Source organism: Sorex fumeus, unplaced genomic scaffold, assembly GCF_029834395.1.
Source record: "Sorex fumeus unplaced genomic scaffold, SorFum_2.1 ptg000034l, whole genome shotgun sequence".
NCBI classification, from domain to species: Eukaryota; Metazoa; Chordata; class Mammalia; order Eulipotyphla; family Soricidae; genus Sorex; species Sorex fumeus.
Window position 1 is genome coordinate 34,809,028 of NW_026606091.1, and position 72,089 is coordinate 34,881,116.

Here is a 72,089-nt window from a genome sequence, read left to right on the forward strand (position 1 = left end):
ATGTCGAAAGCCATTTCTTCTAATTAAAGGTTTACGAGTGGTAAGATTACCTTCTTGGTGGGAATGTAAATTGGTGTATTTTGGAGAACACTATGTAGCTTCCTCAAGAAGCTAAAAATAAAGCTACCATATGATCTAGAAATCCCACTTCTGGGTATCTCTCTGTAGAATGCAAAAGCATTAGCACAAAAAGTTTTATCCATCCCAAGGTTTATTGCAGTGCTATTTACGACAGCAGAAATATGGAAGCAACGGAAATACCCATCAATAGACGATTTGATAAGAAATATGTGTTATATTTACAAATGGATTTTTAAAAAATATTCTTGTCATTCACAGTAAAATGAAAGGAGCTCTAAGGGATCATGCAAAGCAAAATAAGTCAGGAGAAAAAAATTGTTGGATAATTTCCCCCATCTGCAATATGAGAATACAAAATGATGTACAGATAAACTTACATAAAAAATGAAGAACCAGTGAATATTGACAATAGAATTAATGCTACTTGCAGGAAAGGTGGTAAGGTTGGAAGACAAATGTGGGTTATAAGAAAACATATTGAACCAGAGAGAGAGTACAGCAGGTAAGTTACTTTGCCCGTGATTGACTAGAGTTGAATCCCCAGCACATTTACGGTCCCTTGAGCACTACTAAAAGTGATCCCTGCACCCAGAGCCAGGAGTAGGCCTGAGCACAATCTAATGTGGCCTCCAAACAAACAAAACAAAATTAAAATTAAAAAAAATTAAAACTGTAAAAAAGAGAATGAAAATCAGGATAAAAAATGTAAAGACCTCATCGGCCACCATCCAGATCACACAACTTTTTCTCCCAGAAGGGATCAACATGAAATATATATATATATATATATGTGTGTGTGTGTATATATATATATATATATACAAAGCTCACGTCACTCAGCCTTTAACAACATGTTAGTGATATTTAAAGATATGTCTTAATGGCTCCTGTCAAAATAGAACAATCTTCACACTGTCTCCTCTATGGATACTTTTTTGTAGCATTTTCAGCAGTTTTCCATAACAGACAATGCAAAATATATCATTTATGTTGTGCTTTGGGACAAGAATTGGGGCTTGGGATGGAAATATCCCAAATTTGATGGTGGGAAGGCATAATAGTGGTGGGATAGGTGTTTGTTTGAATATTAACTGTAATCAAATATTGTGAACGAACTTATAAAATAAAAAAAATTTTTAAAGTGTAGAGAGCATAAAATTTCTTGACTGCAGGAGGGTAGAGTCAGAAAATGCTTTTAAGATGAAGTCATGAAATTTACATACAAGTGGTACAATATGGAAAGTATCATGCTAAGCGAAATGAGTCAGAAAGAGAGGGATAGACATAGAAAGATTGCATTCATCTGGGGGATATAAAGTAACAAAGTATGAGATTAATACCCAAGAATAGCTGAGATCAGCACCAGGAGGATTACTCCATAACTTAGAGGCCAGCTGGGTATCCTAGAGGAAAGGGCAGTTCAGATAGAGAAGGGAGCACCAAATAAAGGATGTTTGGAGGATCCTCCCAGGAGGGGAGATGCATGTCGAAAGTAGACTATGGACTGAACATGTTTGCCACTCAATGCCTCTTTTGCAGACCACAACACCCAAAAGGAGAGAGAGAACACAGGGGATTGCCCTGCCACAGAGACAGGGGGGATGGGGGGATGGGGGTGGGAGGGATATTATCCATGGTGGTGGAAAATGGGCACTGGTGGAGGGATGGGTATCTGATCATTGTATAATTGAAACCAAAGCACAAAAAATTGTAAATCTACAACTTTAAAAAAAATAAAATAAAATAAAGGGAAAAAAAAAAAGAAAATGCTTTTAAATCATGAAAGTAGTGTTTATACAATTTAATATAAGACATAATAGATATGAATAGAGTTGTAGAGCACATGCTTTGTTTATATAAGGCCCTGGGTTCAACCACCTGAACTTCATCCACCCAGGCCCTGTCTCCAAAAAGAAAAGATTATAAAATAAGATGCTGGAGCGATAGCACAGTGGGTAGGGCATTTGCCTTGCATGCAGACAACCTGGGTTGGATTCCCAGCATCCCATATAGTCCTCCAAGCACCACCATGAGTAAATCCTGAGTGCAGAGCCAGGAGTAACCTCTGTGCATCTTCAGGTGTGACCCAAAAAGAAAAAAAAAGCAAAAAAAAAAGAGAAAGAAATGAAAACGTAAATGGTAGACATGTTATCTTAATCAGAAATGCTAACATTGAGGCTGGAGTAATAGCACAGTGGGTAGGGCATTTGCCTTGCACACGGCCTGAGCCGGGTTTAATTCCCAGCATCCCATATGGTCCCCCGAGCACAGCCAGGAGTAATTCCTGAGTGCATTAACCAGGAGTAACCACCTATGCATCCCTGGGTGTGACCCAAAAAGAAAAAAAAAGGAATGCTAACATAATGGTCTCTGATAGGTAAAACAAATAAAACAGGAAGAAAAAAGGTACCTGTTCACGTATTTGTTAAAATAAATTTAATGTATCACTTTATCACTTAACTTCCCATTAGTCATCGATTTGCTCGAGCGGGCGCCAGTAACATCTCCATTTGTCCCTGTCGTGTGCTAGTGTAGCCCAATGGCATCTCTTCTCTCTGGGAACATGAAGAGCCTCAAACCGATCGTTCATGATCTCAAAGAAGTCTGACCATCTGGTAGGTGGGCGGCCACATGGTCTTTTGACATCCCGTGGAATCCAGTCGGTAACAGCTCTAGTCCAGCGGTCGTCTTTAAATCTCATTAAGTGACCAGCGCATCTGATTTATGACACCTTGGCAAATGAGACAGCGTCCCTGATTTTTGATCGTTGATGGATGTCGGAACTCCGGATTCTTTCTCTCATTTGAGTGAAACGTGATATTCCAAGCATAGCACTTTCAATTCTTCTTTGGGAGACCTGAATAGTGTTCTCATCCTGTTTGCGTAGGGCCCAGGTCTCTGAGGCATATGTTAATGCAAGAAGAACAGTGGAATCAAAGAGATGTGCCCGGAGCCGGAGGCTCTTCGTCCTCTTGGCTATTTCTTTGATGTTCTTGAAGGCGTTCCAAGCCGCTCTCTTCCTCCTGCGCAGCTTGGGTGCCAGGTCATTTGTCATGTTGACTTCTCGACCTAGGTACACATAGCTGTTGCATTCGGAGATGGTCATTCCCTTGAGAGCAAATGGGGCGTCAGGAACAAGGCTGTTTCTCATAAACATCGTCTTCATAAGATTCAGCTGTAGTCCTACCTTTCCACACTCACGGTCAAAGTCGGCCAGCATTTGTGCCACTTGGCTGATGTTTGGTGTAATTAAAACAATGTCATCAGCAAAGCGGAGGTGGTGTAGTTGCCGACCATCTATCTTCACTCCCATTCCTTCCCATTCCAGTCATCGCATGATGTTCTCGAGGGTGTCACTGAAGAGTTTCGGCGAAATGGTATCACCCTGCCGAACCCTTCTCTTGACATCAATGATTACTTCTTTGTAGAATGGTGAGATCCTGGTAGTGAATCCGCAATACAGCTCACGGAGCATCTTGATGTATTGGGCTTGAATGCCCTGATTGGCTAGGGCTTCAATGACCGCTTCCATCTCAACAGAATCAAAGGCCTTCTTTAAATCAATGAACATTAAACAGAGCGGCATCTTGAACTCCCGAGAAACCTCAATAAGCTTGGTTATCGTGTTGATATGGTCGATGGTGCTGAATCCTTTGCGGAACCCGGCTTGCTCACACGGTTGTCCTTCATCTAGTGTTCTGCCAATCCTATTTAGGATGACTCGAGTGAACAACTTGTAGATGACAGACAATAGGCAGATCGGGCGATAGTTGCCAATGTCATGGATGTCTCCCTTCTTGAACAGTAGTACGGTCCTGCTGGTTTTCCACTGGGACGGAAACTTGCATTCAGACAGGTAGCGAGTGAAGTGCCAAGCCAGTGTATTGATGAGTACTGATGGCAGGTTCTTCAGGTGTTCAGGTCTGACCTTGTCAGGGCCGGGTGCTGTTTGTTTCTTTACTGACGAAATGGCGTGTCGGATTTCGGAAGGGAGAACGTTGGGAACGACATATCCATCCTGTGGAATTTGGTATGTCAGCAAGTGGATATGGCTATCAAAGAGATTTGAGTAGAAGTCATGGATAATCTTCTCCATTGGCATTCTGGAGGATGTGATGGATCCATCAGGACTTCGAAGGGCAGTCATCTTGGTCTTGTTGTTGGCAAAGGACAGGCGGGTGTTACGAATACTTTTCCTGGCTTCTGCTGCATCTACCAGTACTTCTGCTCTTCTCTCTTTGAGGTCTTCCTTGATCGCATCTCTGCACTGCTTTGCGAGCTCGGACGTTAGCTTGTGGTTGCCTGAGGCATGCGCCAAACCATGCTGGCGAATAAGCTCAAGAGTTTTCGAAGACAGGCATTTTTTTGTGGCTATCTCTCTCTTGGCGTTCCTTGCACAATCATGGAGGTGCTGAACCAGTCGATCGTATTCCTCGTCAATGTTGTCAATAATGGCATCTTTCCATGTTGCCGCAATAGTGCCAAAGAGCTCTCAGTTGGAGGTCGTTCTGGGAGTTCTCTTTTTAAACTTTGCAGCCCTTTCTCCCCGCTCTGTGAAGTAGAATTTTGCATGAAGGAGATGGTGGTCTGATCCCATTCGGAATTTTGGGACAACAGTGACATCAGTCAGGCAAAACCGTCGATTGAATATGATGTGGTCTATTTCGTTGTGGAATCGTCCACCGGGAGACTCCCATGTCTAACGTTTAGATTCTGCCTTCTGAAACTGTGAGTTACCATGGATGGTCTTGGTCGACATGATGAACTCAGACAGTCTCTCACCCTGTTAGTTCCATTCTAGGCCATGGGTCCCGATGTGAAGTTCTTCAGCTGATCTTCTCGGTCCTATCTTGGCATTAAAATCACCCACAATGATCTTGTAGAAGGTGTGGTCTTCTTTATAGAACTTCTCCAGCTCCATGTAGAACTTCTCGATTTCTCTTTCATCATAATGAGATGTTGGTGCATAGACAATGAAGATAGAAACTGCCAGCAGGAGAGGCCGATAAAATCTCAAGGCCGAACTAGGCTGCCACACGAAGGAAGACAAAAATGATCGTCTGTACTTTCAATGCACGTACACTAGCATCAGATGCATCCATCGAGGACCTGATGGTACAAGCGCGAATGATCAAGTACGACATCATTGGTCTGACCGAGACATGAAGGCACAAATCTCACCATGCCGTTTTCAACACTGGAGAAGAATTGTTCCTTGGAACATGCGAAATTTAATGTATAATTTTGTAAAATTATGCAGTCTAATAGTCTATAGCAGAATATCTACTTTGCTTCATAAAACCTAGAGCCTATTTATGGCAAATTATCACTATCACTATCACCCCGTTGTTCATAGATTTGCTTGAGCAGGCGCCAGTAATGTCTCCATTCGTTCCTGTCATGTGCTTGTGTAGCCCGATGGCATATTTGGGGCTCTTTCAGGGTCAGGGGAATGAGGACCATCATTGTTACTGTTTTTGGCGTATTGAATATGCCACAGGTAGCTTGCCAGGCTCTGCCATGTGGGCAGTAGCTTGCCAGGCTCTCTGAGTGGGATGGAGGCTTTTAGGACAGCCTCGAGCCACCTTTACAGGTGTTCCCAGTCAGTCATATATATGGGCAGGATACTCTCAGTAGCCTGCTGGGTTCTCTGAGAGTGAGAACTAGAGAATAAGATGTCGCGCGGCTGCAAATGTGGCCATGCGTTTCCAGGAGCTTGGTTTTATAGTCTCTGGATCCCGGCTGTTGATGGGGTTACATGGCAGTTGGTGTGTGTAACTGTCCAGCTACTGGAAGATGAGGGATCTGGGTGGAGAAGGCCCAGTCCTGAACCTAGCAGGCTTGGAGATCTCAGCCCCAGTCCTGCACACCTGGTTTCCTCTGCTGGTTCCTTCATGCGTGAGGCTCATCTGAGCATGTGGAGAGTTATCATATGTGAATATATAGATAAAATTTTAAACTTACCCCAAATTTTAAACTACATATAAAATTTGTATGAAACACTGAAACATTCTCAGAATAAAAATTAATCAATTTTCTAAAATATTTTAATATTTAACAAGAAAAATTTGGGAATAGTGAGATCATTTTTCTTTAATATCCAATGAAAATAATAGTAGTAGAAATGCTGTCTTTTCTACCTCTTTGGAAAAGAGTTTGGCAATAATTCCAAAAAGTAAGAATATAACTTCTGTATGAATAAGCAATTCCAATTCCTGGAATTTATCCCCAAAACATTAACTAGAGAAAAATGTGCACACCTATGTTTTTTACAGCTCTTAGTACAATAGCCAGAATATGAAAATAAGTCAAATGTTGTCCAAAAACATATTAATGGATGAAGAAGTTGTGGTATATATACACAATGGAATACTATGCAGCTAAAAGAAAAAATGAAATCTTGCAGTTTTCTGCAACTTGGATGGAACTGGAAGACATCACATTAAGTCTAATAAGTCAGAAAGAGAAGAACAAATATCAGATAATCTAACTCAACTGTGGTACACAGAGAAACAAAAAAGGGAATGAACAGTATGGAATGATGACAAGTCGTTGACTTTGGATTACAAAATTGACATTATCAAGCAGGAATAGGGATTGGAGGTTGAATCAAGAGGTGGACTAGAAATAGCATAAAGGGATGAGTGGAGGGTACTGGGTACTTCAGTAGTGGTGAAATTCAGTAACTGTACATCAAAACCATAAATGTTAACACTATGATAAGCACCTGACCTTACGTGCAACAATTTTTTTATTGAATCACTGTGGAATACAGTTATGAAGCTTTCATATTTGAGTTTCAGTCATACAATGATCAAACATCCATCCCTCCACCAGTGCACATTCTCCACCACCAATGTCCTCATATACCCCCCTTTCCAAGACTTCCCCTGCCTCCATGACAGACAATTTCCTCCATACTCTCTCTCTACTTTGGGGCATTATGGTTTACAATACAGATAATGAGAGGCTATCACGTTTGATCCTTTATCTACTTTCAGCACACATTTCCCGTTCTTCCAACCATCATTGTCTTAGTTATCCCTTCTCTATTCCGGTACCTGCAACAATTTTTTAAGGGAAAAAAAATGATCTGGTGAAAATAAAACAAATGTAAGTGTATTCTATGCTCAGGGAAAGGAGAATTGGCAATGTTAAAATGATCATCCTACCCAAAGCAATAAACAGATTCAATTCAGTCTGTATCAAAATTCTAATGGCATTCTTCAAGGAAACAAAAAATATTACTGAAATTTGTACATAGCCACAAAACAACTCAAATATCCAAAGCAACACAAATAAAAACAATGGTGTTCTCACTCATCGAACTATTCCAAACTGCAAACTATACAACAAAATAGTATAGCAATAAAATTGTATGGTCTGGGAATTATTTTTTTTAAAAAAATGGGTATTATTATAAATGGCATAGAATTTTGAATCCCTGAAGAAAATCCACACATATATAGATAGTTAATTTATGACAAAGAAATCAAAACATAGACTGGAAAAACAAAAGTCCCAGGACATGCAAAAGATTAAATGCCTGGAGATATCATGATGAAATACTAGGAATATCCTCATTAGAGAGGAGAGAGCAAGATAAGTCTTCCCTGTATGATCACTGTCTTTCAAAACTATTCTGATATTTAGGGTTGGAGAGATAGTAAAGGAGTTAAGGTTCTCTACTTGCATGCAGCTAACTCCAGTTTGATTACTGGGACCACATGGTAGGCTCTCAGTGGTTGTTCTCGAGCCCAGAGCTGTGAGAAACTCGAGCACAACTAAATGTGGCCCCCAAACAGCATCTCCACCAAGTTATGAAAATTGTTGCCAAGACAATGAATAAAGTAAAAGTAAAAAGAGATATAAAATCTGAAAGAAAACATTTTTTGCTGATCTTAAAAATATTTTGGGGGTTACACACCCAGCTGTGCTCAAGGCTTTCTCCTGGCTCTGCACTCAGGAATCACTCCTAAAGGCTCAGGGTACCATATGGTGTGCCAGGGATCAAATCCAGGTCAATTACATGCAAGGTAAGCTCCCTACCCACAATACCAACTCTGACCTAAAAAAATATTTTCTTATAATAACTTAAAATATAGTTCTCTATTCCAGAGTGTTATAATTAAAGAGACAAAATAAAATGACTGGTTTTGATAAGCAATATAATTACATTTAAAAATTAAAAGAGGTACTCCATAAGTACTTTTTATTTCTTCCCAATATTAAGTTTATTTCCAAGCTCCAGACCATATTTTAGAGATTTATTTTTACTTTGTGTTGAAAAAGAAATATTGTGTGTTTTGCTCTATAAATAAAATATACTTTATGCAAAAGTTTTAGAAAATTTAAATGCACCAAACTAAACAAGTAAAAGTCACCCACAAGTCACAGTAAATCACCATTAATTCTCTAAATTATTGATGGACAACACTTACTTATTATCATTTTGGTAACAACAAAGGCTCCAATGGAGACGTTACTGGGCCCGCTCGAGCAAAATCGACGATCAACTGGAGGGCCTTTACCTTTACCTTTACATAATTAATATTTTGCCTAGGTAAACGTCATATAAAGTGGAATTTTGGTTTTCTATTACTCTTCTTATGGTGCATTGAATCGTACTTCTCTACCATTTCTAGGTCCTAATCCCTGGAACCAAAGAGTGTTACTTTATGTGGCAAAGGGGACTTAGCAGGTGTGATTAAGTTAAGGTTTTCAAAGCAGGTAATTTAATCTGGTTTACCCAGATGGGCTCTAAATGTAGTCACAAGTGTCCTTATAAGAGGAGGTAGAAAAAAATACAGAAGAAGGCAATGTGACAGCTGAATCAAAATGCTGCACTTTGAAGGAGCCAAATGAATACAGCTACCGTTAGATAACTGGAAAAATAAGGAAATGAATTCTTTTCTAAGGCTTCTAGAGGAATCATGGACAGGTAACACTCGAATCTGAGTCCAATGTTAACTGATTTTCAGTCCTCTGACCTCTACAACTATCAGAAACACTGGTTGTTAAAAATCACTAGGTTTCAGGGCTGGAGCAATAGTACAGTGGGTAGAGCATATGCCTTGCACGAGGCCAACCCGGGTTCGATTACCAGCATCCCTTATGGTCCCCTGAGCACCACCAGCAGTAATTCCTGCATGCAAAGCCAAGAGTAACATCGCCGGGTGTGACCCAAAAAGAAAAAAAATCACCAGGTTTGTGGTCACTTGTTACAACAGCATTTGGAAACTGATACTTTGATGAAATCATCTTTGGTTTAAAAAAATTGAAAAACAAGTCAGGGCCAATACTGTATAAGCAGACATTTTAAAAAGCAAACCATAGAACATTCTAAAAAGTACAAAGATAAGTTCTTATGGCAAAGTATTGTAAAAAATTGTATACTGTAAACTCAAAAGGACTCCAAACTTCTTTCATTGCAAAAACAATAATGCACTTGAATGTTTTAAAACAGACTTAAAATAATTTTATATAAGAAAAATAAAGGCTAAGAGGAAGATAATATAAGCCTATAATTAACGCAAAGAAGGCTAGATTGGTAAAAATTAACTATCAGAAAGATTGAAGTCCTGAGTGAAATGAGACTTAAGGTAGGTATAAGCAGTGTATAAATAATGCACAACCACAACTATGGCCTGTATGATGTGGTCCAAGCACAAGCAATGCAAAAGCAAGGGAAGGACAGGCCTTTCACCTGATCTCAATGCCCTTGAAATGACAGAATGACTCAGTCATTAAGTCAAATCTTAGAACGCAGTCAAATCTTAGAACTTATCTTTGTACTTTTTAGAATATCTAAATGGAAAACAATAACTTGCCAAAACTGAATCTCTGTCCTGAGAAGTAGAGTAACATTAAGAGAGGTCCTAGATAGGTTACATCCAGACGTTCATTCAAAAACATTAAACTATTTAGAGCCTAACATAGGCAACAGCAATAATGGGCAGGGAGGAGAACATCTTTTTAAGATTGAAAATAAATAGGAGTCAGAGAGATAGTACAGAGTATAAGGTTCTTATCTTGCCTTGCAGCCAGCCTCTCCAGAATCTCCAGGACCTTTCCTGTTACCATCAGGAGAGATCCCTAAGCTAGGAGCACAGAAGAATCCCTGAATACCAGAGTTTGGCCTCAAACTCCCCCTCAAAAAAAGATTTAAAATAACATTTTATATTTCAAAATACATACATCCTTTTGCTTCCACACAACTTTTGTTTCCTTTTTTCCATATTAACACATTTAATACTGCATGTTATCATAATATAATTTTAATATGTAATGTACCTAACTTTCCAAACCAGCAGTCTGATCCATTTTAAATTACTAATAGCCATACTTTTAAAATAAGGTGAAATTAATTTTAATAATATTTTTCATTTAACTCAAACTTAATATTTGTGCTCTATGCATTTTTGGCAGTATTTGGAGGTGGCACAGGGAGAGACTGAATGGGATTGGTATCCTTGGGCAGGACTATCAGAGCTCCAAAATATTCGTGTAACATTAATCAATGTTCAAAAGCTACTGGTGAACCATTTTATATTCTCTTGGATTAATTTAGAAATATTTGAGCTCCCTCATGTATTTTTTGCTAGCAATGCATCTCAATTGGAACCAGCCCCATTTCAAATCCTCATCACCCACCGGTTGCTAGATATTTGACCACATAATTCAAAACCATAACTTACTTTTAGATCCTAAAAACAACTCACTTCTTCATAGCAACAAACTGTGAAGGATTATCAGCCCAAACTCCAGACAACTTACTACTTTAGTCCTAATGCAACCTTGACCCAGAATGCTTATATGTTAAGTCTTTCTCACTAATAGGGCACCTGTTTAACTTTCTTTATCAGATTAAGCATTCAGTTTTATAGAACATTTTATGGCAAGTATACAGTTTGAAGAACAGCAATTATCTTAATTAATTTTAATAATAATCATATATTATTGCACTGGAGGAAGGGATCAACATTTCAGTAAAATTTAGTGAGAGTGCTAGTTTAACTTGATACCACCTAGCTCTAACTCAATGTTTGATGAACCACTATTAATATAAACCTCAGAAAGGACAAAAAATTTCAAATTAGAGGGAAAGAACTATTTCTTAGCTTATTCGATAGGCTAACCCAGTTAATATTAGAAGTCTTTTTTTCTATCAGTGTTCAAATAACAGTAATCAAAGAGAAGATTAAAAATAGGTGAAGTCCTTAAGAATTTAAATTTAAAATTCTTCTTCAGAGAAAGTAGACCTTATAGTCATTTTTCCTCACATCAAGTCTGTAGTTTTAAATTATTTTCTCTTGTGGAGTATGTAAGAGTGGAAATCTTTGCCTGGATGCTATATTAGTGAGCTCAAAACACTTGTTCTCTCTGTGTCATCATTTCTCCATCCTATTATTGGAGTGCTTAGAAATTTTGACAAGGGTGTTATTTTACTTCGAAAACTTTCAAAAGGGAAGAAGAATATCTCCCCCCTCCAAACAATGAAAATATCCAAGGTCATATGCTCCTCGTCTCTTTGTATTGAAGTATTTCTTTTTGGTATTTTGCTGCGTATATGGAAAAAAAAAGTTAATGTAGAAGAGATTCAAAAGGAGATTAAAAGAGTTCCCCTTTCTCTAAAGATAAATATATTTAAATTCTATCTTTCCCTGGTGATTTTTCCATTTTAAATTCAGTGCAAGAGCATCAGTTGTATAAGTCATCCTTAATAAATATATATATATATATACACACAACATATGTAGCACTGCATTTAAAAAGAAAGCCAAGATAATATAGGAAAACCACCATCTCTTAAAACTGTCTTCACCAGATTCTTAGATGTCTTACTAATAACCACTTTTCCTTTGTGACTCAGTATATCTGGCTGCATTTTCACACACACGCCACTTTCAATAAATACCTTTTAAAGTTTTGTTGACTAAGGCCTGAACAAGGAAGTGGTGAGGGCTTGACTGCCTAGTGAGAGTAGCTCATGAGAACAGGTATACATAAGGTGGTGGATAGAGGACTAAGAAATCTGCATGAAGACCTTTCCATAACTGGGGAATGCCTACATTTAGTGGAAAACAAATCATATGAGCCATGCACCTCAAGAGTTAAATTAAGGTTGGTTGCCAAAATTGTACAAAGGAATAAAAAGAGAAATGACTAGAGTATCAAAATAGAATGAGTGAGACAAGATCAAGAATCAGAAGAGTTGTTAATAGGCAGAATTACTGCTAATATGTTATTAATGGAACCACTAATCTGGCAAATTCAGCCAGGATGGTATTGTGTCCATCAGGAGAGACTCTTCACTAGACTGAGAATGTCTTTTAACACGGTGCTTCCTAAATTTTTACTGTGCATGGTTTTCTTGGGGAGTGTTGTAAAAATGCAGAATCTGATCATTTTGATTCAGTAGATTTTGGATCAGGTAGAGATTCTGCATTTCTGACAAACTCTCTAGTGATATCAACGTTGCTGGTCCATGGACTACACTTTGACTGGCAAGGATTTAGAGGGTAGAATCTCATTATGAGTACATAATGCTGTAGTTATTATACATTATTTGTACTTTTGTTACATGAAAGAAAGAAAGAAAGAAAGAAAGAAAGAAAGAAAGAAAGAAAGAAAGAAAGAGAGAGAGAAGGGAGAGAAAGAAAAAAGAAAGAAGGAAGGAAAGGAGGAAGGAAGGAAGGAAGGAAGGAAGGAAGGAAGGAAGGAAGGAAGGAAGGAAGGAAGGAAGAGGAAGGAAAAGGAAAGGAAAGGAAGAAGGAAGAAGGAAGAAAAATATAAATATAAAGAAAGAAACTCTTTTAATCAATAAGCTTTAAGAATCATAGGTAAAGAATGGTGCATGACTGTGCTTGGACAAATGCTATGATCTCTAGACATAAGAAATATTCTGTGTCCTCAAGGGGATCTATAGAAAAAGTAGAAAGACCCTTTGCACACCTTCCTGTTTCAGGATGATATACAGTGAAGTACTGATATAACATGTGCACTGGTGGTGGGATGGGTGTTTGATCATTGTGTGATTGTAACCCAAACATGAAAGCTTGCAATGATCTCATAGTGATTCAATAAAATTAAAATAATAATAATAAAAAAGAATATCCTGTACCTACTTTTAACCCTCAAAAAAAAATAGTCATGCAAATGTCTAAACAACTCTTGAAAATAGCCTGAGGGAGATAACCTTTTAAACTTGTTTAACTGAGTTTATGATTAACAGAATAAAACAAGAACAAAAAAATTCCAAGTGAAATGGTAGTCAGGGAGCCTGAGTTAAAATCCTCAAACCCAATAGCTATTCAAGTCCAAGTTCACAAAACAGAAAGCTTTTACTATTTTTTTCAATTCATGCTATAATTGTCCCAAAACATAAAAGACTTAAAAAAAAATATGGGTACCAGTTCCTCTTTGTCAAAAAATAATCAAACAGTAAGCTCAATTTCATTTTAATGTTTAGTGTGACTGAAGTACAAATAATGTGCACTGATAAGCATTATTTTATTTAGTACTCACAGCAAATCTATGCAATAGATTCTGCCATTTTACAGATGAAGAGCACGTTACAGAGAGTTCTGGTGCCCTGCAACATGTTGCATGGCTAATAAGAAATAAACTCAGATTCTAAATCAAGACTAGCTAGAATATTTTCATAATAAAAAGGTTTTTAATATTAAAAGCTTAATTCTAAAATTAAACATCACTGAAAAGTAAAACCATATTTATGCAAGTTCCTTTATACAATTTTGGAGAATTCTCATGCAATGATTTGTAAGTACTTGAGAAATATCTACTGCAAAACTAGAAAGAAAGACAGGCAAGGAGACGAAAAGAAAGCAGTTACCAAACAAAGCTATTTTGTAAACTACAGAGAATGACTTTAGTTGTTGATGTGATTTATCATTATTAGGTCCCAAGATGTGGAGCCAAGTCAAGGCTACAAACATAAATCAATGTTTTTTCTAGCTTCAGAAGATAAAATGGCTTCTTTGAACTCTAAACTTCAAGTTCTCTTAGCCTTGGTATCATTCTGTGGTAATTTACATAAATGAACTCTAATTATGAGGAAGACTATTTCCTGGGGACAGGGAAATACTAATGGCATTCTCTTTTTTAAAAAAAATTATTTATTTATTTATTTATTTATTTTAATTTTTTGTTAGTGAAACACCATGAGGTACAGTTGTAGACTTACAAATTTTTGTGATTGGGTTTCAATTATACAATGTATACAATGTTCAAGTACTCATCCCTCCACCAGTGCCCATTTTCCACCACCACTGATCCCAGTATCCCTCCCACCCCCTTTGCCCCATCCCACCCTACCTCTGTGGCATGGCATTCCCTTTTGTTCTCACTCTCCTTTTGGGTGCTGTGGTTTGCAAAAGAGGCATTGAGTGGCAATCATGTTTGGTCTATAGTCTACTTTCAGCATGCTTCTCCCATCCAGGCAGGACCCTCCCAACACCCTTTACTTGGTGCTCCCTTCTCTATCTGAGCTGCCTTTTCCCCTAGTATGTGCGGCTGGCCTTCAAGCCATGGAGTGAACCTCCTGGTACTTATCTCTGCTATTCTTGGGTGTTGGTCTCCTATTTTGTTACTTTATGTTCCCCAGATGAATGCAATTTTTCTATGTCTGTCCCTCTCTTTCTGACTCATTTCGCTTAGCATGATACTTTCCATGTAATACCACTTGTATATAAATTTCATGACTTCATCTTTTCTAAAAGCTACATAGTACTCCATTGTGTATACTTTTCCATTCTGTAGACTGTCTTTGTATTTTGGTCACTGTTTCTTTTGAGGGGCAGAAGCTTCTTAGTTTAAGATAGTCTCATTTATCTATCTCTGTTTTCAATTGCTTGGCCAGTGGAGTGACATCTTTGAAGATACCATTAGCTTCAATGTCATGGAGGGTTTTGCCAACTTTGTCTTCAATGTATCTTATGGATTCCAGTCTGATGTTGAGGTCTTTAATCCATTTTGATCTTACTTTTGTACTTGGTGTTAGGCAGAGATCTGAGCCCATATTTTTTTTTTTTTGCATATAGCCGTCCAATTTTGCCAGCACAATTTGTTAAAGAAGCTTTATTTGCTCCACTTCACATTTCTTGCTCCCTTGTCATAGATTAGATAATCATATGTTTGAGGGGAGATGTCAGTATATTCAACCCTGTTCCATTGGTCTGCAGCTCTGCCTTTGTTCCAGTACCATGCTGTTTTAATTATTACTGCTTTGTAGTGGAGTTTGAAGTTAGGGAGGTTGGTTCCTCTCATTTTCTTTTTCCCAAGGATTGCTTTAGCTATTCATGGGTGCTTATTTTTCCATATGAATTTCAGGAGTGTTTGTTCCGTTTCTTTGAAGAATGTCATGGGTATCGTTATAGGCATTGCATTGAATTTGTGCAGTGTTTTGGGAAGTATTGCCATTTTGAGAATGTTAATTCTCCCGATCCATGAGTAAGGTATATCTTTCCAATTTCTTGTGTCCTCTTTTATTTCCTGAAGTAGCGTTTTGTAGTTTTCTTTGTACAGGTCCTTTACTTCCTTAGTTACGCTGATTCCTAGGTACTTGATTTTCTGGGGCACAATTGTGAACGGGATTGTTTTTTTCATGTCGCTTTCTTCTCTCTCACTATTTGCATATAGGAAAGCCATGGCCTTCTGGGTGGGTATTGGTTTTATAGCCTGCAACTTTACTATACAAGTCTACTGTTTCTAGGAGTTTCTTGGTAGAGGTTTTAGGGTTCTTTAAGTATAGTATTATATCATCGGGAAATAGTGAGAGCTTGATTTCTTCCTTTCCTACCTGAATGCCCTTAATATCTTTTTCTTGCCTAACCTCTATTGCAAGTACTTCCAGTACTATATTGAACAGCAGTGGAGAGAGTGGGCAACCTTGTCTCGTCCCTTATCTCAGAGGGAAGGCTCTCAATTTTTTCCCAATGAGGATGACTCTTGCTGTAGGCTTGTGGTAGATGGCTTTAACTATATTGAGGAAAGTCCCCTCTATACCCATTTTGGCAAGGGTTTTCATCATAAACGGGTGCTGGATCTTGTCAAATACTTTCTCTGCATTATTTATATGATCATATGGTTTTTATCTTTTCTTTTGTTGATATGATGGATTATTTTGATTGATTTCCAAATGTTAAACCATCCTTGCATCCCCGGGATGAATCCCACTTGGTCATGGTGTATGATCTTTTTGATGAGTTGTTGGATTCTATTTGGTAATAGTTTGTTGAATATCTTTGATTCTGTGTTCATCAGGGATATCGGCCTGTAATTCTCTTTCTTTGTGGTATCTCTGTCTGCTTTGGGTATAAGGGTGATATTTGCTTCATAGAAACTGTTCGGAAGTGTTTTTGATATTTCAATTTTATGGAAAAGGTTAAAGAGGATTGGCATAATGGAATTCTCTTTCTGTCTCCCTCCTCCTCTCCCTCTCTCTCCCTCTCCCCCACTCTCTCTTTCTCTCTCTCTCCCTTTTCCTCTCCCTTTCTCTTCCTCTCCTATTCCCTCTCACTCTTTCTCTCCCTTACTCTCTTTCTTCCATTCTCACCCTCCCTCCCTTCATCCTTGTATTCCCCCACACACATATCTCTCACACACAATATAGATAACTTCCTCTTTTTATGAAAGTAAAAAACTTTATACAGAGAATAGTGATAAGCTCAAAATATGACCAAACAAGAGAAGAGTCAATATTTAAACCATAAGTGGGGCTCCCTTTTTATTTCTTCTTTAAATATTTTCTGGAAGCAGTGAACTTATACCAAACTTATACCTTCATGCATGCAAATAGATTCTCTTATCATGTTTATAGGAGCTAGGTACTGTGTGGGTGCTGAAATGTGCAGAGACTAACTCTTAATGCTTCTGAGCCTGAGTCCAAGACTTTCTCTGTGCCAAACTCTGTCTCAGTCATTTGGAGACCTACATAAGACTCATCTCTTGAACACAAAGAGCCACTATTTAATGGAGATAGAAAAACACAAAAACAATTAAATTTAAATTTGCAAATATATCTGAGATACTGAGAGGATAAATCAATAACATTTTAATAGAAAATAACAAAAGGGACAAATTGTAGGGGGTTTTGCATACCACTCTAATAAGTTTAGAATTGATCTTGTAAGTAAAAAAATTACTAAAAGCTGCTGAGTATAAAAATGATAATGAACATAAAGCTTAATTCTGAAGGAAGGAGAAATAGAACAGAAGGAAACTGGTAGGAAGAAGTGAAGTGTTCAAATGTGTAGAACTGGCATACAAGGTCTCACATCTCCAGAAAGTGGTGAAGAAATTATCTGGATTCGTATATGTGTGATGGGAAGACAAACATGAAGAGGAGTCGAAGAAGACCAGCATTTGAGCTCTCCACTAAAAAAATCCTCAAGTCTCCCAACATAATACAGGTGAAATGAATGACAAAGGATTTGGTAGTTTGAACTCTCAGACATAGATAAATAATGGTTGGGAAAGATTTTGCAAACACAGTTTGAAGTAAAGAGTACTATCAGCAAAGTGTGTTTCTTTGAATAGATGACGTTTCAAGGCATGTTCAGAGAAATATCAGGGGCAGAGATCTTTGACATTATATTGTAACTGAATTTCTATTCCAGTGTAATTAATACATTTTATTATTCATTTTGTTCCGTTTTTCTGGTTCATGAACTCAGGAATTACTCCTGGCAGTGCTGGGGGAACCATATGAGACGCTGGGAATTGAACCTGTGTCGGCTGCATGCAAAGCAAATGCCCTACCCTCTGTGTTATCGCTCCAGCCCCTCAGTCCATTCTTACGAAAGCATACATACATCTATCACTTTCAAGTAGAATGAAATTAGACATAGCATCTATTGGGTCATGAAACTGTATATGTAGTTACTCTTTACTCTGAATTAGACTGTTTTCTTAGAAACAAAAATAAATCCAGAAGAATTCTAATTTCCTCACCCATCTCCCTCCATAGTTCCAATGTCAAAGGAGGAAAATCAAACTTCTCTAGTAAAAGACCCTGGGCCTTGCTTGATTGAGGCTCTTTCATAGCTTGGATCCTGATGAGTCAGAACATATCTGCCAACATTTGCACATATTCCCTCATTTGAATAAAAAGATTTTAATAAAAACTGTCGATCTTAATCCATTTCTTTCTAATTTTCCTCTTTTCCTCCTCCTCTTCCTCCTCCTTTTCTTCTTTCTGAGGTAACAATTTTTACTTTATTATAGACATCACAGGAATGCATCTTCACACCTCTCCAAAAAATAAGTTTTCATACCATGGATCAATAGCACAGCAGGTAGGGCATTTGCTTTGCACGCAACCAAGCCGGACGACTCAGGTTCGATTCCTCCACCCCTCTCAGAGAGCCCAACAAGCTACCAAGAGTATCTCACCCACACGGCAAAGTCTGGCAAGCAACCCATGTCGTATTCAATATGCCAAACACAGTAACTAGTGTCACAATGGAGACGTTACTGGGCCTGCACAAGCAAAATTGTATAAATAAAGCAAAAGCAAAATTGTATAAATTTTGGGCCCGCACAAGCAAAATTGTATAAATAAAAAATATTTTATTTATACAGTCACACAGAGGGTCATTGGATGAAATAGTCATCTTTTACACCGGTAGGGAGTTTACCTTGCATGTGGCCAGCCCGGCCGAGCCGAGTTCAATTCCTCCGCCCCTCTTGGAGAGCCCGGCAAGCTACCGAGAATATTTCACCCACATGGCAAAGCCTCGCAAGCTATCTGTGATGTATTCAATATGCCAAATACAGTAACAACAAGTCTCACAATGGAGATGTTACTGGGCCCGCTTGAGCAAATCAATGATCAATGGGAGGACATTGCTTTATAGTAGATTATGAAGCAATACATAGGGAGAATTCCAGTGTAATCAAACCGGTATAAAACCAAAGTTCCTTAAAAAAAAACAAATGTCATTTAAAAAATAGTATGAGACTAATATCTAAGGACAATAGAAACATGGTCCAGGAGGATTGGTCCACAGTTGGAAGCCTGCCTCAGGTGCTGGGGGAGAAGGCAATTGGGATAGAGAAGGAACCACTATGGCAATGGTAGCTGCAAATTATCACTCTGGATAAGAATTGCAAGTTGAAAGTAGGTAAAGGAACAAACATGCTAACTTCTCAGATGTTAGAAAATTGTTGTGTACCCCCCAGTTCCCACCCTTGCAGACTGAGCAAAGTGTCTGTAAGATTGACTCATTTGCATCCTCAACAAAAGGAAAAGCACAAAACAATAAAATTAGAGAAGGGGCTCACAGTCATATTAAAGATTGGAAGGGAGGGAAAATTCCACAAAATAAATGTACTGGAAAACCCATTTTATAAATCAAGTCAAGAGCTAAGCTCCAATGGAAGAAGGAGGAATATATGAGCTTTTTTAATGTTGTTTTCAGGAGAGTGCACCTAATAAATACAAGTTTTTCTGGGAGAACCATAACTGTACAATGGCACTCTTCACCTGTTTTGATAAGATATCCTTTTTGTGTCCTGTATTTGTAGAAGGAATTTCTTTTTGTCAAGAAATTGGATCCTGTACTAACCACATACAATTCTGTAGGTGCAAAAGGAAAAGGAAACATTTATTTGGGAACAGGATTGAAAATAAAAAGCTATTATCTTGAACTTGAATAAAATAAATGGTAACTTTTTTAAAATAGCAGTGCTTATTAAGAAATATGGAACAAAGGTTCTTATAAAAGCAAATTCCTTTCATAAAGCCAACATGGATGTGCTTAAACAGAGTTACATTTTCATTCAGCAAACAGGTAGTTTCTAGCAAAATAATCCATATCTGGGTAATATTCATGATCCCCATTGAAGCCAACATAGATAAATAGGCATCGCTCAAGCTACCCCTCCCTGGTGAGTAGCCCAGTCAGGTTGAGCCAGTTGAATGTATCTCTTCCCTGTTTGTCATTAACTGAAGCTTTGAATGAAAAGGGTAGTTAAGATAAAGAGTATGTTGTTCTGAGGAGGACACTGAACAAACTATTAAAAGATCTTTTACATTTATAACTATTGACACCTGTCTTTCTGTAAGAACTAGAGATAGAAAAGCGAAGTGTTTCTTCACAAGAACTGGCTAAAATGAAAAATAAAAGAGAAACAAAATAAAATAAAGGTAACTAATCCCCATGAAAGATAATTCAATTTTTATATGAAAAAGCAAATATGTCATTACCAGCAATCAGTATGAGTTCCATTAGAGTTTCGAAGGTATTTACAATGTTAGCACACAAGGCCAAGGGAGATAGATCAAGAGTCTGAATATGTACAAGGCTCTGGGTTCAATACTGATTGAACACATGACTCCCCAAGCAGTGCTAAGTATAACCCTGATGACCACCCAAGCATTGCTGGAAGGGGTCCTGGTGGCACCTGAGCAAGCACCACCTGCTCAAGCACCACCACTAGCCTTTCTCAGGCTAAGTTTTACAAGGGAAGTTCCCAAGTTCCCCAGCAGTACCACTAGGTGTGGGCTAACATGGGCTCACACAAAGGAAAAAAATGTAAACACATACAAAATCACACACACACACACACACACACACACCACACACACACACACCCCAAAACCAATCTGGCATTTTGATTGCCTATGACAATATGGCCAATATGGCCAGCCTACCTATTTTCCTATTAAGTAACCCTGAACACCACAGATCTTAATCCAACATGTAATTGGGTAGAGAAGAAGTCTTGGAAATAAAAGAAAGAAAATAGGTTTGGGACATGAGAGATGATTCATCAAATATCTGCCAATCTGGAGTTTTTTAATCTTGAAAACTCTTGAGGCTAGAGAGAGTAAAGGGGTGAAGACTCCTGGCTTGCTTATGGACCACAATTTTCCACCCTTGATAACACATCTGGTACCCTGAGGAAGGAGAGGGAGAAGAGGGACAGGGAGAGGGAGAGGGTTAGGAAGATGGGAGGAGAAAACTCCCCTAAAGCAAAAGTTTGCTATGTTAATGTTAGCGTAGGAAAAGAATAAAGGTAAAAGGTAAAGGCCCTCCCGTTGATCGTCGATTTGCTCGAGCGGGTCCAGTAACGTCTCCATTGGAGACTTTGTTGTTACTGTGTCTGGCATATCGAATACTCTCGGTAGCTTGCCAGGCTCTCCGAGACGGGCGGAGGAATCGAACTCGGGTTGGCCGTGTTGGCCGCTTATAAGGCGAACGCCCTACCACTGTGCTATTGCTCCAGCCCAGGAAAAGAATGAATTGGTCAAATAGTTCATTGGGTTGGCTTTTGGAAAGCAGTTTGAAGAACGCAGTTATATTTTGAACAAGCTCCCCCCTGTGGAATATAAATGTGCATAAGGTCACAAAATGAGACAACAAATTTTACCTCCTTTTATGATGATATAGGAGAATCCCTTAGATATTACTCAGTATTACACTTGACCAAGTGTCTGATGATATATTTATGTACCAGAAAGAGTAATGTGGATTGAATGATTAGTTGCCAAAAAAAAAATATTGTTGTATAGGTCAATAGATATAAAAGATACATCTATTAGTTTAAAAAAATGTTTAAGCAGTTTCAACTCTCAACAGCTCTTTTAGATCTTACAAATCTGGCATCAAACTGGAAGGACACTGATTCATACATACCAAAGCATTTTGTACTGTCTTTTTTATGTAGCACTATAGCACTGTCCTCCTATTGTTCATAAATTTGCTCAAGAGGGCCCAGTAACGTCTCCATTGTGAGACTTACTGTTACTGTGTTTGGCATATCGAATACATCACGGGTAGCTTGCCAGGCTTTGCCGTGCAAGCGAGATACTCTTGGTAGCTTGCGGGGCTCTCCAAGAGGAGCTGAGGAATTGAACCTGGGTCTCCCAGTCAGCTGCGTGCAAGGCAAACGCCCTACCCGCTGTTCTATCGCTCCCAGACTGCTGTCTTCTCAGAGGATGTCCTCTCACATGGTTTGTTTGTTTGTGTGTTTGTTTGTTCGTTTGTTTGTTTGGTTTGGCTGGGGGGGGGGGGGTGGGTGCTGGTTCTCAACCACTATTCCTGGCTCTAAGGTAGCACTCCCGACTGGTCTCCAGGGACCATATGGGGTTCTGGGGATTGAACCCAAGTCTGCATGCACTACCCACTGTACTATCTATCTAGTCCCTCTTTCGCTTGTTTTTAAGATCCCACTTAAGCTCTTGTTCTACCATTATGCTCTTCCATTTAGCATCTTCACTTTCCTTTCCATATTCAGCTAAAAATGTCTAACCAAAAAAATTTTTTCCCACTTTTATAATGTAATGTGTATACTCATAGTGTATGTAATAAACTATCTTATATACTGCAATATAATACATTATAAAAATCTTAGTTTAATCATATAAATTCATTAAATTCTATTAAATTCTATTTTGGTCAGATATTAGTAATTTCATATAGTTATACATGGAAATATGGACAAATGAGAATGTGCCCAAACCCAAAAATCTTCCATTGGTAATTCACTGGAAATCATCATAATCAGAATCATGCAGGAGTACTGAGGTTCATAGATGTCTCTGAATATGATAAAGAAAAGATTTAAATAATTTGATATTATCTAATGTTAGTCTACAATCATCAGTTGGACACATTTCTATGAATGTCAATCACACTTTTCTTTTTTCCTTCACAGTCTTATTCCTGAATATTGATTTTTTTTCTCATTTCCCCTAACCCTGTGGAGAGCTCTAAAGCATTTCCAGTAAATTTAGGAAATTACCACACTGTACTCTAATGTTGATAATTTTCCATCTTCCATTTTTTAAGACTTCCTATAAACAAGTTAAAACAAAGAAATAGCCTCTTCCTTTGAACTGTACAGCTGGAAACTCCATTTAGAATGACATTGAAGACACATAAAAGTAAATGAAATTATTCTTTTTAAATGAGGCAATTATTCTCTTTAATAAGGAAAGTTTATATGAAATGAATTGGGTTATTTACAAAATATCTCATATTTGAAAATAAAAGTAACTAACCCAGAAAGTGTATTTTATTTATCTAGTCTATTTTCTGAGATATAGTCTGATTTTTTAAGGAAAAAATATCTTATATATGCTTATGTGTAGATTTAAGATAGCATAGATATTCCCACAAATATTAATTACAATGCATAACAATACATCAATCATCTCCCCAAAGACCTGAATTGTTATAAAATGTGCCTTGCAATAATACATTACAAGTATAATTTACCATACATTTTTACAAAAGAATTGTGACCAGATAAAATGAAATGTAAATATCCCAAATGTTAACCTTTGTATAATATATGAACCAGTAATAAAGATGGGAAAAGGGAACTGAGACTATGTAGCTAAAAAATAAAATGACTAAAGGGAAATTTTTATAATTTTACTAAGTTTCTGAATTTGATTATTTCCATGTTACTAAGAAAAATTTGAAAAGAATAATTTATAAGTCCATAGAAAGCGTCAGCATAAAAAGATGAGAATGAGGTTAATAGAGTCATTTATTCTTATGTTCTATTTTATAACTTTTTATCCAGTAAAATATTTTATGTACAGACTATTAAAGCATGATCTCATAAAAACCTGAACACAGAAACCAAGAGGATCTCTCCAATCCTGTTTCCCCCTATACTATCTTTCCCCAATTTTATATCTAAGAGCCTATAACACGTAGAATGGTTCAACGGGCTGGGGGAGGGTGCGGGAGAGAGATGATTGTGAAAATAGTTGAAATAATCACGTTAGTAACTTCCAAACACATATTCATTTTAGGCAGATACTGATTTATCTTGCTTAGTTCTGTAAAATTCTCTCATAAAAGTCCCTGAGAAAATAGTCAGGTCACTATGGACAACTTTGTTTTTGTTTGTCTGGTTAAACCTTCAATTGCAGCATCAGACTTTCAGTTTAAGTTCCCCTTACTATCTGAGGATGTAGAAAGTTTGAAGTTATTCAGACATTTCAGGTAGAAGTAGACACTGAACAGTATAATCAGTACTGGCTATAGACAGAAATTAAAATTGCTGTCTAAACTATTGATCTGGTACATTTGTCTCCACTTAACTAGACAAGCAATGCAAAGTGATTCTAATACTTTTCTCTATTGAGGCACTATGATTTACAAAGTTATTCACAGTAGAGTTTCAGAAATGCAATGTTTCAACATCAATCCTACCACCAGTGTCAACTTCCCTCCACCAATGTTCCTAGGTTCTCTCTCATCTGCTACCTGCCTCCTTGATAGGCATATTGGTTATCATAGTTTGGGTCTCATTTTGCAATGCTGTTGTCTGTATGGTTTAAATATATACATACATCTCATCTCTACAACACCAATGTTCATAAGGTCCTTGCTGCACTGCCCCTATGCCCTCCCTTCCACTTCCACTTATTCCCATCCCTCAGTTTCTTTCCTTTTCTGCCCTTATCATTTCTATACTCTAGGGTCAAGGGTCATTTATGTATCTCCCCTCTTTGAGTTATGTAAATCAGAAGAAGGACAAATGCCATATGATCTCATTTATCTGTGGTACATAGAATAATAGAATAAGGAGAAGCAAGATATCAAGGGGGAGCAACTAAGAATTTTTAAGGACAGAATTTTTCTGTCTTATTTCACAATGTAAACATAAAAATGCATACAGCAAACAATAAAATACAGAAATTAAAAATAAAACAACAGGATAAGTTAAAATAAAGAGTGAGAGACATCAATCAGGGAAAAACAAGCATAAAGGGACAATGCCAAACCCTTCCAGACTCTTCAAGAATGTCACACACAATCCCTCTAGAGAAAGAAAGCATGTTATTGTCACTTACCTCAAAAATAAATATCTCTAAATGGGGTTAAGAAAAGTGAAATAATTCCTTCAACCGTGGTGCTGATTATTTGCCTTTTGTTCCCTCTGTTCTGAGAAAACTCACCAGGAAGCTCACTGTACTAGGCTCTCTGGGTCCACTGTGATACTATAAAATTATCTCTCCATCTCAGGATCTCTGATACAAGCCTAGAGAGACAGTGCAAGGTTAAGGTCAGCACGCAGCTGACCCCAGTTGATCTCTGGCACTGCCTATGGTCCCCCCACACCTTTGGGTGTGGCCCAAACCCCTTCCAAAAAGATCATTTGCATAATCATTTCTTCAAAGTCTTGTACAAACACATACTGCAGGGTTTCTAAGATGTGGAATTTCAAAATGGAGCAGCATTTTGCCTACTAAGGATATTCTGCAACCACAGAGTGAAGATGAAAAGGGGCTTCAGAAAAAGGTACAAATATAGAATGATTGCATTCATTTGTGGGATATAAAACAGAAGCTAGGAGACTGGTCAGTGGTTGGAAGCCACAAGTGTGTAGGGGGCAAAGGGCAGTTAGGATAGAGAAGGGGCCAGTATGACAATAATAGTTGGAAATGATCACTCTGGACAAGAACTGAATGTTGAAAGTAGGTAAAGATATATATATATATATATATATATATATATATATAATCACTTTTCAGTATCTGTATTGAAAACCATAATGCCCAGAAGGAAATAAAGAAGAGGATGAAGAGGAAGAGAAAATGGAGGAGGAGGAAAAGGAGGAGAGGAAGGAGGAGGAGGAGGAGAGGGAGGAGGAGGAGGAGGAGGAAGAAAAGAAGAAGAAGAAGAAGAAGAAGAAGAAGGAGGAGGAGGAGGAGGAGGAGGAGGAGGAGGAGGAGGAGGAGGAGGAAGAGGAGGAGGAGGAGGAGGAGGAGGAGGAAGAAGAAGAAGAAGAAGATGCAGCAGCAGCAGCAGCAGCAGCAGCAGCAGCAGCAGCAACAGAGCTGCCATGGAGGCAGGAAATGTACACTGGTAAAAGGCCAGGGAAAGGTGTTGGGACATTATATGATTGAAACCCAATAATGAACAACTTTATAAACAAAAAGAAGAAAGAGGTGCAAGACCAAAATAAGGCAAAGCACAGGTTTACCAAGATAATAGCTAAAATCTATAAACCAGTTCACCTACTTACCCAGCATTCTCTATTTCCTCTATAAGACCAATGTAACCTACTGAACACTCAGGACTGGTAAGCTATCCCAGAACACCTAGTACATGTACATCTATCCTATGATTTGCATGTTTATCAAAACCAGCTATGTTTTTCTCAAGCCTATTTAAACCAGATTTGTTTGTCATTGTAACACATAGCTTAGTAAAATAGTACATAACCCAATATAAGAGTGAAAAAGATTTGTTATTCCCATGTAAATTAATTGGAAAGGTTTAGACGTACTTGTTAAAGACACTAAAAACTTCTGTAGAAAATTTGCATGCAAGCAAGAGAACTACAAAAGTAAAACTTTAACAGGAATTATAATCAGATTGTATTTTAAGTAATTGTAATGTAATCTCTTCATTATTTATTAGATTTATACAAGAAAAGTTATGATGAACCTTAGTTTGATGACCCATACCCAAAGGAACTTATATGAACATACACTCATATTTTAAATATAAATGTCTATTTTTAGACATTTTAAAAATTTTCTTTTCAATAATTTTTAAATGGTTTAGTCAACAGAGTGTTACAGATGTTCTGCTATATTTATAAAAACAGGGGATGATGAAACTTCAAACAGGACAGAGTGGAAGAAGGGTAGGTTTATATGGAAAAGTACCTCAAATGTTCTGATAAAAATAAATAAATGTTGTAATAGTTAATAAGGAAATAGTAAAGAGTTATTGTTTTATAGAAAATGTTTTGTAACTCTCAAATGATATGCTAAGATGTGCCCTTTGTAAACAAATCTGGCAGCTATTAGCCTTGTTTTCAACCTCCATAGTACAAGTCATTCCTCCCCATGACAAAGGATCCTGAACTCCCACCCACAAGGTGAGTCATGCTTTTTTGACTCTAGACCTGTCCTGTCCCAATGGTTGCCACTAACCATATGTGACTATTGAGCACCTAGATATCACCAGCCCAAGCTAAAATATAAGGTTAGTATAAAATAAAACCATATTTCAAGACTTAGTATGATAAAAAGAATGTAAAATATCTCAGTAATGTTTTATTACAATGTGATAATATTTAATATATACATAGGGTATAATAAAATACATGATTAAAACCAATTTCTCTTTTTAGCTTTTTTACTGTGTCTACTAGGCACAGTGGGTGGGGTGTTTGCCTTGCATGCAGCTGACCCAGGTTCAATTTCTCCATCTCTCTTCAAGAGCCTGGAAAGCCACCAAGAGTATCCCACCCACACAGCAGAGCCTGACAGGCTCCCCATGGCCTATTCGATATGCCAAAAACAGTAACAATAAGTCTCACAACGGAGACATTACTGGTGCCCGCTCGAGCAAATTGATGAACAACAGGAGGACAGTGCTACCGTGCTACTAGAAAAGAATTGTAATATGTGTAGAGCTTTCATCTGAAGCTCACGCTACTTCTCTGCACAGAAATCTACCAGTCCACATCAATTAAGCCACCATGTTCCCTAGTCTATGCTCTTTTCTGTGTGCCTGATTTTAAGTAAGGAGGGTTTTGGAACTGGAGAAATAGCACAGAGGTAAGAAATTGCCTTGCATATAACCAACTTCTTTTGATCCCTAGCACTGCATGTGGTTCCCTGAACACCACCAGGAGTGATCCCTGAATACAGAGCAAAGAATGAGCCCCAAGCACAGCCAGGTCTGAACCCAAACCCAAATGAAATATAAATAAACGAATAAATATATTCTTCATTCCACTTTTTCCACCTTGGGATATGGTGCAGTTTCCTTGATTTCTGATCATTTTTAAGACAGTTTGCTGACTCCTTAGATATTTTTAGTCTCTCTCCATCATTCCCAGACCCACGTTTTCTCTTTAATAATGGTTATTTCCTCTGGAGAAGCAAAGACTTTAACCAATAAACATCAAAAATAGGGCGTTAGATTTGGTGGCTAAGGAAACATTCTTTATCTTCAGTAAAATGATCATCTCAAATGTTTGGGTGGACAACTAAGCAGTTGATAGGTCTGCTAGCAATGATCCCATGGGCATAAAGAGTAGAAAATCACAAAGACACTATACAGTGGTAGAACAATGATAACAAAAATTCTTACACATCCTGTCCAGTCCTCATCTGCTGGTGTAACTAAACCTCCAAGAATAGAGAAGACTTGCCTCTGTCATTCATAATCTGAAGTAGATTGTTACTAAGTGGACACCAAAAAAAATCACACAACTAGACAGGAATCACAAAAACGTTACAAAGAAAAAAAATAACTTTGCAGCACTGGGACATTATTCAGAAGAAAGACATCCGCAAATCACATCAGCCTTGGGCTAACAAAGCTGAGTATGCCTGATTTATTGGCATGTTCAGAAAACTGGCCAGGATCTCTAAGTCTCTGGAGGGCAGTCTTTGTGTTCCCGTTGCCTATTGACAAGGCCTGGGAGACAAGAATTCTAATTCTGTTTTAGAAACAGTTACAATTCTCTTGGGTTTCTCGGGAATCTCAACAGAAAATGTTTGTCCACATGGCCAGATATATATAGCTAAATATATGTGTATATTCCTCTGTCTATATGCTTTTGCATGTGAGCTTATCAACTTAGGCACTGCAATATACCTAAAAACCTGGCACTAGTCAAAATCAAAAGTCCAATTGCACTATTAACCACCAAAATAATTCCAATGAAGAGATTAGTGTTTTGTTTTTCAAGTCCCAACATGGAGCTACATAACATTATATTTCCATGACACCTTTTTTCCCCTAAAGGATTTCATCACCCCTTATTTTAGAAAGAAAGAAAGAAAGAAAGAAAGAAAGAAAGAAAGAAAGAAAGAAAGAAAGATGCTTCGCTTTCTTTTTTTTCACTCTAGGTAAGTGCTCCAGTGACTTAGCTGTCATAGTCTAGAATGATTTTCAACCTTTAGATTCAGGTTATTGAAGAGATATCACTACTGACCACATTGAAGGCAGTAGAGCATAGTAGAAAAGGTCCTAAACATGTGGATGTAAGCCAGAATTCTGCCCTGTAGAAGTGTAGGCTGGAGTTATACCCCTGATTTCATCTATAAAATAGGTCTAATCCCCCTTAACTTGTTTTCTTCACAGGAGTTAGAAAAAGAATCTAGGAGTAAGCTTTTCAAACTTTGAAGTACTCAGTAGAGGAATGAATAGGCATTAATTGTCACTATAATTATTAAAAAGTACTTCTTGCCTAAGTTCCAGTAATGAATTCTTTGGTACAGAATCCAACAAGCACCTGTCCTGTGACTTCATTCATGAAATTCAGGGAGGACATTTTAAGTATTTCCTTAGATTTCCATTAGAATTACATGGCTTATTAAAGAGGTAAATGTCAAAATTAGCAAACATTTTTATTCTAATTTGTTCTGAAATGTGGGCTTTGGATCATCATGACTCCTTAAATTAGAATGGATCTTCAAAAATAGATACACGCAAACATTTTTTTCCTGAAATTTCTTCATGTAAGAGTATGCAGCCTGCTATGTAATGTCACACATTAAAATAACATTGGCAAAGAATGGGAGTAAAATCCTTTCTCTGGAAATAAGCATATGTTATTAAAATGATATACCATTTGTGGCCAACTACTAGAAAAGAATCCATATTGTATGTTTAAGTTTAGGATTGACATGGAGTACTGTGACACTATAATAAGCACAGGACTAGGAAGCAAGCAATCTGAGCTCCACTTCCAGATATTTCACTAATTAACCCAGTGACTTGACTAAAATATTGACTTCCCCAAGGCTGATTTTTCTTATGGATAAAATAAATTAATACCAGGTCTACTTGCATGTTTCATAATTCTTGCAGAGGTGAAATAATGGTATCTATAAAAAAACACTTTAGACAATGAAATAGAGTAAGTATTTAAAGGTTAAACTTCAAACGGAAATTATAACATAATTTCATTTTTTAACATAGTAATGTATGTGTAATACAAAAAGACATATTGGTAATCCTCTTTCTCTTATGTGGACTCTAACAACTTATGTTATAGTCAGCTGATCAGCTAAAGGAATAGTCCATGTGCCCTTCATCCAAGGGTTTTAAAGAGAACTCACCACCACTAGCCACTCAAATTTTAGGTGTTTGACAAAGTTGTGTATAGAATAAGCCACTAAAATAATTGGTATTATGAAATTAAAGTCAAGAATATAATTAAAGGGGACCAAGTGATAGTACAGCCAGTAGGGTGCTTACCTTGTATGCAGCTGACCTGGGTTCGATCCTCAGCACCCCATATCCCATATGGTCCCCTAAGTTCACCAGTAGTGATCCCTAAGTTCAGTGTCAAGAGTAAGCCCTGAGCTTACGCACACTGGGCGTGGCCCCCAAACAAATAAACAAAAATAGGAATTTAAAAATAAGCAAGATGTGGTAGAGTGGTAGTACAGTAGATAGGGTATTTGCCTTGCGTGCGACTGGCCTGGGTTCAACCCTTGGCATTCCATATGGTCCCCCTAGCACCACTAAGAGTAATTCCTGAGTGGTGAGCCAGGAACAATCCCTGAGGATTCCTGGGTATGATTCCCAAAAGAAAAAAAACTTTATTGTATTTTAAAAATTATATTACATTTAAAATTGTATTATAAAACAAGATCTGTGAATATTAAAAATTCCCATAAGCACAATGTACTTACAGAATAATAATTAATTATAATAGAACACAATAAAAATGATGTCCTTAAAACCTCAATATGTCTACTGAACACAGCAAAGTCTTAAAAAATAATAATTTTTTAAAAAGAAAAATTAGCTATTTTATTTTTATTTATTTTTATTTTTTTAATTTTATTGAATCACTGTGACAAAGTTACAAGCTTTCATGTTTGGGTTACAATCACACAATGATCAAACACCCATCCCTTCACAAGTGCACATTCCCCACCGCCAATCTCCCCAGTATACCCCTCTTCTTCACCCTCCCCCTGCCTCCATGGCAAATAATATTCCCTTCACTCTCTCTCTACATTGGGCATTATGGTTTGCAATACACCCTGAGAGGTCATAATGCTTGGTCCATTATTTACTTTCACCACACATCTCCCATCCCTACTGCCATCATTTTCTTAGTGATCCCTTCTCTATTCCATCTGCCTTCTCCCCTCCACTCCTGAGGCAGGCTCCCAGCTATGGGGCAATCCTCCTGGCTCTTCTATCTACTGTCCTTGGGTGTAGCTGACTATTTTAAAAGTGAATCCAAGCCAAAAAGGTAAAAATAAAATAAAAGACCACATTGGAAAAAGGCAATTAAAAATGTAAGTCCAGAACAAACTTGCTTAAAACAGATCAATAACAAAAAGGTAATAAGAGTAAAATACAAATAGATTAAATGAAATTGAGAAAGAATATACTAAGATATATAACATAGGTAAATGCATATGTATGAAAATAAATCTCATGCATCTCATCATTTCTTTTTATCAAATATGATGAAAAAGGTTAAAAAAAAGCTGGAGGTAAGGCTAGATGAGGCACTATATTGGTTCATAGGTAATTATCTCAAATGATCAGGAAAATGTTTTTAATATAGCAAAGATGATTTAATAAAAAGTAAACTCCGGCCCAAGTGATAGTATAGCAGGTAGGGCATTTGTCTTGCACATGGCTGGCTGAGGTTCAATCCCCTGTACCCCATACAGTCCCCTTAGTCCTCCAAGAGTAAACTCTGAGAGTGAGCCACAAGTAAGCCCTAAGCATTGCTGGGTATGGCCCCCAAACAAACAGGCAAACAAAAGCAAACTATGATCTTATCTCTAAATCCTCTTAAAGATAATATGGGGGGCCTAGGAGATGCTCAAGTGACAGAGCATGTGTCCAACATATATGAAGCCCCAAGTTAGAACCTGATACTAACATGGCCCAGCACCAGTGGCTCCCAAGCATCACTAGCCACATAATCAAACACTGCCAGGTCTAGAACTTATTAAAGATAATAATATAAAAAACACCTACTAAAGGGGTCTTCTTTTAAGAGTATACTCACAACCCAGGTACACAGGACTTGTGGTTGACAACTCCAGGTTCAACAGTACCAGGAATAGATAACCCCCCCCAAATCTCCCCATTTCCAGCAACTTGGCAGTCATGCCCACAAGCCACCTCTGGTTGGTGCCATAAAATCTCATCAACAGCCGTAATCCAGAGACTCATTATAAATCTGTCAGAAGAGAGCATAAAACGATATGCCATAGTCATGCCGCTGGACCCGAACCCTGCTCCAGCCTGTTTCATTTGGGGCAACCCAGAGCAGGGTAAGTGAATTTCCCTCCCCACCCCAAGGAGCCAGCCCCAGCAGGCAAAAACCTCTAGAACTCAACTGCCACTATGCTCACAGCTGCTCTCCACACTCTCAGGCTGAGCCTCACCCAAAAGTGAAACTATTCCTGGACAGTGTGGCCAGGACAGTTCAGACCTCACAACACTAATATTCCATGAGTATCACACCACTTTTGATGGGCTTTAAAAGTAGAAGGCAACCCTTGACTGAGATCTCCAGGCCTGCTTGGATCGGGACTGGGCCTCCTTCCCCCAGGTCCCCAGTTTTCTAGTAGCTTGGCAGTCACACCCACAAACTGTCCCTGGTGCCATGTAATCTCATCAATGGCCAAGACCTAGGGACTATAAACTAAAGCTCCCGGAAGAGAGCACCACAGAATGTCCTGACCCTGAACCAGGCCATATTCACCAGGGCACTTTGGAGGGGGGTGGGCGGGTTGAGTTTCCATCCCTGCCCCAAGCAGAACCCCAGCAGCCAAAAATCTCCAGAACCCAACAACCGCCATGCCCAAGGCCACACTAAATGCTTGGACGAGCCTTACCCAAGAGGGGACAAGCCTCACCTAAGATGGGATGAACTTCACCAAAGAGCAGACCAGCAGGAAAAACCAGGTATGCAGGAACCCATGACTGAGATCTCCAAGCCCACTTGGATCAACATAGGGCCTCCTACCTCCAGGTCCCCAGTTTTCCAGAAGCTTGACAGTCACACCCATGAACTGCCCCCCGGCACCATGTAATCTCATCAATGGCCAAGACCCAGAGACTATAAACTAAAGCTCCCCAAGAGAACGACACAGAATTTCCTGGAAAATATATTCTATCCATAACAAGCAATACAAAACAAATCATCTAGCATTGCTTTCCGGCAGGTTTGAGTGGTGGCGGGACTGGCATCAAAAGATGAATGTAACCAAAGTAGAGAGAGAGCATAGGGGAAATTGTCTGCTACACAGGTAGGGGAAGGGTTGGAATGGGGGTTGTGGAGGGAAATACTGAGGACTTTGGTAGTGGAAAATGTGCACTGGTGAAGGGATGGGTGTTTGATGATTGCATGACTGAAGCTCAAACATAAAAGCTTTATAATTGTATCTCACAGTGAATCCAAAAAAAGGGAGGGAAAATAATAATTAAATAATAAAACAAAATTAACACTATGAATTTTTAAAAAAGTAATGTGGAGTTCATGCCCAGTTCAATCAGCTTAATCAATGGCTGAATAAATAGTAGTACTCCTACATTATTAAAATAAAAAGAATATACTCACAAAATTGCTAAACAAAATATTATCAGAAATAATACAGATATTTACTAAAACACATAAACCATGGGCAAGTGAGATTAGTCATGGGAATTTAAAAACTTTTTAACTATTTAAACATATGACCAAGGATTTTTTAAAAAGCTTAAGGACTTATTTATGAGATTTTACCAGGAAAAATCAGAAATAGAAAGATATTTCATTTTAAAGTCACACAAAAATAAATCCTTAGCAAATAGAAAAATATTCATTACAAAGCAAAGTCTACTCTGAACCATGAACTACATAGCTGAGAACAACATTAGATATGTTCTTAATTAGAACAAATCAGACTTTTTAATTTTATTGAAGTAATGTTGATTTACATGACTATGTTTTCAGGGTGCAACTTCCTTCAAAATAAAATTTAAATGCTCACCTTATTACTGTGTGCTAGTTAATTCTACTGTAGCTCTGTAGCACTGTCCTCCCATTGTTCATTGATTTGCTCGAGCAGGCACCAGTAATGTCCACAACAAACTGTGAGACTTGTTGTTACTGTTTTTGGCATATGGGATATGTCACAGGTGGCTTGTCAGCCTTTGCCATGCAGACAAGATACTCTCGGTAGCTTGCCGAGCTCTCTGAGAGGGGCGGAGGAATCAAACCCAGTGAGCCAAATGCAAGGCAAACACCCTACCCGCTGTGCTATTGCTCCAGCCCCTACAATAACAAAACAAAAATAATTAATAGGAAATGGGGCAAAAGGTCTAAACAGAAATTTCTCAAGTAGAATTATATAGATGGCAAATAAGCATATGAAATGATATTCAGCATGATTTATCACTGAGTAACTGCAATTCAAACAATGCTGACAGAATACAACACACCTAGTAGAATGGCTAAAATCCAAAACACTGAAAATAGCAAATGCTAGAACTGTGGGGCAACAGAAATTCTCATATTGTACTGGCGTGAATGCAAAAATGATGCAGTCACTTCAGCAGTTTCTTACAAACTTAAAAGTAGTCTGGTTATACATTCTAACAATTTTATTCTTAGGTATTCTGGAAAAAATAATATTCAATAAATAGACCAATTACAAAATGATTAAAATGCTAAATTTAGTGTTATCTATATTCAACCACAATTGGGGACTTTTAGGAAAAACTCTGATATTATCTTAGTGGATATATAATATGCATTTCATGAAAATCTATAAAACTGAAAAACATGCAGAACGAATAATGTAAACTGACTTTAGTTAAGGACATATATTTAATTCTACATTTCAAATTTTTACAAATTCAATGACAGTTAAGGAAATTATTTTAGATTTAAAGAGGAAAGAGGGAATTTTCAGACAGTAATGGTATACAGAACTTCACATGCAAATCAGCTAAACAATCAACTATCCAAGTAATTGAGCCATTCTACAAAGTAGTTAGTAGCCAGTGGCAGTAAGGTTGGGCTTTTCCATATATCACAAAGGAGGGGAAGAAATGAAGGCCAGTAAAACATCACACAGTTTACTGTTTAGACTCCCTAAGCACTGCACTGTAGCTCTGGTGGTTGGACCTGTGCACTGACTCATTCTGCTTGGTTGGCCGAGTATCAAAGAGTGGTTTACAAGGCCCTGAGCACCACTCCTCTCCCAACCAAAAATAAAGCTGTCTATATTAAAATTCATCCTTTTTCATGAATTAATCATCCTCAGAGTGTTGCAAGTCTTTGACTAATATCCAAATTTCTGAGAAATTTGATTTTGGCTTCTGTTTTAATTTTTTTATTTTTGTTTTTAAATTATAGTTTAGGTAATATGATTACAATAGCACGCAAGTTTCTGCTATTGATGTCTAAATTTATCCTACCACCAAAGTACCCATAACGTTCCTCCTCCATCCCTATGTCACTTCCGGTTTGGGAACAGATTGTTTTTAGAGGTCCTCACTTCTTTATCCCAAGTCAGTCTTTTCCAAATGTTTTTGAAAACTTAAAGCACTCAGATGGTTTCTCTTTTCTAGTTATTTCATATGTTGAATTACGATAACACAGTTATTTCTGTTCCTAGGAAAAAGTCCATTGTGATCATTGATTTATTTGTTCATTTAATTAGTTAACACTATACTTAGAATTTTTCCACCTATTTCTGTAAAATTACTTGGTTTACAGTCTTAAGTTCTTTTTATAATCTTATCCAGTTTTGAAAGCTTGAGTTTACTAGTTTTAGAAATTTTGTTAAATTACTTTGTCACTTTTTATATGTATTTTTCAAAACCTTGCATAATTTAGAGGCAATATACTCCATAAGAATTTGTCAAAGTACACCTGTAAAATCAAATGGGCTGGAAAAAACTGGGGAAGATATGTCAATTTGCTTAATGATTTCGGTGAGATTTAAGTTGTTTCTCATACTTTTGTCATACTTTTTACTTGTTTTTCCCTTTTTTTATTGCTCTCAGATCTACTTCCACAGAAACTTAGGTTTTGTTTCTGAACAAAATATCACACAAAAACTTCTAGCAGTAAATTCTGCTTCCTACATAAGGTTATTTTCCAAAAATTATTTTCCTTTTAATATTTAGGATGACGACTTGTCCTCTATGACATTATTTTTTTCCTTTTCTAATTTCTTTTTTATCTGTTTGAGTCACTGTGAGATACATATTTATAAAACTTATCATGGGTCAGATTTCAGTTATACAGTGTTCCAACACCAATTCTTCCACCAGTGTACATTTTCCACCACCAGTGTCCCTCGTTTCCCTACTGCTAGCCTGTCTTTACGGCAGGCAATTTCCTTCTCTCTCTCTCTCTCTCTCTCTCTCTCTCTCTCTCTCTCTCTCTCTCTCTCTCTCTCTCTCTCTCTGTCTCTTCCACCCCCCCACCCCCACCCCCGTGTGTCTTCTGGCCCTGTCTCTGCCTTTCTGTCTGTCTCTCTTCTCTCCTCTCTCCAACCCCCACCCTTTGAGGCATTATGGTTTACAGTACAGATAAGCAGAGAGGTTATCATGTTTGTTCCTTTACCTGTTTTCAGCATGTTTTCAGCACAGAGTTCTTACCCAGAGTGGTTATTCCCAACTATCTTTGTCATGGTGGCCCTTTTTCTAATCCAGCTACCTTCTCCCCCAGCATTTGAGGTAAGCTTCCAACCATGGACCAATCCTTCTGGTCCTTGTTTCTACTGTCGTTTAGTGTTGATTTCTTTTTTTTTAATATCCCACAAATAAGTCCAATCATTCTATGTCTATCCCTCTGCTTCTGACTCAGTTCGTTCACCATGATATTCTCCATGCCCAAGAACAGATTGCTTGTTAAAGAAACTGTGATACTATGCTCCATAAATGAGTGCAGTCCTTCTATGCCTGTCCCTCTCTTTCTGACTCATTTCACTTAGCATGATATTCTCTATGTCTATCCACTTATAAGCAAATTTTATGACTTCATCTCTCCTAATAGCTGCACACTATTCCATTGTGTAAATGTATCAAAGTTTCTTTAGTCAGTCATCTGTTCTGGGGACCTTGGTTTGTTTCCAGTTTTTGACTATTGTGAACAGTGCTACAATGAACAACATATAGGTACAGATGTCATTTCTACTATGCTTTTTTGCATCCTCGGGATATATTCCCAGAAGTGGTATTGCAGGGTCATATGGAAGCTCAATTTCTAGTTTTTGAAGGACTGTCCATATTGTTTCTCAGAAAGGCTGGATCAGTCGGCATTCCCAACAACAGTGAAAGAGCATCCCTTTTTACCCTCATCCACGCTGACACCTAAGGATAGTAGATGCAAGGGCTAGGAGGATTGCCCCATAGCTTGAAGCCTGCCTCATGAGCGGAGGGGAAAAGGCAGATGGAATAGAGAAGGGATCACTAAGAAAATGATGGCTGAAGGAATCAGTCAGGATGGGAGATGTGTGTCGAAAGGAAATAATGGACAAAACTTGATGACCTCTCAGTGTGTATTGCAAACCATAATGCCCAAAAGTAGAAAGAAAGAGTATGGGAAATATTGTCTTCCATGAAGGCAGGGGGAGGGTGGGATGGGGAGTATACTGGGGAAATTGGTGGTGGGGAATGTGCACTGGTGGAGGGATGGGTATTTGATCATTGTGTGATTGTAACTCAAACATGAAAACTTGTAACTTTCTCACAGTGATTCAATAAAATTTTTAAAAAAGAAACTATGATACATCTACACAATGGAATACTATGCAGCTGTTAGAAAAAAATGAAGCTATGAAATTTGCTTATAATCGACATTACTTTTTATAGGCTCATGTTGGGCGTGCATGGCCTGGGTTTTATCTTCTAGGTCCTACCTACGGCTCTCTCTTAAGAATTTTTTTTACTTAGTATCACATAATTGGGATATTTGATATATTATCAGTGCTCATATGAAACAGAAGAAAATCACAGTTATTTATTCAGAATACAATTTGTCCCTGTTCATTTTGCTTTCCACCATTCCCTCTTTTAACAGTTTGTCCTTAGAAATACTTTCCCCGAAGGAATGTAAAAAAGGAGTTGGGGCAGGGGAGGTTGAAAGCAAACTGATGGAAAAATAATAGTGGAATATGGGGGCAGTAGCTGCTAAATACTTTGGTTGGCCCTGACCCTCATTTTCCAAGTCAAGGAAAAGACTGTGTATTAGAGACAGTGTCATCATATTTTGTTTCACATCATTGGGACGTTTGATAAATTATCAGTGTTCACATGAAGCAGAAAGAGATCACAGTTATTTATTCAGTCCATTCTAATAGATCATATAGATAGTAAAAATTCCTCTGAGGTTCAATTAACCAACTTGTCTATTGTCTCTTTTACTTAACAGGACCTTCCTCCCCCCTCTTCTTTAATTATTTTAATTTTCACAATATTAGTATATATCAGGGGGCTGGAGCGATAGCACACTGGTAGGGCATTTGCCTTACAAGCGGCCAACATGGCCGACCCGAGTTCGATTCCTCCACCCCTCTCGGAGAGCCCGGCAAGCTACCGAGAGTATTCGATATGCCAGACACAGTAACAACAAAGTCTCCAATGGAGACGTTACTGGGCCCGCTCAAGCAAATCGACGATCAACGGGAGGGCCTTTACCTTTACCTTTACCTTTTATCAGGGGTAGAGCTTATATGTCTATAGGATTTACCATGCTCACCAAATTTCAGCACCACTTCATCACCATAAAGATCCTTATACCCATTCCTTCCAAACACACTCTTTCTCATTGTTAAATACATGATATTTTGAATGTAGGTGTTAGCTGTTTATTGTCACTTTTTTAAAAGTGCGTTATATTCCACATGAGCGAAACAGTCTGGTAATTGTTGTTTGTTTCCTTGTTTCTCTTCACACGATCACCTCAAGTTCCATCCATTTTGTCTCAGAGAGCAAAATTTCATCCAATTTACGAGCAGAGAAGACTATTACCTATTAGAGAGAATATATTCCTATATTACATTGAGAATATAAACCACAGTTACTTTATCAGAAATATGTCAATAGTTATTCAGATCGATTCCATGTTTTGGATTTTGTGACTAATATGAACATGAAAGTAGGGGTGAAAATATCTTTTTTCATTTTGGGCCACCCACAGCAGTGCTCAGATGGCTATGCCCAGTTTCGTGCTCAGGAGTCATGCCAGGTAGCACTCAGGAGGACCATGAGATATCAGTGATGAAATCTAGATCTCCTGAATGCATTCACTCAGCCCACTGAGATATCTCTACAGCTCCATGAATATGTTTTTGAATTAGTGCCTTCATGTACTTTAGATAAATACCTAGGAGTGGTATTGCTACATGTCTCAGTTTTCAATTTTGTATTTTTCCTTTTTATTATTCAAATTTTTCTTTTTATATACATTTTTTATTATTTCCCTTTTAATTTTACTGTGCTCCTGAAAGTAACTCTACCAAAGAGAATTGCAAATGAAATACAGTTTTTCAATTACTATGAAGAATTAATTTTCACCTTCAACTTGCTTTCGTGTATGGAGCCTAGATTTTGGTTTGTAGATTAACCTGTGAAGGATGTTTATTTGTATAACCAGTACTTCTAAAATGCATATTGAACATTCTCCAAGATAGACCACATAAAGGCCACAAAAAAGTATCAAGAGATGTAAAAAGGATTGCAATAATACAAGTCATGTTCTCTGATCTCAATGAAATCAAATAGATAAGAACTGAAGGTCATCAGACACAAGATAGCCAATATGAATCAACACCAATATTAATAGAAAATCATATTTTAAAAGTAACATGTAAGTGCAAAAATATTTAAATAACAGTAAGCAACTTAAAGAACTGAAGAAGAATATGACAAAACTTATTCTAAAATTTTATGAATTTAAGGAAAATATAAATATATGTAAAGGTATACTTTGTTCATTGGTAATAATACACAATAATGTTAAACTATCAGTGCTTGTGGCTGGAGAGATAGTTCAGGAGGTAAGGTATTTGCCTTATGCTGCTGATTTGAATTCCCCGCACCACATCTGGTCATTACTAGGGGTCACTCCCGAACACAGATCCAGGAATAACCCCTTAGTACTGAAATGTCTGTTATTTCTAAATTAATCTAGATATTTCATGCTTAAAAATGTAGCATGCTTTTTCTAGATATTGACAAACTGACAAATTCTAAAAGTTATATTAAAATGTAAAGTATCTTACCTAGCCAAAACAAACTTTAAAAGAAGAAAGTTTAAGGATTAACATTGCCTATTAAACAAAAGATAAATATTTTAAAGCTATAAGTTTCATAAAAGCGTATTATTGGTAAAATCTTAGAGAACTAGATCAATGACCAGAATTTAATACATCCATAGAGAGAGAACTAATTGTTTCAAAAATTTGTATTCATTTTTTGAATCACCATGAGATATGGAGTTACAAAACTGATCATGGTCGAGTTTCAGTCATGCAGAATTTCAACACCCATCCCACCACCAGGGTACATTTCCCATCACCAGTGTTCCCAAAGAACTCATTTTTAAACAAATATACAGACCAATTCACTAAAGAAATGAACACTTTTCAACCTATGGTGCTAAAAACAATTAGATAGCTATATTTTTTCAATTATCCTTGATGGCTACACTTGATCTTAGCCAAAAGGCCGAGAAGCGAGGGCTAGAGCGATAGCACAGCGGTAGGGCGTTTGCCTTGCACGCAGCCAACATGGCCGACCCGAGTTCGATTCCTCCGCCCCTCTAGGAGAGCCCGGCAAGCTACCGAGAGTATCTCGCCCGCTCGGCAGAACCTGGCAAGCTCCCCATGATGTATTCGATATGCCAAACGCAGTAACAACAAAGTCTCCAGTGGAGACGTTACTGGGCCCACTTGAGCAAATCGATGAACAACCGGAGGACAATGACAGTGATCCTTGATGGCTGAAGAGATAGTATAGGAGTTAAGACACTTGCCTTGCTGTGACCAAACTGCATGTTCCCTGGAGCACGTCAGGGAGCAACCCTTGAACACTGAAACAGGAATAGCCCCTGAACACTGCTGTATGTGGCCCAAACCACCCCCTACTGAAAACAAAACAAAATAAACAAAAATAAAACACAAAGGAGATCTCTTAAAAAGTAGGAATAGAACTCCATCATGACCTATAGATATCACTTCTTGGAATCTAACCCCCAAATACAAACACATTAATTTGAAAGGCTATGTGCATGCCTATGTTCATTCATTCATTCATTCATCATCCTGTTATTCGTCGATTGCCTCGAGGAGGCCCCAGTAACGTCTCTTTCACCCTAGCCCTGAGATTATATTCAAGGCTCTTTAGGAGAATGAGACCCATCAATGTTACTGGTATTTGGCATATTTGGTACGCCACGGGGAGTTTGCCAGACTCTGCCCTGTGGGCAGGCTACATTTGATAGCCTGCAAGTTTGTCCAAAGTAGGAATGAGATAATAAGATGTCATAAAAAGACATGCCTATGTTCATTGCAGTGAATATAGTCCAATAACCAAGAAATAAAAATAACTCAAATGCACAACCATAGATGAATTATGATAAAGAAGTTATGGTATATATTTGCATAATGAAATACTATGCAGCTCTATGAAAGAGTAAAACAATGGATTAACAAAGAGAACAACCAAGAATAGTTAGTACCTAAACAGCCCTGAAAATTTATTACATATGAAATGACTCAGCAACAATGGCATATTAATCTTTGATTATTTAATTCAAGATGCAAAATTCCAAAATCTGACTAGCCTATCTTGAGTCCATGCTTACCCCATAAGCAGAGCATACAAGATTTAAGAAATCACTATTCAGTTAAGTGTGCGATGCATTTCTAAAAGGCAGGAAATTTTTACTAAAAGTGGAAAGATTTTCTGGGTATTTAAAAATAACAAACTTACATTTTATAATGTTAATTATGTTTACTCAAAGCATATGCCAATCTTTCTGATAGCCAATTGCACCTACCTTTTATGAAAACAAAACCCCAAATAAATTACATAATGGCCATTGATCTGATCAAGGAAAGGAGATCTAAAAATTTTCCCAGTACTTTTAAAAATACCAAGAATTGGATGTCCTATAATAACAAGTCTTACAATGGAGACGTTACTGGTGCCTGCTCGAGCAAATCGATGAACAACGGGAGGACAGTGCTACAGTGCTATTCTCTGACTATTACAAACAAGAGATAGCTGAGATTTCCAGATAAGGACTATTCAAATGTAATTTACTAGGCAGCCCAAATTATGAATTTCTAATATACTATGGATAAGAGTCCTCTAATGAACTATCTTCTATTTAACCAAGGAATTTCTTCTGTTATCCCATTCCCTCTCCACCTGGAACCCTTATCTTCACCAGATTTCCCTTTTCCATTGCATTAGCTGAAAAAATAATTCCCCCCTACCTTCCCATCTCCTTCTCACAGACACCCTTACTGAGGTGTCCTCCTTTTGGTGCACAGGAACTTCACCAAAACAACTAAACAATTTTCCTAAAGTGAGACCATTAAGAAACAAATTCAAGGGGCCAGAGAAATAGATCCAATGGGTTGAGTGAATGCTTTGCATCTGGCAGGTTCAATCCTTAGTACTATGTGGTTCCTTGAGCACCACCAGGAGAACAGTGACTGCTGAACACAGATCAGGGAGAAGCTCCTGCACAGACAAGGGAAAGAAGAGAGGAGGGGAGAGTAGAAGAGGGGAGAGGTGGAGGGAGAGGTGGGAAGGGGAGGGGAGGAGTAGAAAGGGGAGAAAGAAAGAGAAGAGAGAGAAAGAGAGGAGAGGAGAGGAAAGGAGAGGAGAGGGCGTGGAGGGGAGAGGAGGATAGGAGAAGGAAGAGGAGGGGAGGAGAGGAGAGGCAGGCAGGGAGGGAGGCAGGTAGGCAGACAGACAGACTCAGTGCCTGAAACAAGCTTCTGGGTTTACATTCAGGTGGCCTGAACTTCTTTACTGAACATGTCCAGGTCTTCCTGCCATTCCATTTCTTAAGGTCCTTTGATTAAAAAGGAAGGAGGAGGAGGAGGAGAAGGAGAAGGCGGAGGAGGAGGAGGAGGAGGAGGAGGAGAAGGAGGAGAAGGAGGAGGAGGAGGAGGAGGAGGAGGAGGAAGAGGAGGAGGGAGAAAAAGGAGGAGGAGGAGGTAGGAAGAGGAAGAGGAGGAGGAGGAGAAAGGAGGAAGAGGAGGAGGAGGGAGGAAGAGGAGGAGGATACGGAGAAGGAGAAGGAGAAAGAGAAGAAAGAAGAAGATGAAGAAAGAAGGAGGAGGAGGAGGAGGAGGAGGAGGAGGATTCAAATTCTTTAATTTGCACAAGGTTCTCCACAAATGGGTTTTTAATGATCACCAACCAGTGATCATCTCAAATCAGATCATCGCAAACATCACCAACCAGTAATATCTCACATTCACCCCAGTTACATCTGCTATTGCTGCTGTCCAGTATTCCCTGCATTTCACAATCTGTACCTCTGACCTATTATCTCTGCTTAGCTTGTTCTCCTTTGCTTTCTCCACACTGCCTATTATTTCCTCCCAGAAATAATTCTCTCCTTCTGTAAAGTCTATTATGCACCATTTTTTCTTCATCTGTCTATTCCAGCAGGTTACTCTTTCCCTCCTCCTTGACAACTATGCTAACTTGTGCTTTCCTTTTTGTTATTGCACTTGCACTGTTTACAAACCTGCCTTCCACTTTAACCTACAAGTTGCTTGTGGCCAGGTAATGAATTAAATTCACCCTTGAGCCCCAGTTTCTATCAAAGAGTTTGCCACATAGTAAGCACTCAATTCATATTTGAATAATGATGAAATAATTCCGTTAAACTAATCTGAGATAGAATACCACCCGTCAAGTTTTCATTGGTTCTGAATATCCTAATAAATCATGAAGATTTTGCACACTTTCTCAGCTGTGGAATGTTTCCAGTCTTTTGTTGTCAAATGTTGGCTCACAAAGTCTTCAGATATTAGCAATAAACTTCACACTTTGTCTAGAGAGAGAGTTGTCTGTATAACCTGAGAACTCCCCCCTGTAAGTCTTTCCTCAACTCATATAAGAAAAACAAAGTATTTGGAGCCATTTTCTTATTCTCCAAAAATATACCCCTTGCATTTCATTCCTAATTTTGTATATCACAAAGTCAACTGATCATAACATCACAAAGTTATAATTATCAGAAAACTTGTACTTATTTCAGATGGAACAGCTAAAGCTTAAAGAAAGAAAATTACTCCCCCAAGGTCAAAGGTTAACTAACAATAGTGCTAAAACAAGACTGTTAGCTTCTAATCATCTTTCCGAGTACTGTTACAGAGATAAAAATTAAAATCCTCACCCACACATAAGTGTTACAACCACTTGTTTGCTTGCAAATTATTCCAAGTAATTATTAATAATTATTTTAAACATGAAAAGGTTTAGATATTCATTGTAAAATGACAAATAACACTCCCCCACACACAGACATACAAGTTTTGCTACTGAATCAAAATTAAAGACATTGTTTATCTCAGTCCTAGCTAATCAATAGGCTACTTGGGCTTGCTTTCTTCTATTTATATGTATGGATATTAGTGTGACATTTTTTCTCTAACTTCTAATAGCAAAAAAGGGAAGTTGAAAATATAAAGGCTCCTATTGTTTTACAGACATGTGACTTGTGTCTCAATGACATTAAATTTGTTCAGACATTGAAATGAAAGCTAACGTATGTGTACCTATCGCATTACGTAGGAAAACCATGTAGGCTGAATTGTATGTCACCAAATATCCCACATGTGACATACAGGGAAAGTGACATAATCCAAGTATTCAGCAAAAGCAACCCACAGTCACAAATGCATCATTTCTGAAGAGGAAGAGAGAGCAGATGGCTCAGCAAGCAATTGTAGAACAGCCAGATTCCCCCTCCGCACCTCTAAAACCAAATTGCTTCCCAGTATCTTATCCGAGGCCCTGGGAAAACTTAGAGGCAAAATACTCCAGCCTCTCATTAACAGCAGTCAAAGGAATCTGAGGCCTTGATACCCTGATCTTAGACACAAATGGCCTGAGTTTATAGCCAGATTCAGCCTCTTACCTACCATGTAACTGTAAACAAGTTACTTGGTTTCTTTAAATTTTATTTCCTCATCTGTAATATAGGATGCATGTGCTCTGTCATATTAAAGGAGATACTGAAGTTCAAAAGCTTCATGAATGACAAAGTCCTCAATAAAGTTAAAGTTCTTTAACTTTAGAATGTAGATGAGGTCAAATTAATAGGCATCTAATAGTTACAAGCCAATGTGAAATCTAATACCATATAGTACACGCAGTGTCCAGAGCTTCAGTCCTAGCTGATCACAACTCTAGGTTCCTTTCAAGAAGGATTAGTGAATTTTGGCTGTTTCTATGTTAGGTCATCAACATGACTTTATCCTCATCAAAAAAGTGGCATGGATCTATTGAATGCATTGCTCAGTCAATATATATTGACTTAGCATCCACTTCAAGCCATGTAGTAGCTAAGTGACAAAAAATATTGTATCTGGTTGGAGCTATTATACTAGTGGTTAGGGTGTTTGTCTTGCATATGACTGAACTGGATTCCATCCCCACAAACACACCAGGAGTAATTCCTGAGCACAGAACCAAAATAACCTCTGAACACTACCAAGTGTGCCCCCAAATAAATAGACAAAAAATATATATAGTATCTGAGACCCTTTCACTGCTAGGTTAGGGTTTAGGTTGACTTATTTTTAATAATGATCTCTTTTTATTTTGCTCCTATTTCTTAAAGAAATACACAGTAAAAATAAATAAATAAATATTTAACATGAAGAAGGCTAGGAACAGAAATTTCTAGATGATTTGCATATCAGCTAAGAAAAATACTGACATTCCCAACACTTAAATACTGATTTCCTGGAAGCTAACTGACTTGTTTAATTTTCACTTGGAGCCCATGAAGTAGGAACTTCCTCTCTTTCTTCAGAACCTGAATGCAAACCCAGCTATTCTGATTTCAAGTGTAAAATGCTCCCCACTATCCACTTTCTTTCATTTTAATGTCAAGGAACTTCAGGGTGTGAAGACAAAATATTCTCTGACTCTGACCAAATAAATCATAACTATTCTAATGCTCCGGCATATATTGTTAGGGCAGATTCCTAGAACTCTACTGTCCTTAAACTTCATAAATGGTAGAAAAAAAACAAAAACAGAAATTAGAAAAACCATTAAAATTAGTCTAAATTATTTCAACGATCCATTTTGCTTATGGTTTTTTATCCAAAACAAATATTTTGGATTTCACTCTTTCTTAAAACGCATTTTGGTAACTACTGAAGAAACTCCCCAAAGTTGAGACTAGACAAAAATAGTAGAACACTCCTAATTGGTGGATCAATAAAGCACTCCATTCTGTTTACATAGACATTTTTATGGCAATCTTTTGCTTTGATGGCAACCAAAAATAGATTAACTGGATCTTTAATAAAGGTATATAATAAGAACTACAGACAATATTCCCTAAAGCTTACCATTCTTGTATTCAGGCAGATGATAGAAAGAGGAAGAGGGAAAAGACAGAAAAGAACACTCCTGGGCAGTTTGTATCACCATGTTGCAGCACCGTTCATATATACTACTTATTCTACAAAATTTATCTGGAAAAGAAAACACGGTATAAATTATTGTTGTTATTGCTGCGTGTATGTAGACAGAGCATCTCCCCATCAATGAGTTTTTCCCTTTAGAAATAAAATTAAGTTGTGAGCTGGAGTGATAGTACAGTGGGTAGGGCATTTGCCTTGCATGTGGCTGACCCACGTTGAATCCCCGGCATCTCATATGGTCTCCTGAACACCGCCAGAAGTAATTCCTGAGTACAGAGCCAGGAGTAACTCCTGTGCATGGCCTGGTGTGACTCAAAAAGCAAACAAAAAAAATTTAAATTAAAAAATAAAATAAAATTAAGTTGTGATTTAAAGAAGCTCTGTCATATTAAAGGAGATACTGAAGTTCAAAAGCTTCATGAATGACAAAGTCATTCAAAGTCTAAAGCAGCCCAAAGGTATGAAGACCACATTCATTTAAGATGCATATACTGCATTGTTTGACGATGTGGAAACTGAGACAGCACTAAAAAAGTGAGCCCTATCGGAAAAAGAAGTTTCAGAGGGGAGAATAGTGGCCTTCATAAAAAAAAAAAAATGAAGAAAACTATCAAGAACCTATGCTCTTTGAAAAAAGAAAAGTGCCTGCCACGGAGGTAGGTGAAGGGGAGGCAGTGGGTGGTGGGGGTCAGGGGGTGGGGGTGGGCAAGGAAACTGGGAACATTGGTGGTGGGAAGTGTACAAATTGGAACTTTATATTACTGAAACCCAATCATGAACAACCTTTTAACTGTGTATCTCAATGTGACTTAATTTTTTTAATTAAAAATTAAAATTACAAAAGAACCTATGCTCTTACTCTTAACAACACCCAGGCAACAGATACTTACCTGCCTTATTTACATAGATAGGGCAGTTTGGGGAAAGCCCTGTGAAACCATCTTCTCAAAGGGACTCTACACACATTCAGCATCTTGGGGATTTGCCCACATCTCAACCTCAGATGTACGCATCTGAGGTTCTCTCTCTTTTGGAGAAGTCCATGTTCTCACTTGAATATGTAACTTTCTAATCTACTCTCTCTTCATATTTCTCTAAATAAAGTAATTTAACATCAAAAAAGAAAAAGAAAAAGAACATTCCTCGAGCAATTGTTGTGTATGGGTATCAGTTTTTAAAATTTTTTAACTCTGAAGCTTCATATTAAGAAAGAAACTCATCTAAATTAAGATCCAATTGCTAATCCTCTCATGACCTCACATCATCTTTGAAAATTTCCTGATGTGGAAGAACCAGAACACCAGTGTATTAGAGCAAAGTACCTGGGCTCCTAATATTCCTTACAAAGACCAGAACTGCAATGTCATGATTCAGGAATTGGACATGCTACCAAGGTTATTGGATAATGCCTTTGAGATCTTTTAGTTTATGCACAGAGTTCCAGTGAAAGAAAGAACAAAGGATGAAGCCTTAGCAACACAAAGTTGTTGGGACTAAGGAAACAGAAATTCAAAACATATAAGGATAAACATAGAATGACTGCACTCATTTGTGGGATATAAACAAACAAACAAAATAAACATAGTATGAGACTAACACCCAAGGACAGTAGAAACAAGGGTTAGGAGGAATTGCCATGGTTGAAGCCTGCCTCAAGGGCTGGGGAAGAGGGTAGTTTGGATAGAGAAGGGACCATTATGACAATGATGATTGGAAGGGATTGTTCTGGATGGGAGATGTGTGCTGAAAGTGGGTAAAGGACCAAACATGATGGCTTCTTCTCAGTATCTGTATTGCAAACCATAATGCCCAAAGTAGAATAGAGAGAGAAAGAGAGGAAAGAAAGAGAAAGAGAGAGAGAGAGAGAGAAAGAGAGAGAAAAGTGCCTGTCATAGAGGTATACAGGGGTTTTGGTGGTGGAAAATATACATTGATGAAGGGGTGGGTGTAGGAACATTGACTGAAACCCAATCATGAAAGCTTTGTAACTGTATCTCATGGTGATTCAATAAAAAATTTTTTTAAACTAAAAATGTATAAAGTAATGAAAGCCCAGTATAGGTTAAGAAAAACAGATGATCCAGATCTATGATAATTAATAAGAATAAAAACTTAAGAATGGCCTGTGATTTAGTATCAAGTTTAAGAAAAAAATATATGCTGCCTGGAATTTATCCTTTTTAATGATTTTAAAATGTCATAGTGAATGCATTACACTCCAAAATTGGTAAGTTTACAAAAGTATAAAAAGTATATACAAAAGTGTATCACTGTCACTGTCCTCCCGTTGTTCATCAATTTGCTCCAGCGGGCCCAGTAACATTGTGAGACTTGTTACTATGTTTGGCATATCGAATATGTCACGAGTAGCTTCCCAGGCTTTGCCGGGTGGCCAAGATACTCTCGGTACCTTGCCGGGCTCTCCAAGAGGGGTGGAGGAATCAAACCCAGGTTGACTGGGTCAGCCGCATATGCCCTACCCGCTGTGCTATCGCTCCAGCCCACAAAAGTGTATACCTTTTCAGAAACATAAAAATATAAAGGGCACATTTTTTAAAGGTCACTCAATAGTAAAGCATGTGTCTTGCATTTATGAGACCTTAGTTACCCATGACACTGCAAAAGATAAATATGTATACGTACCTATTTGTAAATTTATATAGAGATGACACTTTGGACCACAGATGTAGCTCACGCCCTTCATATATAAAGTTCTAGGTTCAATTTACAATAAAAAATTAAGTTTGGTAGAGTGCAATTATCACCCTTATCTATCATATGTAATTAATATATTGTATTTTTTTAATTTGTCAGCATATTTCTGTCTACTTCTCTGGAAAGTTTTTGCATAATTTAAATCATACCAGAACATTTGTGTGCCATTTATTCAGTTTAATTTTATCATGAGCATTTTGCAAACTTTTCTTCAGGGGGGGTGATGCTGGGTCACACCCAGCAATGCTCAGGAATTACTCCTGATGATACGTGGGGGAACAAACAGGGTGCTGGAGATCAAACCCTGGTTGTATTTGTGAAAGGTAAGAACCCTACCTACTGTACGACCCTCCAATCCCAATTCTGCAAATTCTTAAAACAAGCACCTGAAACTCCTAAATCTTGCCTGTCACTGAACTACAGAAACCAACGGTATTTTTTATTCTTTTTTATATCTATGCAAAGTCACTTGCAAAGACTAGATCAATAAAAAGTATTTATTGAATGGAATGTCAACACAAGTGCACTATTGTCACCCCTAATTTAACCAATCTTCTGAAGCCTCATATCTGCACTTCATTTTCTAATATACTGTGTCTGCTCCCAGAATGTTTTATACTACACACGGTACTTTATGTGAAAGACAATATATTTTATCTTCAATTGCTCTCAAATTCTTTGTTGTTCGTCTCTGCCAGCAGTGCCTACCATAGATTTCTTTCCATAGAAAACAATTTAATATCATGAAAGATGGACCAGAGCTATAACATTTTCAAAGAACTAGAATGCATTTCACTTACAGTTGTTGATACTTCTAACACGAAGAGAACCTTGAGTTTTTCCTAAGTTTCAGTCCCTGGTATCAAGTCCTCTTTCTGTTGTCCCTCTCCTTTTCCCCTTACCATAGACTGAAACTATATCTAAGGTTGTATATGCAAAAGTATCTTAACTGAAAAATTCTCATAAACATTAACAATGTTTCTCATAGCCATGAACAAGTTTCAATTAGAAATTTGAACTTGATATTTCTTTGTAGTTTTGACAAGTAATCAAAACAGGATAACAAACTTGAATGAATTCAAAGAGGTAATGTACCAGGAACAAGGATACGCTGTTCTGTAATGTTCAACAATCCAGTGCATACCATTCTCAGCTTTTAAAAAATTAAATGAGGGGCTGGAGAGATAGCACAGCGGGTAGGGCATTTGTCTTGCACGCTGCCGACCCAGGTTCGATTCCCAGCATCCCATATGGTCCCCTGAGCACTTCCAGGAGTAACTCCTGAGTGCAGAGCCAGGAGTTACCCCTGTGCATGGCCAGGTGTGACCCAAAAAGCAAAAAAAAAATTAAATGACATAAAAGAAATTTTAAAAGAATAATGGGAAAGTAGACACTCTAGTAGAAGGTGTGGTGTTGGAATTTTTATGTGTAAAACCATGCCTATAACAGTTTTGTAAATCATGGTGCTTAATTAGATGTAAGATAAATAGAAAAATAATGTTCAAAGTGAAATGCATAGGAAGGTTACGAGTCTTACATACACAAGAATTATTGACAAGAATTATTAAGGAAGTTTGTTTTATGCAGAAGTTAGAGTAGAGTTCATAAGGCCATATGTAAAGTTATTAGCTTTTCTCTGAAGCATCTGGAAAATTAATTTGGAGCAAAGATTGCCAAGATATGACCTGGGTTTGGGAGTATTCCTTTGCTGAGACTAGGTTATAAAGGGGGGATGGAAGCAGGAAGACATATTATAAAAATCTAGTATCTAGTATGCCGAAGAATGAGATGTGTGTGTGTGTGGAAGTCAGAAGGCCCGTGGGATGGGCTAACTCAAAAAGCAGTGAGCAAGGTCTTCACTATCTGATGAATATGTCTAGAAAACTCAATGGTCACTGCCAAAAATCTACCAATACTCTCAGACATACAAACATATCCACAATTTAGATTTTATTATAAAAGCACAACACAGTCCCTATAGAAAGTTAAAAATTAGGCATAATGATAACCAAAAAGAAAAGAAACAAAAATACAACCCCAGTCACAGATAGCTCACTGTTAGGACTTCAGAAGATATGTCATTTTATTGGCACATATATCTTTAGCGATATGATAGAAAGCATACGGAGGTTTTTTTTTTCCCTTGTTAAGCAAGATTACTATCTTCGGATATTTTATAATCTTCTCTTAAAATTTAATATATGGTGAATGTATTCCTGTGTCAATGTATTTTTTTTCTGCCAGAATCACAAATCCTCTCTAGTAGTCCCTTTAACAGCCTTATAGTATTGGTTAACTAGAGAAAATAGAGATAAGAAGATATGCATAGCCTTAGGAGATTTACATAAGAGAATGTCTTCCCTATGGGCACACAGTTTTCTATTTACATATTGATGGATACTTCGGTTGCTTTCAGATTTTAGCTATGGCTATGAATATTCGGATTTGCTTTTTACAGTTTAAGATAACCTTGGTTTTTAAGGAAAAATACCTTATTTTTTAAGGTATAAGGTAACAATAATATATATGCTTACATCTTTTAGAGGTACAATATTACTGCCATCAAAGCACCAATAATTCTCCATCACAATCTATTGTACCCTTTGAGCACAGTTCCTATCCTGTTTTAAAACAATATTAAAATAAAAGCCTTTACAGGTTAAAAAAATAATAAATATGTAAATAATGACTTCTTCCTCCTGAGAGTTTTCCATCTAGCTAAAAGGGGGATGTTTTGAGCCACTTCCTATTATATTTCTTAATCCTCCCTGTTTTGGCATCCTTTCTTCCATCATCATAAGCAGCGATGGTCCATGTCAAGTGACAGGAATGTAATCAGAAGAGAGTGAAGGAACACCCATCATCCTAATTGAGCCTCAATGGTCTCATCCTACTTTCCCCTCAGTACCTTTGGGTATGGGATAGTATTACAGCAGTCATTCATCCCCAAAGCACTTAAGAGTTTCCAACTGACACTAAACTTTATTTTGTCTTAGTGCCCAAAGTTAATATCTTCATATTTCCTCAGATATAGCATCTTTAGATCCTTCCAATAACAAATTATTTATTGGGTCAGTACTATGTACCTACAAGGCACCATTTTCCCCCCTTATGCTCGAGATAAAGCATGTGAACCAAAAATGAAAAATTGCTGTTCTCTAGGGAATTTTGATTCTTGTTAGAGGGGGAAAGACAATTAAAATGAATAAATAAATAACCCTGGATGCCAGCTCATGACGCTAAAGAGGAAAAAGAAGGGGGATAAGTCGTGATATGAAAGAAATAAAGAACTGATTTTAACTAACGTGGTGAGGAAAGTTCTTGGCACTGCAGGTGACTTTAGAGCAAAGGCTAAAGCAGGGAAGGAAGTGAGCCACTAGGATAGGAATGGGATGGCTCTCAGGTAGTGGAGCTGAGGCAGCAAAGTGCTGGGGGTGTTTCCAGGAAGGGAAGCCAAATTGGATGGGACCAAAGGAAGAGAACAGTAATAGAAGATGAGGTCAGGAAAGGCTAGCAGGGAAACAAGATGATAGTCTTGATCATGGAAAAGTCTTGAATTGCCTTGGTGAGAGCAGAGTAGAAGGGTGACAAGTGACTGAGGCTTTTAGGAGGCTCATTTTGTGGAGAATAGATTCTAGTGGAAGTTAGAAGACCAAGTAGGAAGCAAAAAAAAAAAAAGAAAAGAAAAAACAAACCCAGGAGAGACAGGCTTGGATGAGAGGGCAGCAGTGTGGAGGCGTGGGAAGAGGCAATCCGATTTTGCAAAGATTTTGTAGAGGCAGCCTTGGGCTATGATGACAGTTTTAACATGGGGGGTGAAAACTAGAGGAACATCAGGGATGTCACCGAAGTTTTTGTCTATAGAAAAAAAAGAACAAAGTTATCATGACTTTAAAAGGAGAAGCACTAGGGGCTGGAGTAATAGTACAGTGAGCAGAACACTTACCTAGTATGTGGCCAACCCAGGTTCAATCCCTGACACCTCATTTGGTCCCCTGAGCACTGCTAGGAGTGATGCCTGAGCCCAGAGCCAGGAGTACTGAAAATAAAAAAAAAAAATGCAAGGTAGTAAATGTAGAAAGAAAATAAATTCCAAGAACTGAATAAGGAGGTATGTTAATATTTGAAATCAGAGTTTATGTGTTAGAACCATTAAGAGAGTAGAAATCACACCAATAAGCAGTGGACCAGAGAAGGATTAAGTCACTCGCCATGCATACAACTGGCCCAGATTTGGTCCCCTGCACCTCGTATAGTTCCCTGAGTACTGCCAGAAGTAATCCATGAGCAAAGTCAGACGTAAGCAAAGAGCATCCCCATGTGTGGCCCAAACCCCTCCCCCCTTCCAAGAAAAAATACTCTTGAAGAGAGTGTCCCCCCCTTTGCATTAAATATGAATTACCTTGATATCCCTTAGTACCTTGGCACAATAAGATTTTCTTTACAGCAAACTTTTTATAAGGACACAAAATTATTCTTTCACGTAGACTTTCTGAGTTCCATGCCCAACTGTTGTACAGAAAAACCAAAATTACCAAGGAAGTTACACACCTCATGGCTGCAGCTTTCCCACTAGTTAAAGTTTGTGAGTGGTTAAACATATCTATCTAACTCCCACACAATTTCATGTGTCTCACGTGGGGAGAAAGATGACCTTTGGGCTGAAGAGCCAGGCTTGTCATCTGTCTTTATAACATAGGGCAACTATTAACTTCTCTTAAATCTCTATTTCTCCTCTACAAAATAGTCAACAACTAAAACATTGGGCTTCCTATGACTGACTGTGAAATAAGAAACTATTAAAACTACCTAATATGGGACCTGTAAGTACAGAGTATTCAAATTTAATTCCCTAATATCTTTTGCTCCTCTCTTTCAGGGCTTATAATTGGGTTAAAATTATTTGTACACAATTCTAATTATCATAATTTAACCACTCTGACAGCTTGTAACATACTTTAAACCTTATTCCCAAATGGATGCTGCCTAGTTTTTCTTGGGCTTAAATATAAAGCTCTCTGTATTTATTATTTGCCCAGAGCACAGAGTGAACTGGCAGCTGAGAATTCACAACTATTATCAGTGATCTCTGATAAGACGTGAAGGCTAGTTGGGATCTCAGAAAGCTTGGAATGAGCAAATATTTCAAATTTATTTTTTAAATGTATGCTTGTCCTCAAGTGAGAGTAGCATGCTTAATAACAATCCGTAGAAAATTTCAAAAACTGAAACTGTCCTCTGATTTGTAAGTATTTAGAAAAAACAGTTTAAATTTGCAAGAACCAGAAATTTTTCTGTTTTTTTTCTCTTAAATGATTGTCACTTCTGTGACAGTAATGTTAAAGAAATAGTGTGTTTTGATAAAGTATCTAACAAAATTCTTATGAATTTCTCTATGGATAAGAGGCTTAGAGAATTATGCGCTGGATTATCTTTATTCCACTTTTATTGGTGGTATCACATAAAATTTAATAAGGTAAGACCAAAAATAGTAAGGATATTAGGGTAAAGGGAAAACATGATTAGGAAGAATTATAAAAAAAAAAAACCCTTTATATACAGGTTGACCCATGAAATGTATACTGTGAGATTTTGTCCTTTCATTCTCTGTACACTTCCTAGAGGTGGTTCACAGGTTTTTTCATAGGCTCCCTCATAGTCCAAGCAAAAAGGAAATCTTATAAATAAAATTGTCTGCATGAAAGAAAGAATAGCAGTACTGAGGGAGAGAGAAACTTATGTGGGTTCTAGTAAAGAGGACATATGTCATATAGTAAACCATCTGCTCAGTACATCCTTATATGAGAGGCAATGATGAATTTCCTGAGCTGCTTCTTATAAGTACCTTTGTACTGATCAAAGTATTTTAACACTGTAGCACTGTCCTGTCCTCCCATAGTTCATCGATTTGCTCAAGTGGGCCCAGTAATATCTCCATTGTGAGACTTGTTGTTACAGTGTTTGGCATATCGAATGCATCAGGGGTAGCTTGCCAGACTAACGTATGAAAAAAATTCATAGGCAATGAGATTTGAGGGTCTTCAGAAAGTCCTCAAGACATGCAATGCTCTGTTATTGGGGGGAATATATTTACCGTTAATTGGACTCTCGTTTCTATAGCTTCATCAAAAATAATAATAAAATGGTTGATATCTTTTCACTCATTTCTATCCTTAGATGCTCAGAATTATCATCCAACATGAGCCCATTGAGGACATTGCTCAGATTATTGAATAGGAATTTGGGAATGACAGTATAGTTTAATGGTCTTAATAACTGGAATGTTAAATTAAAGCTAAAATATGAGATACTGATATTAGTGGACTTAAATTAAAACAATACCTTAATTTATATAAAGAATTAGTAGCACCCTAAAAGAAAAGGAAACAGGCTAAAATAATTTAGATAGATAGATAGATAGATAGATAGATAGATAGATAGATAGATATAGCCATTCAAAGGTGAATGTCTGTGATGCTGAGTTATCTAAAGATAAATGTAGAGAAATGCAGATCCTTATACCAGAAATAGAATAGGCAAAATAAATTCTGCTTTCGTTAAAGAGGTATTATGTAAATAAAAAGTGTTTTCTTTTCCTTTTTGATGACTTATAAATGCCAATAATTCTATTTAAAAAGAATGTTGTTTTCTTAATCAATCTAGAAGAAAATATAAGAAAGTGATTATTTATTATCAAGGAACATATTAAAGAAATCATTCTAACAATGAAAGCTATATGAGAAATCAAAATGGTCTTTTTTTACGTTGGTTTATTCTAAGTTTTATGATTTGGGTTATTTATTATAATTTATTTTTCTTAATGAGTTTCACCATTTGGAAAGTCAGTTGGCTGCATGCAAGGCAAACATCCTACCCCCTGCACTATCGCTCTGGTCCCTAAATTTTTCTTCTTAATACGTTTATGATATAACCTCTGAATTATTCATCTGCTAAAACCAACATATATGCACCCTATACTAATAAGTGAATCACTGTGAGATATACAATTACAAGGTTGTTCATGATTGGGTTTCAGTCATACAATGTTCCCCAGTACCCATCCCTTCACCAGTGTGCCTTTTCCATTACCAATGTGCCCAGTTTCCCTCCCTCCACCTTCCCCACCTGCCCCTTAGCCCCACCTCAGTCCGCCTCTGTGACAGACACTTTTTAAATTTCTTCTTTCTTTCTTCTTCTTCTTCTTCTTCTTCTTCTTCTTCTTCTTCTTCTTCTTCTTCTTCTTCTTCTTCTTCTTCTTCTTCTTTTTCTCCTTCTTCTTCTTCTCCTCCTCCTCCTCCTCCTCCTCCTCCTCCTTCTTCTTCTTCTTCTTCTTCTTCTTCTTCTTCTTCTTCTTCTTCTTCTTCTTCTTCTTCTCCTCCTCTTCCTCCTCCTCCTCCTCTTCCTTCTCCTTCTCTTCCTCCTCCTCCTCCTCCTCCTCCTCCTTCTCCTTCTCCTCCCCTTCTCCTTCTTCTCCTTTTTTTTCTCTCTCTCTTTCTTCATGGTTTCCTTATGGGCATTATGGTTTGCAATATAGGTACTGAGAAGCTATCATGTATATACCTTTACCTACTTTCAGCACTCAGATCTTGTCCAGAGTGATCATTTCCAACTGTCATTGTCTTACTAGTCCCTTCTCTACCTAACAGCCCTATTCCTGTCCTTCCACTTGTGGCAAGCTTTCATCCGTGGGCCAATCTTCCTGGGCCTTGTTTTTACTGTCCATAGGTATTAGTCTTATATTATGCTTTTTTATATTCCACAGATGAGTGCAATCATTCTATGTCTCCTCCTTTTGACTCATTTCACTCAGCATGATATTCTTCATGTAAAAATGGTCTTATGAATTGTGAGCTTCCCATCCCTAGTTGAACTCCACAAATATTTGAATAGTTGCTGGGAATATTATGAAAGATAGTGTAATGAGGGACAGAAATTGTTCTAGGTGACCTCCAAGTTCCCTTCTACCCCTAATATTTTTTGCATCTTTAACTGAAATGAAAATGAACAGTAAAAAAAAATTCACAAGTTATTTAAGGAAAAAAATCAATTGAGTCTCAGACTATTGTTAGTGCCTTAGAAACTCTGCCCCCAAATGACTAAGTTAAAATAACACAAGCAGAAGATGATGAATCATGCTGCTTTTCCTAATGGTCTCTAATGTGCAAAGCCCAAGATCATAGCTGTCACAGTGAGTGACTGTGTGGGGAGGGAGAAGTAAATGATGGTAGGTATAGCATTGTAATGTTCCCAGTTGGTAGCCTGTGTGTATGTGATTACCTTGTATTCCTTACCAGCTGTTTTTTAACATTAGTCATACCGATTTAAAACAACCACTCTCTTTTCATTTATCTCAATAAGCACTGTTCTTTTAGGAGGAAAAAGACATTTTGCTTATAAGTGGAAGATTTTCTAAGTACATGATATGTAATTGTGTGTGAGTGTGTGTGTGTGTGTGCATATACTTCACAAGGTGATTGTCAGTCTAGACAAGGTAAATATTGAGGTTCCCACTCTCTCATCTTCTTGACCAAAATCAACATGTTTGGGCAACAACTGGGATGGTATTAATGGGTAGACAAGTTTTAGGAAAGGGTCCATGGAAGATGGCCCATGAGGACAGATGGTTTCCAACTAACTGTCCCCATTCCTGGAATACGGGCACTTACGTAGGTGAGGCAAAACTTAAGTGAGGTCAAACCCTGAGGTGTGTGAGATTGATAACAACTGATAAGGTAAAAGCAAACCTGAACTGAAGATTGGGCAACCAAAAGTAGGTAGTATCAAAGCCAGAAGAGGACAGGAGCAGATCTTAGAACAATTTAATCAGAGGGAAGTTGGGGAGAAGACTCAATTGCCCATGTCTGAAGCCATAGCAGAATCAATGACGTATCTAGATATTGGAAGCTGGAAGAGAAAAGAAAATCACCTGAATCTGTCCAGACAGGCTTTGTTGAAGGGTTGACTGTATAGACTAACTCCAAGTATGTCGTTGTAGGAACATAAATTTGTCACTGAAATTCTAAAAAATCAGACTTATTTTTCAGATTATTCTTATTAGAGCCCTTTAAGAAATTTAGTAACACTTCTTATTAGTTCCTTCATCACTGAATTAATTCATTCAAGGTGACTAGAATGCATTTTTTAGAGAGACATGATTATAAAGCAAACGATAGTAGTAAAGATAGTGTTCTATCATTTTGTGTTATTACTTACCTTGCAGAGCCTTCTAGAAACTGTTAGGTAAACTAATTAGATAGAATAGAAGCAGCAGAATAGAAGGAAGATGAGGGCATTTCCATTATAAATGAGCATCAATAATTCTTTCCAAAGAACCACACCAACCACAGTTATTCCAATAATTCTGCTGAACAGAAACAGCCCTTTAGGACATTTTGCCTCTTCCATTTTTGCCTCTTTCTCCATATCCCAGATATTCATATGAAAGGCATCACCCAATAAGTTTGATCCTGAAGAGACTTCAAGAGCTCCAATCAACTGGCTATATTCATTACGGAGCATAGTTGTACTATCATTCAAACCCTAATCCTATACCAGGTTCTAGCATGATAATTTTCATCACTATTTTTATGATAATAGATAACACGACTGGCATTTCATTTCTATTTTTTGTTTTTGGCCTATTCTCAGGAAATCCAGTGGCCACTCCTGACTATTTTATCCAGCAATGCTGGGGTGAAGGGAGATTTGAGGCCAGAAACTGAACTTTTGTCAGGGGCATGCAAGATACATGCTCTAACCCCTCTACTATCTCCTAAGCCCTTGTCAGCAGCCACCATACAAAATCAATACTCCTGATGTTTTGAGTATCTACAATGTACCAGCAGGCAATGGGCTTAACCAGATTCATATTCAATCTCATTTTAACATCAGTTTATTCCTTCCATTTCTATTAATGCTTTCGATTTAAAGATGAGAAAATCAAAGATCAGAGAGCCAGTATGTGGCAGAATTGGAAACCTGATATGTCCAATTCTCAACTCATTTACTTTCCAATAGCCACTATGTCCCTCTATTTCAAGCCAAATCCTCTTCCTCCACAGAATTTACTTTCTATTCCTAAACCTTTTCTCAGAGTTAAGCACCTCCAATTTGCTGTAATCTATCTCTTCACTCAATTTGGAGACTTTTGCTATTATACTCAGGTTCCAAAAGCAAATATGAACCAAACTGAGTAAACATTAAAGGGAGGTTATTTACCTCTTGTAACAAGAAAACCCAGAAATAGGGAAGCATGAAGAATGCTTTGCTCAGGGATAGCACAGCGGGTAGGGCGTTCGCCTTACACGCGGCCAACATGGCCGACCCGAGTTCGATTCCTCCGCCCCTCTCGGAGAGCCCGGCAAGCTACCGAGAGTATTCGATATGCCAGACACAGTAACAACAAAGTCTCCAATGGAGACGTTACTGGGCCCGCTCGAGCAAATCGACGATCAACGGGAGGGCCTTTACCTTTACCTTTACCTAGCTACCTGTTGGTTATGTTTGACTCCACGAGCTGTTTTTGCAAGATATTACAAACAATAATTTCTTTGCTTATACAAAGGGGGGAAAGGATGCACGTCAGAAAAAAATCAATAAAAATAGTATGTTTCACTTTTTAGATTTCCCTTCCACCAGTCCCAAATATCCAGGGGTAGTTACACACTACTAAGTTACAGGTCTTAGGTCTATGTTCTTCAACTCTAGAACAATTCTAAACAAAAGCATAGTTTGAACAGTGGCTCAGCCCTGGCTGCATAGTAGTATTCCCCCGTGGCTGAAATGTGTGTACATACTTCAGAGTCTCAGGGACCCATTCCAGATCTAGTCCAGAATAGTCCGTAAGAGTGTGCCCTTACCAATATGATTTTGAATGTGCATTAGAATTAGAAACAACAAACTTACATTAGTCAGATTCCTGTGTGGGTGTTAGGAGTAGAGTTGATTCCAACCACACCTCTACACTGACTCCTCCAAAACGAAGTAGAATGGGTGAAATGAATGGGAATTGACAGCATTCATGCCCTCTGCAGCATTTCCCATGCTCTCTTGTAGTTACTCCGTTCATTTGTGTCATTTAACAATATAGAACATCAATTTCATGAAGACCTAAGCTGTATCAACAGTACTCATCATTCTATTCCCTAGAACCTGGCACCTGGTATCAAATGTTCATTGAAATGTGTTAATAATGAAAGAATTCAGAATCACTAGGACTTGTTTTGCAACTGCTTCCTATTTCTCCTATAAATGAATCATGCATCTCCCACTGTTTAATCTCTCAGAGTTGTCGCTTCCCAGCTCTAAACATTCACGGTTTCTACTTGACCTTCATCATAACATCCAGCAACTTTGCCATGTGTTAAATGCCTTCTATAGCTTTTTCCTTTATCTACCTCTCCAGCCTCCTCTCTAAGTGAGGATTACCTCCCCTTAGAAAACCTCCTTTACTGAATTCTTCTCAAGTGTACATTACCGCAAGAGGCTTGATTTCTTCTTCAACAACAGAGAATTGCTACATAATAACGTTATTTTTGTTCAAAAATTTAACAGATACTCTGTGAAAGCAGTGTCTTATAGTACAAAAGATAATAACAATAATAAACATAAGAACAAGTAACACTTTGGCCACTCCTAGGTAAACAAGAAGTGGTCAAAGTGTTAGTTGTTCTCATATAGAGTACTATAAAGTACTCTTTATAGTACTCAAGAGTACTATACTCTTTATAGTACTCAAGTGTACTATACTACTCTTTATAGTACTCAAGAGTACGATAAAGTACTCTTGGTACTTTATAAGTTATATATTAACTCATACAAAGATCCCAATAATCTGAAGAGACAGGTATAAGCATGATTCCTTGTTTTATGGATAGGAGAACTGAGACACAATGAGACCATGCTTACCCAAAGCCACAGAGATAATAAGTGATACAGCCAATGTGGTACAGCCAACATAAATGCAAGTCATTGAACCTCTGACTCAGGCGTTTAACTACTAAAACTTAGCCATTAAGAGAGTAAGGGTGTCATAAGAGACTGAACAAAGTTAATGACAAAGAAAATGAGGGAAAGGGTTACCTGTACACTTAGAGACTCAGAATCCCGTAAATCCTCAACAATAACATGGTTTACCATAGTAGTATGAAAATTAACCTAAACTGCTATATTAAAGGTCGAGACAGAAATCTTGACAGCATATGTACCTTTTAAAAAACTAACTTCTAAATGGAGATGTTTTTTCATCAAAAAACTACTAATACCCAGACAGATACCTGGAAAGAATTTTAATATGAAGGTAACCAGAAGCAGAATCACATAAGTATCTGAAGATCAGGGTCTCAGAGTCTTTGTCTAATACCTGAATCAAACTAAGATACAAACATCAAAAATTTAACAACAGAATCAAGGACTTAGAGGCCCAGCCCATGTGGTAAGCATCCTCTTGGGAGAGGCCCCTGGATTTCAGAAGTCTAGAAATGTGTATGGAGAAATAAGGCAAAACACAGCAGGTGATGCCAGCTGGAACCTTCTCTGTTTTATTCATGCCTCGTTGGCAGACGGCTGGTTCCCAGGAGGTGGCTGAATCTCACAAGGTTCAGATGTTAGAGGAAACAAATAACTAATTGTGCTGAACCTCAGCTTGGATTCATTCTGGGGTGTGGACATTCTGCGTTTGTGTCTCCAGAGCTTGCAGTGAAGTGGAAAGCAAGTATTAGCCAGCCTGGTGATGTGAAGTGAACAGAATAATTGAACTCTTGCCATATCTGAGAGTGACAAGTTGCCCTGTGTGAGTCTAGACAGTCCTGAGAAACCATGGTCATTGTTGCCTGTACTTGAAAGGTAAGACCTGGCCCTCCCTTCCCCTGATAAAGCTATGTCATCTCTAGAAATTAAAGTTTGGTTAAATTTGCCTAGGATTTCTGTGTATTTTCTTCCCCTATATTCTTCTACCTAGATAAGTAATGAGTTTACTCCCTGCTGTGTAAAAGAACAATCCCCTTCTATTTGCTTTAAAACTACCTATTTAATGCATCAAACCCTGCCCTCCTGTTTGAGTTCCATTCAGAGAGGCCAGAATTAGAACAGTTAGTGAATAATCCCCAAGCTGCATGATTTTGTGCTCAGAATTGGACAGGTAAAGGAAGATTTAAAAGGTTGCTCACCCACTCCAAGTAACTCCCCAAATCCAGGGGGTTGTAGTCATAATAGAAAGCATTTATAGTAGAAATCAATGACCCTGATCTAATTCAAATGACATAAGCTCCCAAGGAATGAATTGGTTTGTTGGACTGTTAGGATGAGGGAGGCAGTCTATCAGAGGCAAATCTCTGTTAAATCTTGAAGACAGAATCAGAGATCCACAGGAAGGAAAAATGATAGTTTGAATCTTCTGAGATGCCTTTAAAAGCAAGGGTTGGTATGAATAAATAATAAATATTCAATTTGCCATATTTGCAAGTGATCTACAGGAAGACATACAGAGGGAGTTCATAGTTCAGGATTGTAAGTACAGACATAGAAGCCACATGCCTATGAAAAAGCAAATTTGGATGGTTTTATCTGACAGAGTGAGCAGTGGAAACAGTCAGAGGAGAAGGCTCAGCATGGAACTGGAGGCAGAGACAACAGTAAGGCTGACCATGTGGGCCAAGGAATAGTAGCCAAAGGACATCTTGAAGAGGAAACTGGTTAGGACCAGAGTGATCCCTGAGTAAAGTCAGGAGTAAGCCCTGAACATCATCAGGTATGGTTCAACTCCACCCCCACCTCAAAATAAAAGGTTTATAGAGTTAAACAGAGTCTTCCCAGATGTCACTTACACAAATGATGCATCTACCACTTATGGACATTATGTGTAGATTCTGGGTCTATATATTAGTAGGTGCTGAGGGATTTTATTATTTTCTTTGAGAAAAAGCCATTATTTCTTTAATGTTTATCTTTTCTTTTGGCGAATTGCATCTTCATCAATAAAAGGCTACCAACACATGCACACATGTACACGCATGAAATTATTAGACTAGGAGATGGGTGTGACCAAAAAAACCACCCACCTTGGAAGGATAGCTAGGTCAAAGAATGAAAAGAATGAATCACTATGACAATTCAGTTGGAAATCATCACTCTGGACAAGAACTGAGTACTTAAAGGAGGTGAACATACACTGGTGAAGGGACAGGTTATTGGAACAGTGTAGAACTGAAACCTAATCATGAACAACTTTGCAAATGTGTATTTCATGGTGATTCAATTAAATAATTAAATAATTAAATAAATAAATAACACCCATCCCACCCCATACTCTTCCAAAAGAATTCAGAAAAAAGGCCAAGATTCCACTCAATAGAATAGGCCCTAATTTGGGTCCTAATTTGAGGCCTAAGTTTTTCTTTAAAGGCACTCCAAAATTAAGATAGGCAAGTGCCTTAATCCCTATATATATATATGTCCTACCCTTAATTTTTAATAACTCTTCTTAGCCACTATAATATATTATAGATATTCATATTCAATATGCCAAACACAATAACAAGTCTCAAAATGTTACTGGGCCCGCTCAAGCAAATTGATGAACAATGGGAGGACAGTGACAGTTACAGTGATATGATGCAGTTTATATGATTTTCTTAATATATTACTTTAATATATAAAGCTGTGAGTCCTGAATCCTGACAGGTGTGAGTCAACACCAAACCCACCTCAAAAACAGTTAAGAAAAAATTGAAGTTCTAAGCCCAATTCTACCACCAACCAGTCCACTTTGTATTCATTTTTTTATATTTTCAGTTAATCAAATTACTAATCTAAGTAGAACAATTTTAAAGGTGTGTGCTTTCCTCTAACACCTTTATTTTTAATTTTCTTTAAGTCTTTTAATAAAAATAGCACATATTCATTATAGTATTTCTATGGCTTTTATATAATTGCTCTGTTAGATTTTTTTAAATTAATTGGAAAGTTTGCCATCTGCTTATTATAGAGCACTTTATACATAAGTATTAACCATTCATTGAGAGTTGTCAAATGATTGTAAATTCATTTAGCCTCTAGCCTTTTTAAGAGTTAATTCTTTGATAATTTTTATAAGTTTGCTTCATAGTTACTGAATGTTCAAGTATTATAGCTCTATTTGAGGTAATTTCAACAATATGTTTTTCTTAGAAAATAATTTATTATATTTAATTTTAATTTTAATTTAATTTCATATCATTTTAAATATTATTCTCTCAGAGAGCCTGGCAAGCTACTAAGAGTATCCTGCCCACACGGCAGAGCCTGGAAAGCTCCCCATGAGGTATTCAATATGCCAAAAACAGTAACAACAAGTCTCACAATGGAGACCTTACTGGTGCCTGCTTGAGCAAGTCGGTGAACAACGGGACAACAATGCTGCAGTGCTTAAATATTATTTGAGCATATTTAATATTATTTGAGGTATTCATTATTTGAGCATACATAAGTTTAGGCATTCATGGAAACTATGCTTATTCAATTGTCACCTGGGGTGGGTTATTTTCCTTGGAAGTCCAACATAGAGTTAAAATTTAACTTTAAATTATTACATTATTACTAAGATAAAGGCCCTCCCGTTGATCGTCGATTTGCTCGAGCGGGCCCAGTAACGTCTCCATTGGAGACTTTGTTGTTACTGTGTCTTGCATAAGATGTGATACAAAATATCTTAGTATTCAACAAAGTTAAAAATTTTTGTGCGTAGATTATTTTTTTGTTTTAGACAATATTACACAATACCATACAGTAAAAAGGTAGTTGGCAAATTTCTCAGTTTGTGTTTTTCACAAACTCACAGTATTTTTCCCACCTGTTTTATCTTTGAACAAGTGAAGTATATTCATATTTGGTGTTTATGAAAAAATAAGGAAGGTGAAGTCCCTGGGCTCCCTTCTATTAAGTCTGTGCAGCATCAGGCCCAAAACCTACTTTCCAGTACAGCTTCCTGTATTGAACTTCTCTTCTACTGGGATGTCATCTTGTTTCACCAGCACTGTCAGATTTCCTAATACAGTGAATATGCACTATGCATAGAAACCTGCAATTCCCAGAATGTTGTTTTTCTCATTGGTTTCAGACCTAAACTAAATCTTTAATAGTCCCTGGCCAGAGAGATAGCACAGCAGGTAAGGTGCTTACCTTGTGTGTAGCAAAAGGGGGTTCTATCCCCAGCAAGCACATATGATTCCCAAAGCCCCACCAAGAGGGAGTCCCTAGTACAGAGCCAGGAGTAAGCCTTGAGGACAGTCAGGTGTGGGAAAGCAAGAAAAACAAAGAAAAGTGGGAGAAAAGCAAAGGAAGGGGGAGCGGGAGCGGAAGGGAGGAGAAAGGAGGATATAGGGTGAGGGGAGGGGATTGGGAGGGAAGGGATGGGAAGGGAAGGGAAGGGAAGGGAAGGGAAGGGAAGGGAAGGGAAGGGAAGGGAAGGGAAGGGAAGGGAAGGGAAGGGAAGGGAAGGGAAGGGAAGGGAAGGGAAGAAGGGAAAGAAAGAAAGAAAGAAAGAAAGAAAGAAAGAAAGAAAGAAAGAAAGAAAGAAAGAAAGAAAGAAAGAAATTTTATTAGAATCTAAGTTGGTTTCTGAAATTTTAATTCTCAGATACAGAATGACAATACTTCCAACCTTTCCAATAGACCTACATAGGCAATGATCAAGTACCCATCCCTCCACCAGTGCCCATTTTCCACCACCACGGGTCCCAGTATCCCTCCCATCCCCCCATCCCCCCCTTCCACCCTGCCTCTGTGGCAGGGCATTCCCTTAAAAGGTTTCTTAATTGGAAATTAAATGTAAAATAATCTATGCTTCTTACCAAATTTATAGATAGTATAGACTCATCCCCAGTATTAAAAATATGCGTCCATTGTTCTTATTCATGTTTAAATCACTATATTTTCTCTTGATCTTTATAGGCATTTTAATAGGAAAGTTGGGAAAGACCTCACCAGGGGCTTCTAGACAGGCTTCATTTTTAGCTGGAACTCCTATAGCTTCTTAATGAATAATTAAAGCATGTCTGGGGAGGATATTCAGCAACTAAGCCACTAAATCGATGCCTGAGATTATTCACTCAAGATGTGAAATCTGGGTGTCTTGATGTGAAAAGATAGGAAATATTATTTGGGGGAAGTGTAAGAGATACAATTCTAACAACTCATGTTTCTTATAGAAAGAGAGATAAAGTATGCTATTATCAAAATAAAAGGCTTATGCTGAGAACTCAAATTGCTCTTCACCAAAGCAGAATTAAGAGTACCACGGTGCAGATTTGGTATTAATGTTACTGCATGAAGTCCAAGCTATAATGCAGGCAATAATGTCTCATAAAAAAAGAACACCATGTGGAGTCTTGTTAATCTTCTGGATGAGAGTAAGTTGGCAACACATATGTATGGACATGCCTTGGACTAAAATGAGCTCTTAGCATGACACTGCAGTTTCTAAGACTATTCAGAATTAATAAGAGATATATCAGCAAATACAGTGTATAACCTGGGAGACTAGTTGAGACTCTCATGTAAGTCAAAAGAAAGTTTTAAAATAAGATAATTTAAGCCGTGTGCCTAGAGGTCACCTAGAACCACAGGTATTATTGAACGTCTAGTGGAGTGAGATGTGAAGAAGATGCAGCTATGTGGGAGTGGGGGGTCTACTGTAGATTTCATCATCATTTTTTAAATAATCCAGCTTACATTCTTTGGTTAAAAAGTTTAATTAAGGAAACCCACAGAAAGTTCATTCTGGGAGTTGAAACTGTTTGCACCCAGAATAAAATGTTCCCCCATGAGAAATATGAGCTCTCCATGTCTAATGCCCTAAATAAAGGAAGCCTCGTCACCTTTCTGAGCTCTTTCTGAGCTCAATGTTAATATCCCCAATTTTCCAAGAGTAGAAGAGCTTCAAGTTCTTCTCCAGTCAAATGAGCAGAATCCACACAACTGTGGGTTCTAGCCCTGCAGTCTGCTTAAATCTAATTCCCCACAGATGAAGTTCCCTAAAACCAGGCAAGCATAGGGATACAGAAAGGGGATACAGGGGAACAGCTGAGATACAGATGGAACCAGAAGAAGCCTACAAAATGCTCTGATACAGAACCTCAGTACTCTGGCAACAAATACCAGGGAACCTTCTAGTCTGAACACGGCTGTCCTGTCCTGTCAGTAGGAGAGGTGCTGCTAATCCTCAGATAAAATTATTTTAGTGCTAAACAGGAATCTAGAGATGATCTAGTTCATTCACCTCACTTGGGTATTCTTAGTCCCTGAGAGATTAAAAACAAAGGCTAGCTGGACTAACCCAATAAATCACTTGCAGACGTGGAATTATGCCCCCCAAACCTCCTGGTACCCTTATGATGTTGTTTCCACTTCAATACCTGTGTCTTCAGGAATCCTCTTCTAGAAGTGAGGTAGCGCGATACAGGAGAAAATAAACTATATTTCAAGTTCTAGTCCTCTGATCTCTAGTTCTTTGTCTCTAGATTCAAATGATAGGATCCTAGAAGTCAAGAATTCATTTAATTCTGCTTGCAAATGAAATAAAAAATATCTTCAGCATCCAGGAGCATGAAGTAGCAGGTTCTGATGACTCCCTCTTAGGTATGGATATTATTTCTCTACCTGGGAGGAGGCTAATACTAGTCAAGGAAGCACTCCTTGATGATCTGAAAGTTGTTCTCTGAAACTAGGACTCTACTCTCCAAGAAGGATCATTGCTCCTACATTATCATACTGCTCATTTGGCTGAATAAACATCATTCACTCAGAGCCCATACTTGCTAGATTCTGGTGTTTTAAAACTTGGAACTCTAAATTTGACTGTGAGAAATACATAATCTAGTCAAGGAGATGATCCTTAATCGCTATTAAATATGATAATGCATGCCTGCAAGTGCCAGACACATGTAAACACTCAATAAATATTAGGAACTGCTCTTAATAACTATTATATAGTTTTCTCATCTTGTGTTCAGACTAAATAATAATAATAATTAAAATAATCCAGTAATAAATGGATCTCATTCCCCTAACCCTGAATATGCAGAGTCGAGAAGGATATGGAAGGAGAGGCTGATAAAATACCAAGGCAGAAATAGGCTGCCAAAACGCAGAAAAACAAAAATGATTGTCTGTACTTTTAATGCTTGTACGCTGGCATCTGCTGCATCCATTGAAGACCTTATGGTACAAGCGCGAAAGATCAAATACGACATCATTGGTCTGACCGAAACGAGAAGACATCAATCACATCATGCCGTTTTCTACACTGAAGAAGAACTGTTCCTTGGAACATGTGATAAAAGAGGCGTCGGTGGTGTCGGTATCCTTGTCAACACAAACTTAGCCAGGAGCATTGATTCATTTGAATGCCTAACAACCTGAATTGGATGATTACACTTGAATAGATGTGGCTCACTACCGGCAGTTTCTATCTTTGTTGTCTATGTACCAACATCCAGTTATGGTGAAAGAGAAACTGAGAAGTTCTACATGGAGCTGGAGAAGTTCTATAAAGAAGATCACACCTTCTACAAGATCATTGTCGGTGATTTTAATGCCAAGATAGGACCAAGAAGATCAGTCGATGAACTCCACATCGGGACCCATGGCCTGGAATGGAACGAACAGGGTGACAGACTGTCTGAGTTCATCATGTCAACCAAAACCTTCCATGGTAACTCACAGTTCCAAAAGGCTGAATCTAAACGTTGGACATGGGAGTCTCCCGATGGATGGTTCCACAATGAAATAGACCACATCATATTCAATCGGCGGTTTTGCCTAACCGATGTTGCTGTTGTCCCAAAATTCCAAACGGGATCAGACCACCATCTTCTTCATGCAAAATTCTACCTTACAGAACGAGGAGAAAAGAATGCAAGGTTTAAGAAGAGGACTCCCAGAACGACCACCAACTGGGAGCTCTTTGGCTCTGTTGCGGCAACATGGGAAGATGCCGTCATTGACAACACTGATGAGGAATACGATTGAATGATTCAGCACCTCCATGATTGTGCAAAGAATGCCAAGAGAGAGATAACCACAAAAAACCGCCTTTCTTCAAACACTCTTGAACTTATTTGCAAATGTGGCTTAGCACATGCCTCAGGCAACCACAAGCGAACATCCGAACTGGCAAAGCAGTGCAGAGAAGCCATCAAGGATGACCTCAAAAACAAGAGAGCAGCAGTACTGGTAGATGCAGCAGAAGCTGGGAAAAGCATTCGTAATGCCCGCCTGTCCTTCACCAACTACAAAACCAAGATGACTGCCCTCCGACATCATGATGGATCTATCACATCTTCCAGAAGGGCAATGGAGAAGATTATTCATGACTTCTACTCACATCTCTTTAATAGCCACGTCCACTTGCCCACATACCACATACCACATGATGGATATGTCGTTCCCAATGTTCTCCCTTCCGAAATCCAACATGCCATCTCGTCGGTAAAGAAACAAAAAGCACCTGGCCCAGACAAGATCAGACCTGAACACCTGAAGAACTTACCATCAGTACTCATCAATACATTGGCTCGGCTCTTCACACGCTACCTGTCTGAATGCAAGGTTCCATCCCAATGGAAAACCAGCAGGACTGTACTACTATACAAGAAGGGAGACATCCACGACATTGGCAACTATCACCCAATCTGCCTATTGTCTGTCATCTACAAACTGTTCACTCGAGTCATCCTGAATAGGATTAGCAGAACACTAGATGAAGGACAACCATGTGAACAAGCCGGATTCCGAAAAGGATTCAGTACCATCGACCATATCCACACGATTACTAAGCTCATTGAGGTTTCTCGGGAGTTCAAGATGCCGCTCTGTCTAACGTTCATTGATTTAAAGAAGGCCTTTGATTCTGTTGAGACGGAAGCGGTCATGGAAGCCTAGCCAATCAGGGCATACAAACTCAATACATCAGGATCCTTCGTGAGCTCTATTGCGGATTCACTACCAAGATCTCACCATTCTACAAAGAAGTAATCATCCATATCAAGAGAGGGGTTCGGCAGGGTGATACCATTTCACCAAAACTCTTCAGTGCCACCCTCGAGAACATCATGCAATGACTAGAATGGGAAAGCATGGGAGTGAAGATAGATGGTCAGCAACTACACCACCTCCGCTTTGCTGATGACATCGTTCTAATAACACCAAACATTAGCCAAGCGGCACAAATGCTGAACGACTTTGACCGTGAATGTGGAAAGGTCGGACTAAAGCTGAATCTTACAAAGACAATGTTTATGAGAAACAGCCTTGTTCCTGATACTCCATTCGCTCTCAATGGAACCACCATCTCCGAATGCAACAGTTATATATACCTAGGTCGAGAAATCAACATGATAAATGACCTGGCACCTGAGTTGCACAGGAGGAAGAGAGCGGCTTGGAATGCCTTCAAGAGCGTTGAAGAAATAACTAAAAGGACAAAGAAACTCCAGCTACGAGCACATCTCTTTGATTCCACTGTTCTTCCTGCATTAACATATGCCTCAGAGACCTGGACTCTACGAAAACAGGATGAGAACGCTATTCGGGTCTCTCAAAGAGGAATCGAAAGAGCTATGCTTGGAATATCATGATTCACTCAAATGAGGGATAGAATCTGGAGTTCTGATCTTCGTCAACGCTCAAGAATCAGGGACGCTGTCTCATTTGCCAAGACATCAAAAATCAGATGGGCTGGACACGTAATGAGGTTTACAGACAACCGCTGGACTAGAGCCATTACTGATTGGATTCCACAGGACATCAAAAGATCACGTGGACGCCCACCTACAAGATGGTCAGACTTCTTCGTCAAGACCCTGAATGATTGGTTTGAGGCTCTGCATGTTCCTAGAATGAACAGATACCATTGGGCTACGCTAGCACGCAACCGGGATGAATGGAGACGTTACTGGCACCCGCTCGAGTAAATCGATGAATAACGGGGATTAAGTGATTAAGTGATTAAGTGTTCAGACTAAATCTCACTTCTTTTTGGCACGAAGTATAGAAAGTGGCCTGTAGATCTTTCTTGTAAAGAGCTAGGCAGTCGATATTTTTAGGTTTTATAGCCCATATATCTCTGACACAATCGCTCAACTCTGCATTTTTATCATTAAAGCAGCCGGAGACAATATGTAAACAGATAGGTATGGTTGTGTTCCAATAAAATTTGACTTATCGAAACAGATGGTGGGTGGATTTGACCCAGAGGACAGAATATACCAACCATCGACTATGCTTCACTATCCTTACCACCCTCCTTTAGTTTGTTGATGTCCTTGTTAGCACATGCCACTGAAAGGGAAACATTTTGTTCTGAAGCTGGGAAGACCAACATGAAGTACAGAGAGGTTATTAGATATATAAGTAGGGTGTTGTAAGTCAATTATGGTGTCTCAAAATGCTCACCTGTAGTAGTAAGAAGAAGACAATTCATTTTTCACCTGTCATGTGATTTTAATAACATTTTCATTTAACATTATTCACTGAATGCCTTTGTTTGCTTATATTAGTTTTGAGGTCAATTAGAAATCCTGATTCCTGAGAGTAAGGATAAATTGCCTCACTAAAATGAGGATAGTTAGTGAAAGTCAGCATTCTAAGCAATGTAAACGTACAGCTTCCTTTTCACTAA